This window comes from Oreochromis aureus, linkage group 2 (genome assembly GCF_013358895.1).
Source record: "Oreochromis aureus strain Israel breed Guangdong linkage group 2, ZZ_aureus, whole genome shotgun sequence".
In the NCBI taxonomy this organism is placed as follows: Eukaryota; Metazoa; Chordata; class Actinopteri; order Cichliformes; family Cichlidae; genus Oreochromis; species Oreochromis aureus.
Window position 1 is genome coordinate 7,386,482 of NC_052943.1, and position 72,089 is coordinate 7,458,570.

A 72,089-nucleotide genomic window follows, 5' to 3' on the forward strand; every position below is an offset into this window, starting at 1 on the left:
TGACAGAGGATGCAACCACGCTGTGCAAGGTGTTATCTGTCATATCTCAGTGCACACATACACACACACACAAGCATGCACGCGCAGGTTATGAAAGAGCGATCAGGTTACTTTCAAGTGCTGATCCAGATGCATCGTAACTTAATTGTTTTGATCATCTATATTAAAAAAGGTGTGGAATGGAGATTAAATAGCTGGGAAATGATTGAGTGTTCTGAAATTGAAATGAGTTAGACTCGGCTCCATCCACTGAATCGGGACTTTTTTTTATCTGCAGCACAAGTTTAATTGAACTGTGTCAGCAGTGTTAAAAAAAAGTGGTGCTTAGACTGGAAAAGAGAGTGTCTGAGAGGCATATTGATTAGCTCCTCCTGGAGGAAAGGATCCTCCTCATCGCACTTCCTGGCAACACCTCCCCACAGGGCATCCATCTTAATGTGATATGACAACCCTCAGCCATATCAAAACGAAATCTGGACATTGATTTTGACATTCAATTTAAACGCTGAAAAACACTTTTCCGCTTTCATACACGCAGGCAGACGTAAGGGTGTTTGTCTTGCTAAGAGGGACTCCTGCTGTGGGCCTTGCACAGAGCACGCCGGAAGCGGACGCCCACTGCCACTTTCACAAAGTTTCTTGCTGTTCCTTGTTCAGTGTTTTCTATTAAACCCTGCCCCACCTGGCCCCCACAGAAGGTCATAAATAGCTTTAAAGCGTGGCCTTTCTAGAGTGCGACAATAAAAAGGTCAGCTTTTTTTTGTTTGTCCTCAGTAGAAGCTGAGACTCTGGTGACTCGCATCTTTAATTTCGAACTGTAATAATGTGCAAATCCATCCACGCAGAGCTCACCCGTGCTGCGGTTTACTTGCCAGAGAACATACTGTTTGAGTCGGGATGCTTAAAGGAGGCAATATGGTTTCAGCAATTGGCTCAGACTAGAGGAGGCAATAAAAAAAGCCAGAAGACGAGAGGTTTGGCAGCAGAAACCAGCAGACCAGTTTAATAGGTGCAGACACTCTGTGCACAAATCTGCTACGAGGCTTAAAGAATAAATGCACCAGTGACACAACCAAGGCGGGGTGTGCTCATGCACAATATAATACGCACAATATAAAAAAGTAAGAACAGCCCAAGGAAATTGTGATGTTTATGTATAAATCTGGACAGTCCTTGCTGACTTCAACAATTACTGATTTATCAAAAACATCCAGAGAGTCTGAAGTAAATATAAAGCCTTGAAAGCCGGTATTGCGCTCTGTGGCAAACAAAAAAACCATTACTGTAGCTATTTTGTACAATTGTTACATTTTGACCCTTCTTTCGTGTCCTTCAAGAGTGTTTTTATGTACCGTGTGTTTTGAATCTCCCAACAGCATTTCAAAGGGATTCAAATCAGGGCTTTGGCTCCATCTTTTCCTTCCTGAGCCTTTTCTTGATATGTTTCTCTGTGTGCTTTAGAATAATTATTCTCCTGATAAACCCATTTACATTTTCACTGAAAATTTCAGACAGACAGATGCCTTCACATTATCATCAAGCACTCTTTGACGCGATGCAGGATTAATAATTGAATAACTGACTGTGAGCTGCCCAGTCCCTGAGGCGCCAAACAACCTCAACACTTAATATTCCCACCACCATTTCTCATAGTTTCTCCTGAAGTCTGCGGGTCAGGGCCTAATATTTCTGCTTTTCCCGTGGCCAGTCAACTCTGTCTTTCAGCACATTATTCCAAAAACACCTGCTCATCATCTTAATGTCCATTCTCTATGTTTTTGGACGGCAAAGCCTTTTTTTTATGCAGGTGAAATTTTTGTAATATTTTTCCGATTCTGCATCCATCACCAGTCTGCCCTTAGCCTGGAAAAACTGGCATTCATTTGAAATCTGAGCCATTACAGCAGAATAATTATTTCAAATAATTTGGAGATCTTTTTAAACCCACAGCCAGACTGATAGACACCCACTGATAGCCTTTTCTGAAGGCCGCAGAGAGCTCTATAGATCTTGGCAGGATGGCACCAGCCCCACTAGGAAGAAGCCAAATATTCTTAAGTATAATCCAATTGTCCCGTGTCAAACAAAATGAAAAAAGAAATCTGCCAATAGGGCATGCCAGTTTTAATGGACTATAATTCTCAAAACTAGCTTCAGAGTCTAGACATAGAGATCAAAATGGGCCCTAAAACTGGAAAAAGTTGCCAAATGTTAAGCAAGTTGTGCTTCTTACAAGCAGTTTAAGTCTTTAAGGGGTTGTTATTCACCTCTTCACCAGTATAGTGGAGGGTCCATGTGAAATGCAAAACCTGCTTTACCAATTGAATCACAGCCACCTGACTTTGATATGTTCATCAGATTTTAGTCTTAGGTCAAATAATTGAACTCTAAGTTAGTTTTATTATGCTTGAATAGTACTTGCACAGTATCATAATTTTCATTGGTAACACACAGACATCAGTGACAAGATTCTGATAATAATCAATGCAAATGAGACAGTACCTGTCTCTGGACCTATTCAAAAAACAGATATGTAGCAGACAGGCCATTGTACTGTTTTAAATAGTTTTGAATGACAGTTTAATGAGACTCTGGGTGAATAAAGATCTGGCAGCATATAGAGATGCTGTATTTAATCTCGCCCCGGCGCCTAGAGATGTTAGATGATGAAAAGATCTCATATCAGAAACATTATAAGAGAGAGACACAGCAATCCAAGAGCTCTGAATGTAAGTCTGCTAGTAAAAGCCTATGCAGTACCGTATTGTTTGGCCTGTGATTTTAGTCCGTTGTTAGGTGGTTGTTAGGCAAGGTGATGGCTTCATAATACATCATGTATTTTTCAAGGTTTGTGAACATCAGTAAGAAGTTACTGACACGACACAATGCTTTAAAAAAGTGTTGAATGTGCATAAATGCAACAAATGGGTCATTTCAGTCCATTGGTAGGCGGTTGCTAGGCAACGTGGTGACTTCATAGCATCTGACGAGAACCTTCGGGGGCCTAAGATGTACCAATGTGTCAAGTTGGGTTGCTCAAATGCTGATTGCGTAGGAGCAGTTGTTGGACTGATTTTGTGTATTATGGTAAGCAAGGGATTGTGAGGAAGTACAGCTCAGGGGTAAACAGTTTGTTTTAGAGGGAAAGTCGGCAAATTTTTAAGCATTTTCTTCATTTAATTTGTAAAATTATTAAAAACAACATCTTAAGTAAGTGTCCAGTGGCCTTTTAGGATGACTGTCAAGTTTGATCATACATTTTACTGTTCGATCAGCTTTAAAAAACGAAAAATTTTGTTTTGTTGAATTGGTATTGCCGATACTCGTGATTTTAAAATGAATGTTTTTTCATTGCCACAGTATTAATTGTTACTGCTGTCTCTCATTGCTTAAAAATGTCTAGGCAAATTAAACTGTTTATTTATTATTATAAGCTGCACACACAGCCTATGTGAAAAGACCCCACAAAAGCATGTAATTTGACTTTATAGCCTACATTCAAACAAGCAGTAATAATATTACAACTTTTTTTTTTTTTTTGACCTTGAGAAAAGCTCTTCAGAAAACCCTGCCCCGAGGTCCATTAAAAGTCATTCTGGAGCTTTGGATTGCATCACGTGATCTTTATCAGCAGACAGAGTTGGCCCTAATTGTCGTGGAAATGCAGCTTTCTTAACATCCATTTCTTCCTAAAGGAGCTCAGGGATTTCTGGTTCACATCTGGGCACGCTCAATCGGCAGCTGAAGATTACATGATGTCACTGAAAGCTGCAGAACAGCAAAATGATAAATAAGTTGTATCCTGACTTGTAAATGAAGCACATTGTCAGAGTGTCTGAACATGTTCATGTGAGTGTTTTCACAGCGCTGCATGTGCTTCTTCAGCCCCCTCCACCGCTCCTGACAGCTACAAAGGTCCCTTTCAACAAGGTTGCCACAGTGTTTGGGCATCTGTCCCACACAAGGAGGAGTGACTCGGTTCAATTCGCTCTGAGCTACAGCAGCCATCATACCATGACTTTGCTAAAAAACCAACACAAAAGGAGTGTGATTAAATTGCCTTGTAGTAACATATACTAAGGTGGGAGATAAACAAATCTGCAGAACTAAGGAATGCGAGGAAGAAGTCAGACATACACAACCCTCGCTTTCTCACTAATATGATTAAGTGGGACTTGTTGGCAGGTGTGTGCATTATATAAGCTAGCCTTGATGATATGTGGAGAAATGATGTGATTATGACTACACTGCTGCAAAGATGGGATTCTGTATTTCATGCCGAAAAAAGCTTAAACGTGAAGTGCATAAAGTGTGTAAGGAAGTCTTTTCGCTGTACTTTTAGCTGCATTGAAAGTGCCACTGGCTGATGTGTTCATGGTGGAGCTTAACGTGATTAATATCCTGGAAATTAAATTGTTAATTAACATCATTCAAAGCATTTAAAAAGCTTTATTTTTACAGTGCAAAAAATGGTAAATATGACTTTTGAACACTCGAGGGAAACATCTCAATTTGTATTTTGAGGAGAGTAATGGGCTTAGCATAGAAGAAAGCAGGAAAAAGACTGCAGATGTTCACCAGCATAGATTATGCTACTTGGGATACAGCGATTAAACCTTTTCTCTCATGATACTTGGATGGTTGTGATACTTGGCATAAAGTGATCAATGAGCCACTAACGCTGTGACATTAAAATTTAATCGGCACCAGAATGAAATGCAGAAACAGAATTGCATTTTAACACTGAATAAAGTGTAAAGTACTGAATGCCAGTTTGATACATCAGCCTCCTTGCTGAGGCTGGTTCCTTTAGTTATTTTGAAACCAACAGATAGACTTTTTGATGTGGTACTTCCTTGTTCTAAGTTAGATGAGATCACTGATGACATCAATGTGTTGTCCTAAAACAAAGTCTGAGAGCCTGCCAGCACAGAAGGCAGAGTTTGAACAAAATGCTAATATTAGCATGCTAAACAGTGCTAGCATGCTAATGTTTACTAGGTAAGCAGTACTGTGTGGCATATTCAAAATACAGAGGTATTTCATAAAGACACTTACCAGCCACTTTATTAGGTACACATGTTCAACTGTTTCACAATCACAAGACGCAACTAAGCATGTAGACATGGTCAAGAAGAGCTGCTGACGTTTGGACTTAGCATAGGGTGACCATATTTTGATTTCCAAAAAAGAGGACACTTGGCTCAGTCATTAAGAACTTGCTTAAAGAAACCTATTTAAACGATGCTTTCTGTGAATTGTGAATTGTAAACTATGTCATATAGGCTTTTACAAGTCAACAAGTGCAAAAAACAGCCGAAAAGCCCCTGAATTAAATAATGGTACAGAAATAATGCCTCATCTGCATAAGAAAAATTACCAGTACTGGGTTGGTACGAGGGAAACTTCTTTTGCAGTTCGTCTGAAAAGATGCACTTGTGCTTTGGGATCTTTTAAACATTATTACGCGCGTTGCTGTGCGCTGTCTGTCCCGTCTGTGAGCGCAGAACAACTCACAAAGCAGCAGTTCAAGGATGACGTCACTCACATGGGTCCTCTGTCGGAATATAGGAAAACCCGGACATTTTTTATCAAGCTCGAAAATCCCCCCGGACAGAACGTGAAAAGTGGACATGTCCGGGGAAAAGAGGACGGTTGGTCACCCTAACTTAGCATCAAAATGAGGAAGAAAGATGCTTTGAGGAACATGTGGCTGTTGGTGTCAGATGGGCTGGTCAGAGTATTTCGTAAGCTGCTGATCTGCTGCTGGGATTTTCCAAACAGCCATCTGTATGGTTTAAAGAGGATGCTATGAAATAGAGAAAATGTCCAGTAAATGGCAATTTTCTGGGCAAAAATGCCTTGGTGACATCGGGGATTCTTTGAGTTGATAGGCAGGCAACAGTAACTTAAATAACCACTCACTATAAGCAAGGTATGCAGAAGAGCATATCTGCATACACAACACATCGAATCTTCTATCAGATGGGCTGCAGCAGCAGAAGACCACACAGAGTGCCACTCCTCTCAGCTAAGAACAGGACATTGAGTCTCCAGTCCACACAGCCTCCCACAAATCGGACAACCTTTAGTTTGAAAAATGTTGCCTGGTCTGATGAGTCTCGATTTTTGCTGCAACATTCAGATGGTAGGTTCAGAATTTGGTGTAAACAACCTGAAAGCCTGGATCCACCCTGCCTTGTATCAATAGCTCAGGCTGCTGGTTGTTGTATAAATTTGTGGTGGGTATTTTATTAGCACACTTTGAGTCGCTTAGAATCAACTGAGCATGTTTACTCACAGCCTGCCTAAGTATCGTTGGTTACGATATCCATGCCTTTCAGACCGCAGTTTACCCATCTTCTGATGGCTGCTTCCAAGAGGTTAACACACTATGTCACAAATCTTAAATCATCTCAAACTGCTTTCATGGACATGACAGTGAGTCCACTGTACTCAAATGGCCTCTACAGTCACCAGATCCCAATCCAATAGACCATTTTGGGATACGGTTAGAATTGGAGATTTTAAAGGCTGACAATAACCATAATGCCATTTTCTTACTTTAATAAAAACAGAAACCAGTTTAACAGTAATAATGTTAGTAAGATAGAACTTCAGTTACTAATTTGTATATTTTTATACACAAAAGAAGATCTTAAAAAGACATGTTTTGTTTTTAACAAACCGTTTAAAAAGAATCAATTAAGCTGACTGGCAGCTGCCACACTATTTTGTTAATCAATTTAAGTCACTCTTTGTTTGAAAGTATTTCCTGGCTGCAGCTTCACAAAATGAGATTTCTCTTTTTCCTTTTATTTCTTTAATAACTTTAATATATATAATTTTGATAATGTTAACAATTAACAGCTGGTAACTGTATTGCTTTTTTCAACATACTGTACTCACTGATGCCAGTTTATGTATTTACTATTTTTAATTTTAGTATTTTGAGTTTATTTTTGTAGCTATAGCGACATATTTTTACTAAGTCAATGCAGAACATTTGCTTTTAACAGAGCATTTTTACAGCACAGTATTAATACTATTGCTTAATTAAAGGCGCTGAATGCTGGCAGTGGTAAAAATACATCGGCACAAGTGGCCTTTTTCATAGACACACACGCACATCCTGCTCTTCTTTTCGAGCACCTTGAAGCACTATCAATATATATAGCTCAGATAAATATTCTAGCTAAAAATGGGTGACATGCAATTAGCTCTTGTGGGATTCTGCCTTTAAAGTAGAGCCACTTGGGTGACTTATGGTTGGCCTGAGAAGCTCTCTCCTTCAACTTAACCCTACGGCACATTCCTCTGACTGAGGAGGCAGCAGCTAAAGAGCAATTCTGCGATTCTGCTGCTTGGGCCATCATAATCCCTCTTGCCGTTACTTCAACTGGCCCCTGCTTCAATCTCAGTTTGTGTGGTAATAAGAGAAACATACTCATTCAATTACAACCAATCAGATCTGTTAGATCACAACAAAGTGCAGACATCATGACATCATTTGATGTCTGTGTTTGTCTCGACTAAGTGGAGGCCATTGCTGTCTAATAATGCGGAGTTTCTGATTATAGGAAAAAAGATAAAATAATGATGTTCATTTTCCTCACACACACTAGATAAGAAAACAAATCAAAAGCAGCATGTTTCATTTAATCACAAAAGAAAAAAAAAAAAAAGCTTTTACTTGAGCACTTCAAAGATTTTTATTTAACTGCAGTATGTGTCAATGACTCCCTTGTCCCCCCTCCATGAAGATACCACATGAAAAAGCGAGAGTGCTGTCATGTGATGTCTGTTTCTCTAAGTTAGCTTACGCACATGTGACGTCACCGGCTATTTAATGGGCGCCTTTCACAGTTTGGTGGGGAAAGCTTTTTCTATAGAACACATCAATGAAATCAAGTTCTGTCCATGCCAGAGGCAATAGCATCTCTTTCTGCAGGCTGACATGATCCCTCCCCTTGTGGAGAACCGCAAGGAGGTTTCCCACTGCCTCGTAATGATATTATTGTTCCTCGATGCTTGTTCAGATCAATCAGAGTGGGTGCAGTGGGCTTAAAGTTTTACACCTTTCACTGGAAAGTTATGCCTTTCATTCCCGTGTGAACCATAGGAAGGAAATGCTGTGCTGGGCCTAGACTGTGCAACCTTTGTGTTTTTCATTCATCTGTGCTAGGAGCTTAGTTGCTGCTCATGAGTTCTTGACTCATCCAATTTCAGATAGAAGAAATCCAGGCTGGGCTATAGGGTGTCACGCCTTCAGGCACAAGATCCTCTTCTTCTTGAGTGTCACATCGGGGCCATTCGGCTTCTTTAAGATGGTAAACAGAGGCCCCACCGTGCCATTTAATTAGCTAATTACTAACTGTGTGCATCCAATTTAGCTGCTTAACTGCATATTTAGACAACCTGAACACAAATGTATGTTGTTGTTTATGTTTTTTAGGGGGGCTATGCTGTGAGTCAGGCTGCAAAGCTTTTATAGTGCAATGCAGTGAGGGAAATCTCACTGCACTGCACTTTATGAAATAACTAAGCACAACTGTTTGCAAGCCTAAACGCAAACATTAAGAGTATCTAGTCAGATTTAACTGCCCTGTAGTTTTATGTAAATAAGATCCAACTGCAGTATTCAGCAACAGGTTATCATTAGATATGTTTAATGAATTCAGACAAAAACGGTTTTTAGATTTCAAGCTTCTCATGGATCCGAGCAGTGACCAGCTACTAAAAGCTACATTGTGCCACACGTGAAGCTAATAGTTTTTAAAACTATTGTGTCACCTGAAGGCAATGAGTGGTACTGCTGCTAGTTTTAATAGCCACCGCTTTTTTTCTCCGACAGTTCTAAAACACGTCTAAAAAAGAAAGCAACAAAAAAAGTCAAACGTATACTTAGTAATACAAACAGTTTTTTTTTAACTCAATAATTTGTCTATGGATCAGGGTTAACAATTCTATTAATAAAAAGCTAGCAGATTTATAGAGAAGACAAAAAGAATCCAAAAACAGAATAAAGTTTCCATTTTTCCCAGTGTTCAGCAGAATAACTGTACCAGCTACTTAAAAGTTATTTTGATAGTTTAACCCCATAACTTCTGTGCTACCCTTTAACGTTCCCGGGCCCACCCGTGGGCTTTAATAGCTATAATGACTTTAATGACTAGACTTATTACCCTTTTAGATGCAACACTGGCTGTGTTGAACTGACAAATCTTATATACGACCAACAAGTGGGTAACAAGTAGTAATGAAAGAAGATTAAATTCCTTGCTAGCAGCAGGGGAAAAAAATGAAGCAAGAAGTAAAGTTATCTCTGCTGAGAATCTATATCTCCCACGGAGTGCCAGAGGGTTTAGAAAGTCTCAGAAACCTAGAGAACCACTTACTCGCCATGCTCAGTGCTGAGGTCTGCGGGATCTTCTACAAGTGGCGGTGCTCTTTTCCAAGAGAACTGAGGTGCTGTTAGACATGAACTGCTTCTGAGCATAAGTAAGAGCACTATTACCCATGCTGCAAACCCTAATGGGGATGCACCCCAGTAAAAAGTGAGCCACCTTTATAATACAGAAAAACCCCAAGGTAAAAGCTGCAGTTATCCCACTAACCCAAACCCTGCTTTGTTGTACAGGCTTCTGGAGAAGCTCTGTTCATTTTATGTGGATACAGAGATGCCCTCTCTCAGAAAGAGACCACATAGGTCTGTCAGGCTGTTATTAGTTTAATGTATGCGTCTGAAGAAGTGCATGTACGATGGGTATTGGTGCTGGCATCTTTAGATTTGGAATTGGCACTGTGGAAGAACATGAAATAGAGCTTGCTAAAACTTGCTAGACTGTAGCTGTACTGTAGCTAGATTTCTTGGGAGGTGCACGTCAGGTTAGGTAGGAGGTTGCGGTGCAGGGTTAAAATTGGATTACAGTTATGGCGTGAGTTACAACGTAGATCTGACTCAGCAGTATAATTCACATGTAGCATGAATCTCAGACCAGGATCTCTTCCACACTCTAAGCAGGCAGCTTTCAGTGAGTTGATATGAGACCAAAAAAAAGGGGTTCAGATCAATACTACTAGTATTACAAAGCTGGTAGTCCTGGTCACTTTTCCCACTGCATCTTTGCTTTATTTCTATTACTGAAAAATCTGATTGTCATTTATTGTTTAACCTTTATTGTTGAGTTATTCTGCCAGAGACTAAATGCCCAATATCTGTTCATTTTATCACTGGGAATTGAAGGAAAGGTTTGTTGTTGTGAGCGCTGTTATTGGACAAGGTGGATGAGGATATAAAAAGAGGCTTTACTTATGGAAGTTATTAAATCTATCCCTATTGTTCTGTTATCGTGCTCATCCCGTGCTTTTTCCACTGAACTTGGGGGAATAATATCAAAACAAATTTAAAAGATTACAAGCATAAAACTTGTGATGAATATTATTTAAGGTGAGAAGGTCAGGCGCACTGCGTGGTCTGCTTTCCTCTCAAAGATGAAAGGCAGTAACAATAGGGGCTGCAGAAGCAGCAGAGTCTGATGTAGCCTTCCAGATGTGAGATACAATCTGGAGATTAAATCTTTAAACGTCTCTCATAAAGGAAATGGAGCATGTATCGAGCAGTGATCTCTCTGAACTGTGTCTTTTAAATGATATCAATTGGTCTGGTTTTCAGTGATGAACTACTGTATGGTATGAAAGCGAATTGTTGGTGCCTAAGATGCTTCCTGCGCCTATAAAAACACAAGGTCAGTCAAATTTATTGGACAGATGATGGTAGCATGGTAGCAGCTGCTCTAAATCAAATCAGAAAAGGGGGAGCTGTACTGGCTGATCTTCTGTCCATGAAGCTGCATGCTTTATTTTTTTGGTAATAAGTTACGACTTTCGGCGTATTCGTTTCCTCCCCGCGGCCAGAAACTGTAACAAAGACCGAAAAGACCAGTGACATTTGTCTGTTAAGTCATTTGTTTACTGCTAGGGAAAGAACAGCAGTGCGTGCATAACCGTGAAGTGTTTCATCTCTGAGATGCGTAAGAAAATGTCTCTGAAGTTCACGGATTAAACTAGTTGATTAATTTTTCTCTTTGATCTCGATATCGTAAGGCAGAGCTGCAACAGCAGGTCGACGGGATGGGTTTGTATAGATCTGAGCTGTTCTACAAAAGCTAATAACATCAAGAATATAATACACACAAACGCACAGCTTTTTGCACGGCCTTTTCTCTGACTTTCAGGATTAGCAGAGGAGGTCACAGCAGCACTGTGTCACTCTGAGTCACTATTTGTCTCCCTCTATTGGCTAAATTTATCAAAATATGATGAATTAAAAGGACTTTGTAATCAAAAGAAACATTAACAACACCCCCAGAGTAAGTAAATGAGTAGGTTTAGCATTCATTTTTGCCCTTTAGAAATCTGCTTCCCCATATTCTGTAACATTAGACTTCATGTGCAAGTAGAAACTTAATAATTTAATCTCAAATACTGGTCAGGATTGCTGAAAGACCTATTACATAAAAAATGTTATTACTGCTACTTTGGTTTTATCATGAAGGCCACGTATTCATGCACTGGCCATTCATTCCTTTTTTGTGTGTCATTAATGATGAATAGGAAAAAAAGAGCACTTTTATCAATAATCCTTTAATATATGAAAGAGGCATGTATTAACAGAATATACAGTGTAACAGACCAAGTCCCACAGTTTTCATTTACAACACTTCTTCACGAGGCTACCCCTCGGAGTAGGCAGATTGGAAAAATACGGCTGATTGTTGTAATATTCTGCTGTAATCCACAAAACTTTAAACACAAAAAACAAAGAAAACAGAGGAACTTCAGAAATTTTTGTAGTGGTTTATATCCGACTGACAAACAAACAAGCGTCTTTGTAAATGTCATCTCTGTAAAACCCGCCAAATCGACACAAATGCGTTTTCATGCCAGTTCAAACCACACCGGCTGATCAAATGTGTTCGATTTGGGAACGTCGGTACTAACACGTGTGGTATTGCTGTTCATATGCTTGCAAACGAGCCAGTTAAGCTGCTTTCTCTGATGTGACATGAGCGCGCGCACACGATGAGGTAAGACGTACAAATGTCTGATGTGCTGCTCATTTCTGTTAAACAACATGCTCGCAGGACATTTCATCGGACGCACTTGCCAGCCACTCGGAATTATACATGTAAAGCAATTTTTAAAAGGCTCATTCAGATAATTCAGTTGTTACAAATGAATAATCAATAATGGTTTACTCCAACCTGAACAGACGAGTTTGTGTATTTAAAGAAAAAGATCCACATATTCAGCTACTGAACACAGAGTAACCAGGACGATGTTAACTGGTTGTATCTGCTAATTAAAAAGGTTTTGTGATTGCATATAAATGTAGGTCTGCACACACACACACATACACACATACACCTGGAGACTGAGGAAAAGGAATGCTCATTCGCTTTCATGCTCGCTACAACATATTTAAAAATGTAAAAATCTTCAGGAAAAGAACATTAAAACATCTCCACATACTCTCAATTCACATTCCTTATCTCGATTCATGTTATGCATTGCACTGGATCAGGATAAAGGGAAGTTCAAACTGAATGTGGAGCAGTAGGTCCATGCTGATAACAGACTTGTACATTCATGGTATGTATAAGGCTCCTCCTCGGGAATGATTTAAGCACCCACAGGGGGGAAGCAGAGAAAATTAAGAAGGTGTTTCTTGATGCAAGGCCATTATGATAAAGGACAAAGCGTAATTAGCATCGTTCTCTCCCTCCTGCTTTACCCTGCATTAAAGGAATACAAAAGCAGAATTAGCCAAAGCCGTTAAAAACAAACATACTCGAGCAAGTTCACCTCTGTGGAGTCTGCATATTTAAATCCTGCCAGGCGGCTACTGTGAATTATTATGGCATTATTATCCTTATTACCAAGGTGACTGTCTTGGCACATCCATTCAAGCACGATGTTGGCTGCAGAGCGGTTTTTATTTAAGAGCTGCAGCCCTGTAGTCCAGGAGAATTGACACTCACGGCCTCCGCCTGCGTTCAGCTAGATCCTCAGCATAACTCAAACGGCTGCAGCTCTCCACTTCATCAAACATAACACAGGATCTCATCCTATGCATATGCACTCTTCTGTTATTTCTCTTTGGTCTTTGGAGGGAACGGTGTGTTAAAGACCCTGAGCAAAGACTTTCCAATTAAGATTTTTAGAAGAGAGAGAGAAAAAAAAAAAAAACATGAAAATACTTCACAGATTTGTTAAACTTTCTCATTTGTTAATTAGTGACACACATTTGTTTCAACCCACAGATGGAGGGAAGAGAAAAAAGAAAAACACACACACACACACACACACACACACACACACACACACACACACACACACACACACACACACACACACACACACACACACACACACACACACACACACACACACACACACACACACACACACACACACACACACACACACACACACACACACACACACACACACACACACACACACACGTTTCATCCAGATTCATCTAACAAACTGAACAGTAAGTGAAATCAAAGAAGCCCACACACAAAGCATGACAAACAACTTTCGCGGCACGTCACAAAAATATAACTCCAGGTGAGAATTAACTGCAAGTTCATCCTGTAAAACGACTCCATATTTATTCTAAATGAAATCTGTTTTCGGAGATTACTGGAAGCTGTTACTCACTGATTACACCTAAAGTGCTGATATAAATGAGCTTCTCCTATACACACGCATCTATCTGAACCGGGGAGAAGTCATTAAGGCTCTGTCGCTCTTGTGCAGATGCATTGTTCTCCGCTGGCGATATTTCTACTTGTGCATTCACGGCGCCTAAACTCAAACGACTCCCGCTGTGTCGTGTGTTCCTCTTTCGTCAAAAGAGCCCGATGTTTAAAAATACATCAGAATGGTAGAGGCTCTGAAACAGGTGCACTATGATCAGGTAGATTTTTGATTTTTCTTTTTTTTTCTGAAGGGGGGGCGTGGGTGAAAAGCAACATGTGACATGTGCACACGACAGACGATCTTAAGGTGGCGTCGCTGAAAGAACTCCTCAGTATATGTATTCTGCAGACCGACTCTGAGAGAGAAGCAGGGAAAGTTTTCCTGCACTGTTCACAGAATATTAATGCTACTCATCTTTCAGCTAGTCTGCGTTGCAATTCCAAACATGTTTTCTCATTTTTCAGAGTGTGTGTGTGTGTCTATATCTAAAGTGTGCATATATGGACCTGTGTGTGTAGTCAAGTAAATCCGTTCCTAATCTAGCTTGTGCAATGTATCCGAATGACATTGTGACAGCCAGAAACAGCTGTTGTGGTTAAATGCTTTGAATAATATACAGAATTACTGAGTGAAGCCAGTTATAGCAGAACTGAACTCACTCCAAGAGAGTGTTTTCTGAATGAATGAATAAATGAATGAATGGGGAAAAAAAACCCATTATAATTAAAGAGGGGGTGACGTATAGTGTGTAAACTTTAACATGAAAAATAACGTGACTATTTCCTCAGATGGAAACCGTAGCGGCCAGACTGATTTCTACAAATGCCGCCACGTGAGATAGATTGTTAGCTCGACTATTGAACTACACCATCAATAATCTAGTCAAAGTTAAAAGCAGCATTCATGTTATATTGAGACTGTCGCTAATATTAAAAAGGTACGGCGTGTATTTGCTATTCTATTTCTTAAAAACAATCCAAAAGAAAAAAATTAAAAGGACAACACTGAATTAAAAGATAAAAGCGTTACTGTAACATTGTTTAATTGTCATTTGATTTCTAGGTTCAACTGGCACTTCCCACATGGAGGGACAATGAATTCACATTTTGGCCGTGGAAATGCCATTTGTTATCGTCTGGCATTCCTAATAACAACAGAATTGTGGCCAGACAAAACCTTGGCAGTTAGCTAATGATATTATTTGGTCTCCATTAGGACCGCTAACACTCACAATACGAAGCTAATTTGCAGCTGACTGATGAGCTGGAAGTAAAACAGGTGCCTGTAAAGCTAAACAATGAACCCGAGAACAGATTTATCTATAAATGACAGGAAATGAATGAAGAATTAAAAGAACATCTTTAACAACAGACGTATGTTCTTTTGCAAAGAGAAAAATATAAGACAAATATGGTATACAGAAGTCAAGTAAAAAGAAAAAAAGAAGATAAAAAAGGCCCCAAACTAGCAATCCCATGTGCCTGAGGGATGCTCAGAGATAAACAACAATCTCTATCATTAAACCCCCTTTCTCAGTCTAGCACACACTTACAATCCTTATTATTTCGTGTCATACAATACACTCAATCAACAGATGATGCAATCACCATAGGGCAAATGGGGTAACTTTTGGTGTTTATCTAAATTCAACAGACACGGATGGAAAAATAAGATATGCTTTTAACTGGCGGCAGGAAACACATATTTTTAGCCAGGCCCTGAGGTATAAGGGAAGGGGGCGGTCGAGGTGCACAAGTTCCATGTAAAGAACAGGAAGGACACAAAACTATTACTGGAAATTAATGGCACTTTTTACATTTGAAATTGAACAGAAAACTCTCAAAGTGACTTAAATTTGCAGATATGACTGACCAGTGTTCAGTTTTTTGTCTCTCTTTTGGTTTTTTTTAGTGGTCATAAAAACGGTCACAAAGGAGAAAAACGACACGCAGACGAATCCATGCGGCCAGCAAGTCATCGTCGTCTGGAGGAGAAGGAAGTGTGGAGGTGGGTGCGTGCTGACTTTAAGGGAAGGTCTTCAGCCCCCTTGCTGAGCAGGACAAAGGCTCTGTGACAACATGTTGCTTGAGGTTTTTTTGTTTTGTTTTTTTTAAAAAGGAGACATTTTTCCTTGTTTTGTTTTTTTTGTTGTTGTTGTTGTCCATGGCTTCTGATCTCCGAGTTTTCTGGAGTCCTTGTGCAACTGCGTGCCTTAAATAAATTTGTCGAAAGAAAAAAAATAATAGAGGAAAAAAAAAAGTAGGCAGGACTCTCTTCTGTATATTTGGGTTAAAATCCCAGCTGAGTGGTAAACAAAGTTCTGACTGTTTGGTTTGTGTGTGAAATATATTCTCTTTTTCAAGTTTCACTCACACACATATCGGTGTGTGAGAGCGTGTGTGTGTGTTGCTTAGCTCAGTGGCAAAAGTAGACCGATTTTGTCGGCTGTCCACCTCAGCCAGACGGTAGTGTGCTATGCGAGTTCAGGCTGGGGCCGCCCCACTTCAATTCTCCTGTCACCAGTTGGCTTTGACAGCTCTGATGTCACTCACGAGGTTTTGAGCAAGGCAGATACCAAAAATCTAGAAGAAAATAAAAACATTTTTTTTAAAGGCCACACAGGATTTTAAGTCACTGGATTAAGGCAAAAAAACCAAAAAAAAAACAAACTACAGTTACATGTTCTCAACACTAGATGGAAGCGAAGACATAAAATTAAAAAAAAAACTAGAACTATTCTTAGTTTTAATTAAAGGCCTCATTTGCGATACAGCAGGTTTCTTAGTGTGAGAAATCTCCAAACAACAGCTCATTACCTGTAAAAGTGCAATTCCAACAAAGACGCCGGCTACAATAATCAGGTTGTCTTGAAGCCACTTCTCAAACTGTCCCACGCAGCCCTTGGTATAGATAAACCTCTGCCGGTCCAACTCCTTTTTCACAAACATGAACATAATTCAAGTGCATTAAAGTTTCGAGGGAGGAAACACGTGTTTAATTTACGGCATACTGAATGATCTGCTCTCTGAGAGGATGCTGGCATTGCTCATTATTTAAACAAAAACTGCTACTCTGCCCTATGACTAATGCTGAGCACATACAAACACAAGATAGTGTTTTGCCCACTGACTCCATCACAGTTGATAAGGGCGTGAAGACCGCATGATAAGCTGAGTCACAGCCTAAGATTACAACATGTCAGTGTTCTCAATTACGCTGACTATCAATGCAGTGTATTCTTTTCCACCAAGGACACTGGTGGACTGAACAGACAGACAAAAGCTGTTTCCTGTTGCCTGACAGATGGCCGTTTCTGCTGTTGGATCCAGCTGATGATGTACGTGCTTTATTCAGACATGAAAATTTTACAAAAAACCCCCAAAACAAAACAAAAAAGGGTGTAATTAAAGCTGCAACAAAACTAAAAAGAGGCTAAGAATTGGTGCCACTGTACAATTCATTCTTTGTTATCCTTCAGACAAGTCAACCAGGAAAATCTTTTGTTCTCTTTCAGAACTTTAAATCTAGTTTTAGACCAATGAGGCAGAGAGAGCCACTTTGCAGCCAAAAAAATTAGCAGGAAACACAATGTTGTTATAGCTGTGGACTTCCTCTAAAACTATTTCAGCCCTTTGCCTTTGTTGTGCTCCTGTCCTTGCCATACTTCCTGCTCTTCCTCTTTCCCACCCTGCTCCCCGCTCAGGTGCTGCACAGGAACTCTCTGCACATCCCTGATAGTTTCAGCAAAATGTCAATGGCCGGGGTGTTAGCGCACAGAAAATGAATTCATAGCAACTCAATGGCAGGTGGTTCACTGTACTGCAGCTCGCCTAGCAACAGCAATCTTTCTGACTGCAGTGCAGTGAGTTGTAACCACCACACCCACACACACATAGAGGAAAAGGGAACGGACTGGCATAACCCACTGAGTCGCCAATTACAGAGTGTAGTAAGGCTGCTCTTGAGGCTATAACTGGATCCTAATTATCCCTGTTAGAAGAACAATCTGTTATTAAGGCAAGAAGCATACAGACTAGTCTGTGTGTGCTACTTAACCCACTATGTTCTCTATATCTAACACCAGCCATCTGTTTTTAGCTATAGTAGTTTTAAAGAGAGAAAATGCAGAGAATGCCATAAAATCTCACATTTAATTGGTTTTCCTTTGCATTTCAAACACAAATTCACTTTTTGATCAACTGACAATCAAGTCCAATACAAATGAACCCGACTGTCACTCTGCCTTCGACAACTTAGACCGTTTCAGTCAAACGGGTTTGCAGGCTGTCAGTCAATTTGCCCTCGGGAGTATCTCCAGCAGCATTGCATCATTTTAACCAAGATTTCTTTCTTCCTGCCAAGCTCCACATTTGCAACTGACTCTATCGTATGAGAACTGGTTAAGCGTTGCAATTTGTTGGGACTCTAAATTACAGATTTCCTTGATTTCCTTGTCTAAAGAGATCTACGGAAATAGAAGAGATACCAACCACGTGCTGCCGAACATCATAACCACACTGCGTGTTGATGACATCCTCCTGCAAAAAAAACAAACCAAATGGAGATTAAAACGGGATCCTCTACCACATTCATCCGTTACAATTTAACCTAAGGTCAGAAGGTTTGTAATAATGACTCTTTGCATGAGAGAAACTTCTTATGTTGACACACATGATGCATGGCTACAGATTATTACACGAAACAAAAAGCTGATTATGGACAGTTGTTTGTGCTGCTGAAACGCGACTCACTGCAGGGTCTTTGATGCAGCACGAAAAGGGAACGCCACAGCGCTCCCTACTGGGATTCCTGTCAGTGCAGTTGAAGTAGATGTTCAGGTTCCAGTCGTCAGGCCCGTGTGCTCCACAGCATGACCACTGGGACAACAACAACAAGAAGCAGAGATTAAACAGCTAACTCTAGTAAACACACAGATGTACTTTCTTTGATCTTGCCATCTGAGCCCTTAAGAGGCTGGCTCAGGTCAGCCTAGGTTGTTAGCTTACTATGGCCAGGTAATGACTACAAACAGTGAGATTCAAGTATGAACACAAAAGCCAATCTAATCGCCTTTAGGGTGCCTCATGACAGAACCTAGCGTTTACACACAGGAGCAAATTATCTCAACTGCTTCCTCCACATAATTGGATAGCCATTTGACCGAAATACAATCACATTAATCAGAAAAACCACTCCACATTTGCAGCAGCTGAGTCTCTTCATTCTTACCATAACAAGGCTGACTCTTCATTTTCTGAGCTCACATGTACAGCTGCATTTCTAAAGAAGGGAGTAACTTCTTCCAGCGAAGAGACATGAACGATTTTAAGATAACGAGATACCATCGGTGGGGGTGAACTCACATATTCCTGGGCAAAGTCGATGAGATTCTGCAAGTCGATGTCATCGCGGTATGCCTTGACATTATTGTTGATGAAAAAGTTAAGCTGGTCTTTGATCCAGTCCTTAAAGACGAAGGCAAGGATCCCTGCAGTCAGCTCCAGGAAGAAGATCAAACCCAGGAACACAGAAAACTGAAAAGTACAAGTAAACACATGCAAACAGAAAACAATACACCTGTCACTTCAAGGAAGGAACAAGGAGCACCAAAGAAAATCCTGTGCCTTTCCCCGCTTCTGCTTGAAAATGAGTGTAAGAACAACTTTAATGTAATGTTCCTGAGCAGGTCGGGTTCTAGGGCCTGTCCTGATTTGCTAAGTGAGAGTGTGGCCATAAAAACTGCACTCCCACAGGTCCTATTGAATAATCCCTTTACAGTAAATGTAGGAGAAGATGCTGATGATAAATGCACAAAAGCCACATTAGCTCCTCACGCTGATGCCTGATTTACTACTGCTAATGGACATCTGCTGGAGTTAATAGCTACTCAGAATCACAGGCAGCAACAAGGCGAGTTTGTCTCTGTCAGTCACAGGATTTTATCAATAAAGCTGAACCCAAATAAATCCTGGTGGTGTTGTGGCAGAAGAAAGAACTGCCTAATACGCATAAGAAAAAATAGGCTTTAGTGGAGCAGTATACCTTTCTGATCATTAAACAGGATTTGGTTTACTGATGAGCTATGATATGCCACACCGTCATTCATAGCATTTGGCTCAGGCGAGTCAAAGTGACACCTGCTACACAGATGCCTTTAGCCCTGGTGTGAAGTGCAGATCTAAGGGGTGTGAAATAGTTAAAACAGTGTCTGTGCATATAACGCCTAGAGGTGGCTTACAAATTTAAGCAGTAAGGTGTTCTCTCTGAGCGCTCCGATACATCCAGCAAAGCCCAGAATGAACATGACCCCTCCGACGACGATGAAGAGCCATACAGGGTCAAAGCCCCCTAAATCTGTGATGGATGACAGATTGGACAGTACGCCCTGAGGGGGAAGGAGGAAGACAAAAGAGTGGTTAAAATTCAGACCATAATACTTCCAAAATCAATCCTTACCATCCCCATGACAAGATCTCAGTAAAAATTCTCCTTTTACAAAAACACAGTTAACCTTGAGAAGAGCCTGTGATGTCTAAGAGAAAAAGTGAGATTTAACTAATGTCACAGCCTGCTGGGCCCTGTTCACAGATGCAGACTTGTAGCAGGGAAATTTAATAAACTGAAATACTCTTATTCCATTACATTCTTATATATCAATGTGATGTTTTCAAAATAAAATAAAGAACCTCGCTGAGGTTTTGTTATCAATTTAAATGTAACATACACTCACTCCATTGGCATTTTTGTGGCAAAATTATAAAACAAGTAACTTCTCACAAGAGGCACTTCAAAGCCTCCTGAAAACACAGAGACATTTGTCCTTCCACTCTCCTCTCTGAAAGCCACAGTGTGGCCACCATCTTGTCTTGTCAGCCTCTGCGTTTTTAGAATTATTTACAACAAGACAGACTTCAACTGTAATCATTCCCAATTCTTAACTATACTGTATATTGCAACTTTGGCGCAATATATTTGATTGCGCCAAATTGCTTCAAATAAATGATTAGTCTCCAATCTTTATGATAGTTTCATTTTAATGGAGGTAGACAGAATATTATCCAAAAATCGAGAAAAAACATATTACACAAAGTTTGCATTACATATGAAATTATTCACATGTCATTGAGCGAAACAAGTATTTCATCCTCTGCAAACCAGCCAGAATTCTGGCTCCCACGAGTGTGTGTGGGCACAGAGCCAATCAGTCAATCAAGGATAGTCCTGATCTCAGCCTGTTAAGCGTATAAAGCACACCTGTCCACAGAAGCCATTTCTTTCATTCCAGCCTCTCCACCACCAAGGGCGAGACCAAAGAGCTGTCAAAGTCTGTCAGGAACAAAGTGTAGACCTGCACAAGGCTGGAATGGGCTACAAGACCATCACCAAGAAACTTGGTGAGAATGTAACAACTGTTGGTGCGATTACTCCGAAATGAAAGAAATAGAAAATGAACATCAATCGCCCTCAGTCTGGGGCTCAGTGCAATGAGAAAAATCTTACCGCTGTGCTTGCCAACAGAGGTTTCTCCACCAAGTACTATGTCATGTTTTGCTTGGAGATCAAATACCTATTTCACTCAAAGCCTTGCAAATCAATTTATAACTGTAAATGTGGGTTTTCCCCTGCATTTTTGGTTTATATTCTGGCTGTCTTTATTAAAATGAAAATTAGAGACGGTTTATTTCTTCGGAAGTGAGCAAACTTCACACAAATCCAACAGGAAATAAAATTATTATTTCTTCCGCAGTAACTGTGGGCGTCGTTATTGTTTCTGGATAGCACATTAAAGAAGGTGCTTTGCAAAAGCCCCATAAAAGCGAGTTCAAGCTTGTTTTATTAACATGTTTTTGTACAACCCTGCTATATTTTTCAGTTATTTTGAAAAAGGAAACCACTATGTGTATCCACTCTCAGCCTGACATCCTGTTTGCTTGTCATATATTATAGTGAACATGCCCAACACTTGCAGCTAAAGCCAAGACAGCTCTCGTACTGAGTTAATCTCCCTCTGCATTGAGCAAGGGCAAAACTATAGGATGAAGGCAATGCTGGATGCTCATGTTTTTATGGCGCTGCTGCAGAATAAACTGCACGCATTTAAATTTTAGCAGGAGGCCCTGAAACAATAATGTAGTCTGGCTGTGCACAGCAGGCTTGAAACTAATCATCTTAGTCACTGAGACCCAAACTCACCATTACGTCTTTCCAGCAACCACTATTCATCATTCACCCTAATCCCTTTAAATTATTCACGCTGCTCCACAAAGGTACTCCAGCGCAGGCCGATTTGCACAGAGTTCATGACCAGACGTTACTAATCAGTACATGGTTCCACGCTTGTGCAGCGATTTCTTGCTAATTAATGAACAAATTGACTGGTAACTCCTCTGAAAGAAGTTTTGAACGTAGCCATGACTCACTTCACACGAGAGGTTAATGGCAACACCTGATCTTTGTAGCCTGTCCAGCGTGGACAATAAACAGCGAACCAGTTTCTGTGCAAAAATAAGATCCAATTTATCGTGCAACAGGCTTTCATACGAGACGAAGCACAAGGCATTCAAATCCTGGTAGCTGTAAGTCAAATGAGTGTGTCATTTGGACCCTATGGCTCCTTATTTGCAGGCACAGCCATTTCAAGCTCCAATCACCGGAAAAACAATTTAACCATTAGCTCGATATTGGCTCAACAAAACTTAGTTACACATCACACTGGAGCTGCAGCAGTGAGTATAATTCATATCCTGAGACGTGTTTACCAGGAACATTATGAGGTTATATGCCTTTAAGTGCTACAAAGTGTTACAGGAATGGAGCTTCTATTTTCCACACCACTCCTCTCAAAAGCTCTGTTTACATCCAAACTCCATCCGATGAATTATACTTCCAGCTTATTACAGCTAGGATATCTGGAAGAATTTTAGCTATGTGGTAACCCTTAGCCAGTGTGTTTGTGTGCATGTGTTTATACATACCTTCTCCGCCCATGCCCACAAGCCTATACCCAAGAATGCAGCTCCTAGTAACTGTAAAACAAAGCACAGAGAGGCGGCTGAGATGGGAGGCAACTGATACAAACTGAAACAGTTTATTGCAGATGATACAGTTGTTATTGTAGCAAGATCGGGAATGGTTTGGGAGTGGTGCGGATTACACTGGTTTCCCCCTGGCAACATATGTAAACAGCAGGACTGCTTTAGATTCAGAGTTTTACTGTGGTAAATAAAAATCTAATTCATCTTTTGTCATCCACTGCATCCTTTCTAACAATATTCACATAAGAACAAAGGGATCTCTCATTTTTAATTATCAGAAAAACTGACAGAGAATCACATAGGAAAGAAACCAATAAAAGAAAAACTTCTTTTAGGAGCTTTTAAATAAAGTGAATTCTTCAAAGATTAAATCGCAGAGATATTACACTGAGCTGCTGTAAGGGTTAAAGAAAATCCGTCCAATATTAGTCTTTCATCCCGGTGTAGGACGAGTTTAAGGCTCACTGCTTCAACTTGACTGAAAGCCAAGTGGCTGTGTTACTAGCCCACGGTGTCAAAAGATGTAAAAATGACACAAAAACAACTGAATAGCTACAGGATGTGAAAAATCACCGGTTTCTGGTGTTTACACGTAGAAATGTTACTGTCTAATCAGCTGCTTAGCTGCTACAAAATGGCATTCATAAGAGTTTTAGGATGGCGAGGGAGTGAGCTGGGGGCAAACTCTAATGGTAGTGCCTGAAATATAATAGCTCCATTGAAATTGTGTTAAATCATTTGTTGGGAAGCTGATTAAATCGCGAGAAGCAGGTAAACTAATGGCAGCCCATTAGCACACACCTAACAAGATCAACGTGACAGTCTTCCAAACAACAACAGCAGTCAGCAGTTGGGATGGGGGGGCTGGCTTGACCTGGTAGTTATATAAGCGTCTGTAGCGAAGGGTGTGGTAGATTCAACTGGAAGGTGACAAGCAGGAAGAGTCAGTGTAAGCAGGCAGACATCAGAAGAGATTAGACTGACAGAGTGGGAGTATTACAGCACTTAGCCTTTGACTTCAAGTTTTTCATGCAGATTAAAGAAGCTGAAAACCGTGACAAAGGAAACCACTTGCGTCTTGCGGCTTGAAAGGCACAGCAACACAATTGATCAGAGTCGCCAGACAACATGGATAACTACCAGTTTACTTATTCTAAATAAGGACATTTGTACAACGCTGCATTCATTTTTCTATATTTGAATGTTAATAACCAATTTGGGGCACTGAACTACTTAAGCAGCTTTGCCGAGCTTGGCTTCAACCCCAAAATGGAATCTATGGAAGCTTTCATTCATTTTGCTTCTCTACTCAATACTGATCAATATTTTTAGGCAAAAAAGAAGGCATTTTAGCATCAATACAACAGTTTTATTATCTGAGTCTGAACAGCATATAAAACCAGAGCAGAAAAAGGCAAGCATATGACTCAGGTGTGCAAAAATTCCAATCAGTTTCACATCATTGTTTTGCAAAGTGCAACCTTAGCATGCTTTGACGCACTGATGAAAGAAACTGAAAAGCTTGGAGGCAAAGCAATTCAATAGACTGGACATTTTGGAGCCTGCTCTCAGTTTCCACCTCTAGTGACTACACACAGAAGAAGCCTTTCTCATAAATGCTCAGTTTTCCAGTCCTTTTCCATGGTTCAGGAGTTTATTTAAAAAAAACAACAAAAAAAAAACATTATTTGTTGTTCCTGTGTTCATTTTTGGATATGATAATGGTTCCTGTAGGTCCCTGCACTATACCGCCTTACCACAGTTGTGCACCAACACAGAAAAAGAGCAGTACACAATGTATCCAAGAATCTCATCATTAGCAGCTTGTTTGCCACTCCTCCCAACAGAATAGTGAACTTGTAGTCAGCCTTAAAAGCCGGGGAATCTGTTTTGCCAATTTTCAATGAGCCCGTTGCCATGTTTTTAACTTTATTTAGATTTCTAAGAGTCAGAAAATTAACCTAATCTTTGACACGCAGCTGTAAACCACACCAAAATCACTGTAATTCAATTATGCAGTAAGAAACAAGCTTAAAGGTAAGCCGTGGCATTTTTCCAGTTCTGCGAATGGAAACATTTTTATCTGACAGGGTCAAGCGGGACATGCTCAGTCCAACTACTGCTTTCACAATATTCCGCTTAATCAGGAAGAGTTCATGCCAGTAAACATACAATAACAGATATTTTCACGGAAATACAGACCTTGGAAACCACAACGCATTATGAGTAACAGTGAAAAACATTACTTTGATTTGTTTACAAGAGAACTCCATCTCACTTTTAGGCTGCATTTGGTAACAGTACCAGTACCCAGAGTTACACACCACAAACATTTGTCTAAACAGAGAGAGGTACACCACACAGGCTTTTAAAATAACAGAATGTCCAAAACCCGATACAGACACCAATATTTTTCGCCCCTTTCATTCGAAGTGTTTGTTGTTGTTTCACTGGGGATGTCAATCTGCCTCCTCACCGAGTAATATCAAATAACTTGCCAAGCATCCTTGTATTATTTTGTATTAGCATAGTATTAAAATGTTCAATCTTGCATCTCTAAGCTCATCCAGTCTTATATTTCACCTAAGAAATCTAACAAACCAACCCCAGTCAATATATTGTCTTCAACTGGATTTTAAAATGCAGTTGAAGAGAATTTAAAGTGACATACAAAGCCTTGCTGAGACCTTATTCCATCAGACACTTTCTGACTAAATTTTGATTTATTTTACAAGTTTTTAATTCATTACATCACTGAAATGTGAAAGAAAAAAACTGATGTGGCAAAATGCAAGAAATTGGTGCAAAATCTGTGCCACCACCAAAACTTCTGGCTACGACTGTATATATAAATGAAGGTATGCCATGTGTCCTAGACAAACAGTGCAGAACAAAAGAAGTGGACACCTTAAAATCATCTATAACAGATGAACAGTATCTAAAAGTCATGTCCTTAAGAAATGGAAATTGTGTGGAATTACCAATGCAGATTTTCATCCATCTGGATAGCATCTGATTGGAAACCACTTTATTTTCAGCATGACAATCCAAACACAATGCCAATGCAGTAAAATTACCTGGATAGAAAAACCCAGAGTGGAACACTATCAGTCATGGATTGGCCTCCCCTCAACGTCATTGAAGCAGTGTGTTCTCATCTTGACAGAACAAAAGGAAAGGCAGCCAACATCCAAAGAGCTATGAATGTCCTTCAAGAAGCCTGGAGAACTATTCCTGAAACCTACTTAAAGAAAATACAAGAAAGCTGCCTAAGAGCTTAGGCTGTATTGAAGAATAAAGATGAGGAGTGGCTCAAGACTTTGGCAAACTAATGCCAAAATTATTGTCCCATTAAGAACATTGTACCAACCTTTCTGCAAGTGAAAATAAACTTTTCTGTATATGTACACTTTTATGTAATTCCTACAACCATTTCTACAGCCACTAGGCAAGCCATGCACCAACATTTTACTAATATGTACTGACTTTACTCATTTTTGCTAATCTTTTTCCTGTCATGCATTAAATCATTAAGAGTTCATTAACCTTTGAATAGCCATAAGGGGCATATATAATAACCATTATTTCCTATGCAATACTTGATGTCTACATCAGAAGTTCTCATATTGAGACAATGATTATTTCAAGAGGAACCTTAATGGAATTTATTACTGCAGCCTTCAGGTGCTTGAAAAGGTGTCAACAGTGTTGAGTTTCAAACTACAGAAACGTGACAGTTAGAGGATCAATACTGCAGAATTCCAATTAGCATCTCTTAGAATTTTATATAAAAATGTTAAATAGACACTTAAACAACTTCTTGCAGGTAAATTCTCAATTTATTAATAAAAAGGTTTCCTGGCAGGCGAGTATGAATGCACGCCCCTTTCTTTTCCCATTTCTACTCTACCATGAACAATCCAGTGAAGCAGAAAGAAACCTATTTAGTGTGGTGCTTCTGAAATGTAACACCATCCAGACACCACAAAAGTATTTCGTGGTGTCTGGCTGGTGTTTGGTTGTAGAACCAATTTTACTATTGTTTTTATTTCCGGTCAAGAGTACTTCAGAACACATCGGGTTGTATTTCCTCCTGCCACAGCTTGATGTGGCACTGAAGACAGCATTATAGAGACATCTATGCCTGGTACTAATTTATTCTGGGGTGGGGTTCTTCTGCTGTTCTCAGCTTCAATCTGTGATCAGTTATTTTATACTTTATAAAGTTAATGTAAGTTTCAGAAAGGACAGATTCCTGAAAAAGCCCCAAATCAATATTTTGTTTGAGTAAAAATTACATTTCTACTGAATGTGTTGTTTGTTTTTTAATCTATTGCAGAGATTTGACAGGACAGATCAACTAAGCAGCATTGTGAAATGCACCCTGATAACTGGCAGTCTGTGTTCGTGCTCTGTGCTTTTTGGAACCTTATCTGTAAATCAAACTTTCCTTTACGGACCAGTACGTTTTAGACTGAACATACTGAAAGAATACAAAACAGAAACAGAACTGAAACTGTCTTTGTATAGTGCTTGCATAACATCCTTATTTTGTCTAACTTTTCTCACAACCTGAATCAAATTCAGGTCAGCTTGCGGCAGTGGAATTAGCACCCTGAGCTAGACTCTCTAAATACCACTCTCTGTGGCAAAACGTCCTCCAGACAATCTTTTCACCTTATTAACAAACTCCTTAAGCAAGACAGCTGGCTTTGGGACTTTGTTGATCAGGTGCTTTGATGGAGGAAACCTGCTACCTTTTTCCCTGTAAAGGTTTTAACGGAGAGGACAGGAACAGCGCTGCAGTTCTGGACGCGAGAAACACTTTTTCCTTCACTCAACTTGAGCTCACCATCTGGGTAACGATTCTGACCCTTTGCTCTTGTGTGTGAACAGACTCCAGCTCCACGTTAAACTGTGCCAGCATCATCATGACTGCTGCTGTTGTGTCATCAGTGTTTTTGTTTAAAACTGTGGGCCCTGTGGGCTTAATGTTATCAAACTTTTTATTCACACGCTGCTCCCAAATACATTTCTATTGCAGGCCTGTTTTTAGTCGCAAATGTGAGTTAAACCCTTGCATTTCTGTGTCCATGGTGACAATAGTGCGCTACAGAGCCGTGTGTTAAATGAAACGTTGACGCAAAGAATTTCTGTCGAGAACTTTTTTTAAAATAATTGAATTATTTGAAATACTCAATAAATCTCTTTGTACAACAAAACAATGTACGAGTCACCAACTTTGGTTTTTTAACAATATGTTATTAAAATACTCAGGATCTGTTCATTTAAATCTCACCCGCACGAATAATGCATTTCTTTTGCTTTTGATTAATTTGATCATTCTGTCAAACCTATGTATTTTATCGGAAACTGATCAAATAAAGTATGAATCTAGGTGTCTCTTTATTTGCGTTATTATTCAAATCAAGTTTCCTTCGCTGTCAAGTGCTGCTTGTAAAATATGTCCATCCCAGAGCGAGGGTTTTCTCTCCATGTGGACTAAGAGATTATCAACACTTGAAAAGATGCCTCCCTAAGCCAGCTGATCCCATTAACCTCTACTAACTGGCAGACAAATCAAGCTCCCCACTCCTGCACATGCATGCACACATAGACACACAGGATAGAGTGTCAATCCCCTTTCCATGACTCCCTAAAAAAAAATGAGTATTTAATGAGGGGGATTGTGTGACACCGTGATTCTCAATCTCAGCAGCAATGTCAACAGGGTGAGCAAATTGTTAAGCTCATCACATTCCACAACATGTATCTTTATTACTAATACTAATACTTTCATTTTTGCATCACATGGCTACAAAATATATATACTGATTTTGCAGATTAATTCTTTACATGAAAGCTTAATTCAAACGTCCAAAGAAAATAAACTTTACAAGATTCAACACCAGATTCTGAGACCGTATAAATGAATAGAAAAAAGGAAGAAATATCACTAAGTGCACTCTGACACCATGTGTTGGTCTTAGATGTAAAAAGAAGCAGAATACAAGTAGAAAATAGGAAATGTAGCCCAAACGGCAAAACAGGAGGACAGCAGAAAATGGAAACAGACATTTAAAAAAAATACACAGAAAACAAAGTTAAATGCAGACTGTGCAAAGCGGGGCTTTCCTTTCACGAACGTACCCGAGCTGTGACGTCAACTCCGAATGGGTCAATTGTAAAGAGTTAAGTTTATGTTAATAATGTTTATGTTAGATTACCTCTCAGAAACTTCTCAGGATGATGCTTGCTAAAGAAACACCATTTCAATTTTGTTAGCTAATGAGTGAAATGTGACAGTAAACCATTAAATAGGAGTAGCTACAGTGTCTCCTAGTCTTTTATTTTTTCCTCAATTTAATATTAGCATTTATTCTATTAAACCTCTTCCACCTTACATTAGGTAGTTATTCTTTGGGTTATATAGTTTAATTTGCATTGAACACTACACTTTTTGAGAAACTCTGATATACAACCACAGTGATTAGTAACTGTATTTTCTAATTGTGTTTTGTTCTGTTTTACTAGTATTAAGCACAGGCGTATAGATGAGTTGGTTTTAAAAAGGGGCACATGTACCTCTCATGACAGAGAGTATCTTTAGTTATCAGCAGCTGGGAACATCATCTCAAAGACAAGAGCAAGCCTCACTCCAGAGCACGTCCAATGCAATCGTGAAGTCATGAACTGAATCATCTGTACACTTTGCAAACTTGTTATTTTGGACTGGAAAAGAAAATCTTTTTGATTTCATTTAAATCTTTATTTGAGCTTGTGGATAGAAGCCATTTTTAGTTTTCTATTAGCACATCTTTTGTTTAAATACTACTGGCACTTTTATTTTGTATTACCTAATATTTGTATTTATTTCATTTTTATTCTGAAGGTCCTGCTGAGTAGTGTTAAGAATACATTGGATTATTTTCAAATACAATTTTCTTCGGTTATTTTATAAACCAGCGCTTTTGAAAATTCATGGACAACAACAATATTATATATATTATATAATTATATTTTAGCATTAAAAATATTTTTGCATTTACACATACTGCTGAATGAACTATTACAGAAACATAAACAATTTTGGTAATTACTAAAAACATCAATTTAGCACATTTAGCTGTGGTATAAACCTTACATTGAATGATGGTCTAATAAATTTGCTGAGCACTCATTTCTGATGACAACGTCCCCACATCAGTGTGGTATTCCTCAGTGTTATGGCTAATATAAATAACATTATCAATAGCTTTCATCATTGGCGCAGTGGAAAAACTTTTGAGACTGATCTAAAACCACTAACCAAAGACTGGTCCTGGGTTCTGTTAAATGAGACAACAGAACAAGAAATGAAATATTGACTCTAACACAGCCCATTAACTACATTATAACCTTTCTCAGGCTTTATAATTGCAAAGCTGTCTGACAAATTTACTTACATATTGTGTTCAGTGATTAAGGCTATATTTCAATTCAAAATGATCAATAAGAGATAAAGGCAGAAGTGGCATAATATATCATATAGCTGATCAGCTGCCATGTCTCCATTTTAAGGTAGAGTCACTGAGATGGCCTGATATGAGAAATGCTGAAAACCAAAGAAAGGAAGATACGTTCTAGGAACACACACACAATGGGATCTTTAAAATATTCTGGTTTCCCACAGCTTAAGGTGGCTTATTAACATTTATTCCTTCATTTTGTCAATACTGAGAAAATCTAACTGTCCTCTGTGCCAAAGGTACGGCAAAAAAAGTCTTGCTCTCCTTAAATGCTATCAGTAATGCAATCAACATTGCAATAACTAGACAAGTGAAACCATGACTAAGTCACAGAGCATGTCTCTGAATAACGTCACACCTGGTTGTTTACAGGTGTGCTCCAGAGCTGTAATCATGCAACTTGCCTTTTGGTGCCAAATGTGAAAAGACAGAGCTGTAGCTGGCTAATAACACTCTCGCTTGCATTCAACCAACTCAGCAACTTGGTTACAGCTTAACAAGCTCTTAATTACAGCGTGCAGAGCTCCCAAACATTTCAGCAGCTCAGGCAGAAAATGTGATTAATTAATTGGATGTGGGGAATGTGTCTATTCTAAGGATGAGAGAAGGTGTGTTGTTCGTGGGTGAGAATGCCTGGCTGTCAACAGCAAGCCTGGGTACTGCGAAACCTCACACTAAAAGCAAGTATTGCTCCATTTTGTTCACAATATTTATGGCCTTACAAGCATTTTGTCTCAATTTAGGCAGCCTTTTCAAGCCTGACAAGATCACTACAGGAAAGACAAATGGGTTGATTTGTGGAGTATAAACCCCATCTCTCTCTATTTCAGCAATGCACTGGCTTGTCTGTCAAATCCAGTTCTGCAGCACTCAGACAAGAGTAGAACATCTTCTAGTGATTATTAACGGAAACAGCCAGCGAGCTGGAACTTGTTCCACTGTTTTACAGAGAGTTCAGACACATGACTGTTAGCTTGGCCTAAGTGTGAAACACTGTAAAAGAACACAATGTGTCAGATACAATGCTGACAAAGCCCATGACTCAATATTTCCTTGTTGATTGCTTATTCAGATGAAATTACAATAAACTCTTTATTTCTGCCGATAACATTAGCCTCTGTAGCTACAAAAATCATGTTCATGGCACAGAAATATGTGGCAGGTATGATGTACTCATATTTGTTTTGAAGGAAAAGTGTTGCGGAATGAGGAAGCGATAAGGAAAGTTTGAGCAATGCCAGAAAAGGCAGATACACGTGAAGTCCGTGTTCCTTGTGAGTCTGATAGAGCAAGCATATGACAGTAGAAAACACAGACTTACAAGCCCCCCCCTCAATCTTTGTTCTCACCATTACTCTTTGTGCATTTGTGGGTGTGAGCGAAGACAAACAATGCTGTCCCGCACAGTCTGGGCACTATAGTATAGGGAGTGAAAGAAAGCATGGAAAGGGGAGGGTTGGGTGGTATTCAGACCGTATGGCCTTTTCCTTTAAACTGTGTGTGGGAAGACCTCCTGGGGCAGACAGACACGCCATTCCTTCACCCACAGACATTATATTATACCAGCCCACAGAGGCGATGCAGATGAGTGAGGAGGGAGGTGTGGGCAAGACTGAACAGAGAAACTTTTCAGAGAGGGGATAAAGATGGAGGGAGGGGTATTGTAAAGGAGACGTGCAACCACTTGCCACTGCCCCATCAATGCAGATGAGATTCATGCTATTAGTCAGCTCAACTAGGAGCAGAAACCATTATAAAAGAAAATGACTCCTTTATTTTTCTTTACTAAACTTTACATTGAAATTGAGAAGTTACATTTGTAAGTAATCTGTCTCTGATGGCCAAAAGTTTCTAAATGGAAAACTGTCAACTTTACAAGTAATAAGTAGAGGTACGCAAAAAAAAGGAAAGAAAAAATTTAAATCCTAAATAAATAGAGTGTGTAGCCGACATTTTAGGGCATGAACACTGTCCTACATTAAACAAATAATTTCCTCCTCATTTACAACAATTTACTTCTGTTAGAACAAGCTAATCTGCTGTGCATGACAACACACAAACATCAACAACACCGCATAGCTGGATGGAAAAAACGTGACTTTCATTAAAATCAAGTGACTCAGGACAAAAACAAACAAACAAACAAAAATATACTAGATAGAGCTCAGCGATCAACTTCCATTGGCCAACAGCACTGGTGCTAACGTTCCCGACGTTTACACGAATGTATACTTCAAGTTATCACTGTTTACCTGAAATTTCTAATAAAACCAAAAGGAATGAGTAACAACACTGTGTTTACTTACCCAGAATACAATGTTGAATCCAAATAAAAAGTATTTCACACAGCAGCTGACTTCGGCTCCTTTAAATTGACGGTGTTTTCTACTCATTCTTCCAAAGAAAGTGGTGGCTAACTGACGAGCTAGGCAACTACTATGACTGATACTCAACCAAAGCTACAGTTCTTAAACAACTGCATACAAGGTTAGCTGGCTCCATCAGCTAATCAAACCCCGCGTTAAGTCTTCCGGGTAGGTTAAAACTCAGACATATGTGGCTAAATTGTCTTTAACTCGCTTTGACTATTAGCTTGCTAGGCCAGCTAGCTCGTAACTTCTATAGTTAGCATTAGCTGCTAACAACAACAAATCCAGGAGCACTTCAACTAAGGCACACAGATGCGGCTCTGCAGCTCCGTCGACATTCAAGTTGCCTGGTGTTTACGTCGCTTCACTTGCCGGACGATCGAGATAAAGCTGGCGGTACTTCAGCTACACCTCCCTAATATTATCTGTGTTGCTGCATCGCCGCTTGTGAGTCTTCATCCTTGTTGTTTTGTGCTGTAAAACAAGCCCCTGCTGTCAAACGGGAAAACCACTGCGCTGGCTTTCGCCCTTTTCACCTCAAGAGCGGCCTCTTGTGTCTCAGCCTAGCTTGACCACACAGAGAATAAGCACTGTATGTACGAGGTTGCTTCATTAAAAGCTGCAGTAGGAAGTGGCCGGGTTTATAATGTGAGTTCAAATTGAAGAAGGAGTGCACAGTAATAAAAAACAAACAAACAAACAAAAACGGGACAGGACAGTATGAGTAATGATATTAACAATTATCTATAATGATTAATAATTAGCGAGATTCTAGGAAAGTATCATTCATTAATTGTCATTATTTACACATTTGCCTACACCTGCCACGACGCATTAAAATGTCTGCAGTGAGAAAGGTCGATTAGGAATGACACTCTAATAAACGGGGGTACTCAACCGCAATTATATATTCATAATTTCAGCCATAATGTTCTGGCATGACAGGCTGAGTAATTTCACTCCTTTAAGTAAGTCAGCGAAGGAGAAATATAGATAACTGCAGAATGTGTGAAATGTTGTGAAACGTGATCAAATGAAAAAGGAAGTGAACAATCTGTTCTGAACAACTTTGGCTCATTTGAACTTCTGTCTGGAGTCCTACAGATGGCAGTCTATGATCCTGCGATAAATGCATTTCCTTTTCACCTCTGGGTGCTCCAGTCTGGGGCATGCCAGCCTTCTATCGCCAGAAATGTGTATTATGTTGTGCTGACAGTAAACACAGCACAAGACTGTAAAACCAAACAGTATCAGCCTGCATTAGCTATTAGCTACATGTAATATTTTCATCCGTTACTCTACGTTGTCTCAATATGGCTTAAACCCGCACCTAGTAACAAGACAAAGACATATTATGAAATTAGAAATGCACTGTCCACGTTGCCATATAAGTTTAAAGGAGCAACTGTTTAAGGGCCTTAATGTTGCAGTGATACATTTAATAGTATATTTAGAGGCCGATAAAGTTTTATTGATTATAGATTAAAAACACTAATTTAACATTGTAAATGTGGATGTGTTACTACTTATCTTCCGTGACCAGCTTCACATTTTATTTAGATACGGCATAGCTAGGGAAATGTTACTCCAGCCTAAATTATTTTCAGTTCCCAAAAAGTTGATTCAGTTCATGAGGATGCAGTGTTTTCAGTGGGAGAAACGTTTCGCCACTAATCCAAGAGACTTCTTCAGTCTCAGCTGACTGCAGGTTTCCACCAGCTTATAAACACTACAGTTACATAATGACTGAAACTAGCACCACTGATGAACAATGGCTGTAAGGTCAGTTTCTTGATCATTAATATGTAAATTGTCATGACCATTGATCAGTGACCATTGATCAATTGCCGTGAGCAGAGATGGGCAGTAACGCGTTACTTGTAACGCGTTACTGTAATCCGATTACTTTTTTCAAGTAACGAGTAATGTAAGGGATTACCATTGCAAAAACGGTAATTAGATTACAGTTACTTTCCCGTAGGAACGCTGCGTTACTGCGTTACTAAAACCGTGAGTTTTTAAGAGAATGTCTCATGATAGTGACGTAAGCGAGTGCGACGTTCGTGACAACAGCTGTCTGCAGATCAACAATGGATAATATATCAAGTACGGGAGAGAGTATGAGCGTGCAGCGTTTAAAGCGTGGAAGTACTGACCTTATTTTGAGTTTGATTCCATAAAAAGTGACAAAAACATTAGCGTCCGTTGTGCGTGGGAAGAAAACTTCTTTTTACAGCGAAAAAAAAACCCTTAACTTCCAAGCAAGCGCCGAGTGCGCTACGACTGTAATGGGAAATTCACAGAGAAACTCGCGGATTCTTCCACTGACCGCTGCGGCACACCTGCACCAGGCTAAACCTCCACCTACTCCCGTCCTACTTTACAGGTGAAAATAGAGCAACTAGCCTTTGACTTTATTTATTTTCTGCTGTGTTTTACTTGCATCTATTTGAAAGAGTGAGTGTAAACACAAAAAAATATTTTATTTTATGTGCTGGAATGTGCAGAAAATAGGTTTAAATGTTAAACAAATTTCTTCCAGTCAGAGAATGTTGCATATAATTTAATTTTTGCTTGATGCATAAAGTTAAAAGATTAAAACTAATAAAACAAGTTTTAAAAAGAGACATTTCCATTTGATTACATTTTGTATGATGGATTATGCAGAAAAAGTAGAATTGGGCTGAAAGATCTATCGCTTTATCACCTATTCAGGTTGTAAATTGTGTTTTTAAAAAGTAACTAAGTAATTAATTACTTTTGAAAATAAGTAATCAGTAAAGTAACGGGATTACTTTTTTGGGGAAGTAATCAGTAATTAGTTACTGATTACTTTTTTCAAGTAACTTGCCCAACACTGGCCGTGAGTACCATTCACAGAGAGTTGGGAAATGGCTGCAATCATAGCATTGAAAGATGTACCCTTAGGCCCCCTTCTTGATCTTGGTCGTTCCCTTTTCACATAAATAGCCTCCGTGACTACCCGTTCAAACCAGCGTTCCTCCCTGTCCAGGATGTGAACATTCTCTTCATTGAAAAAGTTGGCACTGGCCTGTAGGTGTGAATAGACTGCAGAGTCCTGGTCTGACGAGGTAGCTCTTCTGTGTTGTGCCATCCGCTTAGCCAGAGGTTTTTTGATTTCCCCGATGTAAAAATCATGGCAATCCTCCTGGATCTTAACAGCATACACTATATTACTCTGTGCCGGGGGACCGGATTCTTGGGGTGGACCAATTTTGGGGGCAGTTTGTTTCGGGATTTAAAAGCCACAGAGGGGCGGTGTTGAGAAAAAATGTGTCTCAACTGTTCTGACACATAAGGGATCACTAAGGGTTTTGGCTTGGGCAGCAGTTATCCTTCTTTTCTCCTGGATTGCCGAGAGCATCCTTTAAATTTACTCAAGGCCTTCTTGATATGATGTTCTTCTGCTACCCCGGCTGCTGTATCTGAGGGGGTGGTGTTCGCTCTGTGTTGTAGCGTCCTGATAACACCCAGTTTGTGTTCTAGTGATTGATGAGAGTCAAACCTTAAATACCGATCCGTATGTGTAGGTTTACGGTACATATCAACTTTTAAATATCCCCATTACTCAGTAAAATCTCACAGTCTAAGAAGGCCAGCCTGCCTTCTTTAGACTCAAGTTCACAACAAGTTCACCAATTCTGTAAACTTGATGTGTTGGTCCACCGAGTTAATGTGATCAGTGAATTGTGTTATGTACTGCGATTTGATTTTCACCCAGGTGTCATCCACATACCTGAACCAATGACTTGCTGGTGTTCCAGGGTAGAATAACGGGCCCTCTTTTCCACTTCTTTCATGTACAAGTTGGCCACAGTGGGTTATTTTCCATTATATTCCTCATTAGGGTGATGGTTTTATAAAATACAATAGCAAAGACAAACTGAAAATATTTAATCTAGTGTGGCATTTTTTTATTCTGCATAAAATCATTCAAAGATCATACAGTTATGCAACATGGGTTATAAAATGCAGGCATGCAATCAACCACCCCCCCTCCACCCCCCTCCCAAAGCACTCCCAAAAAACCCTGCTTTCAAATTCAAAACTATAACAATTCTTGTTAAAGTCTGAGAACTTCTGCAGTCCACCTAGTGGTTACCCAGGTTGAACTCAAGCTGTGACAGTGATAGGCCTAATCCTGCTTAAGGAGCCGGGTCACTGTGCAGCAGGAGTCCCCGTCACTCAAAAGACACACAGGGTAAATATTTAGAAATGTGCTGATGCTTTTGGCCTGCGTGTCAGGGAATGAAGGAATGATCTGTTGTGCTAGCGAACGACTTGAGAAGGTGGTGTAATATGCCTCCACGCTTGAAACATAAAGCTCGTTCTGGCAGCAGGTATGTTTGCGGCTAAGTGCCACCATCATCATGTCAGCATTATGCATTCTCCAGCTGTGGGCTATTTTATTTTTTTACAGTATACAAGTGTTTGCAAGGTTTGAGTGACACTTCTCAGAGCAATCAAGTTTTTGAACAACCCCTTCTTAGCCCCTGAAATGGAATGAAAAGAAGTGCAAATCAAGTACAAAGAGAAACAATAAAAGTGAACGAGAACATACATTTGATTTTTTATATGCATTTCAAATACATACTGGTCCTCCAATCATCTTCTGACAGTCACTTTACAACGTACAACATTCTTCAAAATCTTTTTTCCCTCCTCTCCAAAAAAGCTTAAAGCACACACTTCTGTGACATCCACTTTTACTTCTGAACTTCTCTCTAACAGGCTCTCAGTGAAATATATAAATTTTAATCCATTCCTTGTCTCAATCCTTAATCAACCGTTTTTCTGTCGACAACAGCAAAAGAAACAAAAAATACAACAATTTTGACATCTTTCTTGGAACTCGGAAACAGTGTTTGATTGAACAGTTGTATCAATGCCCTGTCTTACCTCCACATAAGTCTCTGTATTTAACGATCCCTTTTTTTCTGTCATTCTTCGTCAGTCTGTCTATAAATCTTACATTCATTTCAGCAAATCAGAGCAACGTCTATACGCTTTGCTAAACTCATTATTGCACTGTGATATTTATGCATTTTACTTACTTTGCAGTGGTTACAGCTGGTAATAAATGCGTGTGTGCTACCTATCTACTGCTGTGTTTTTGTTGTGGAAAAGGGAAGGAAACCCATCATAATCGGTACTGCCTAAATCAGTTGTCATTTTATCAATTCACTGCTTGGTCATATCCTAAAGCAGTACAATGAGAATGGCTCAACCAAAGCAGTATAAACTCACTTGAGGGGTATATTTACATGTTACTCATTTCCTTACACTTCAACATTTTTAAGTCTCAACCCCAATTTTCTACTTGCGTCATCAAACTAGTTCATTAATGAAGTTTAAAATGGATACTTTTCTTCAAACACTTTTCAAACACAGTATCGACGGTGAAGATTCTGTATGTTTGTTGTGAAAGTATAATATGTATTGAAATATCTTTGGTTATTTTGAGTCTTTTGCACTTTTTTGGCGCGTAAGAAGCATACAAGCCACAGCAACTGTGTTGTGTAAAAAGCTTGTTCTTGTCAGGCCATACTATGAATGTGAGCCATATGAAATACTATAAACTACCTCGATACAACATATACCATTATAGGATCTGCAATCAAAGTTACTTATGTAGTACTTATCTAACATTAGTCTGATGAAATGTCTCTAGAAACTCGGTTACTTGGTGATCTACTTCCACAAAACTCTATGAAATCTGAAATTGTGCTTTTGTCGACACTCAATAACGCCCTCACAGGTCAGTGGAGATGGTGCTTCGTTTCACCCTCAGGCTGCCGCCCCAGCCGCGGGGACAAGTGTTGTAGGAGTGGAGGCCGGGCGAGCGGAGGCCTGAGTCTTCGGATTCAACAGAGGCGTCGGAGTCGGTCAGGGAGCGAGTGTTGTAGAGACGCACAGGAGAACAGATTCTCTGAGTTGGAGTTGGGGGAGGGCTGGTGAAAGTAGGGGACTGTGCCCCCAGTGACCGTGACTGGAAGAGGTTGACGGGTGGTTTTTGACCATCGTAGCCCAGAGATGAGATGGGAAGACTGTGACCGCTTAGTGCACCAGGAGAAGGGCTGTTTTTACGTTTGGCTGCGTTGATGATATTTTTGGCCAGCAGACGATGGTTGGCTTTAGAGTCCAAGTTGTTAACTGTGGGAGACATGCAGCGACTGTCTTTGGGCAAGGAAACAGGAGAGGTGACGGAGGATGTGTACAGAGGTTTAGTGGTAGAGAGAGAAAAACTGGTTTGAAAGTGTGAAGGAGACTGAGAACGTGAGCCCCATGGAGGAGAGACAGGAGATGTGACTGTGGATGACTGGGATGGTCTGGATGTGGAAACTAAGACGCTAGAGGACTGGACCTTCTGGCTTACTAATGGTGATTGGCATCTTGATCCCCAAGGAGGAGGTGTGGATACATTTGTTTTGGAAGGTCTGGATGTAGGAACTGAGGAGCTAGTGGAAGGCTGGGTATTCACCACTGGGGATTGGCATCTAGATGCCCAGGGAGGTGTGTGTGGTGAAGTCGCTGTAGATGATTGGGGAGGTTTAGATGCAGAAAATGAGGAACCAGTGGAGGGCTTGTTGTTCTGGGTCCCCATTGGGGATTGGCACCTTACACCCCAAGGAGGAGAAAGGGGAGAAGGAGATGTAGAAGTTTGGGAAGCAGGAATCGGGGAAATGATAGCGGACTGGCTGACCACTGGGGACTGACACCTTGAACCCCAAGGAGGAGAGCGTGGAAAGGTGGCTGTGGATGTTTGTGAGGGTCTGGATGTGGAAGTGGAGGTAACTGTAGAAAACAGGATATTCTGAGTGCTCATAGGCGATTGGCATCTTGAATTATTACGAAACGATACAGGGGACGTGACTGAACGGATGGAGCTAGTGAGGGGCGGTGGGCTTGTTTGGAGGCTAGAAGTCCAGCTTCCAGCAGCTGGGCCGCCCGGGCTGCCTGTGAGGTTAAGTGTCCTGGTTGGTGTAGGTGTCTCACTGGGAACTTCAGCAGGACTGGACTCCTTTGGTGTCTGTTGGATCAGGACAAGTGTTTCTTTAATCTCTTAGAAAACATATATTCAAAAACACAGCATATTAATACACAAAAAGTTAGACTATAGTATTGTTAAGCATGGGGATAAGTAAATTAATCTAAAAGGTTTTTAGTTAAACTGTGTCAGGATGTGTTGTTCGGAGAGTCTGTTCAGGTGAAACTTTACACAATACACCCAGAAGATCAACCAAATAATCTTAATAATTGAATCTGTGATGATAAAACTGTGCCGAGCCTGTGCCTCAGCAGCATTCAGGTTATGTTTGTGCACTCCCTCCTTCTGTATGTGTTTATCCAGCCTCCCCTGGCTACCAGCACACACAGGCCCTGTCTTAAGTGTCTCTCTCAGGTTACTGTCATCTGGCTTTCCCGTAGAGGATAACCTTTGCAGAGATATGAAGTTACCTGACAGAAGCAAGGCTCGCATCCATCTTATGTCTATTCTAATTAGGGAATACTCCCACTCAGTATGATATTATGATGAAACTGACCTGCTAGGATCACCTTCCCAAGAAGTTATGGTCTAGTAAGACGAATGTTAATGGTCTTATTTCAAATGTTCAAGGCTACTTTGAAAGAAAATAAGGCCCAGGTCAGGAGTCATAGCATTTGTCTAAATCTGACCCCCTCAAGGCCAGCCAGCGCAGAGTTCAGGCCTTAACATGAACACGCATAACTCAAATTGTTATGGAGGGAAAAAAACATCTTGTAATGGAAAGCTTCGTTTTTTCCCCCCAGAACTTTAAATGTCACACGCTGTGTAACAAAATAGATCTGCCCCCCCTGCCGCAAGCTATCTGTGTACTTCAAGGAGGTATACATTTTATTACTGTGTTTCCAGTGATTGCTTAAAAGGCAAATAAGTGAAAGTGACAAACAATTAACATTGGAAAAAGCCAGTGAAGTCAGGAAATGAGGAAAAAAAAGTCAGAAAGGAATCCGTGTAGAGTGTTAGCATAAAGCTTTAATCAGAGGAAGAAAAGGTTCAGTCGTACATAAAACAATCGGATAGAACAGACGGAAAAGAGCAGCGAATCAAGGTTTGTGAAATGAAACAGACACAGTCCCTGTGCTCTGAAACAACAGCGTTTGATGACGGAATTACTGCTTCAAGTCATGAAAAACAAAAATATATATATAGCAGGCAGATTTGAAACACCAAAGAATTCAGGCACACACCATATAGTTAAGTAGAGCATGCTGAAAAGCAGAGTAAATTAAAATGAAGGCATAAAGACATAAAAGGAGTTCTCTTGCTGCAACTTTCATGTCAGTGAACAGCATTAAATTGCAAATCGTAGATCATAAAGCAGATGCTAGACCATCTGTTAAAGTGCTTTGTGAACAGCATCACCCGGGTGCCCAGTGGAAAAAGTGTGAGGCTGTTTCTCATCATATTTTAAAATGTGCTGAAAATGGACGTTCTTGAGTGCTGATGTGCTTCGCGGCTTTGGGAATGGCAGTCGATTTTCATTACGCTGAGGCACATTTTACATTTTCGGAGGATAATTACCAGTCTTTGGGTTTTTTTACTGACAAAAAAGACAAATAATATGCACTGAACAGAAGATAAGATACAGATAGCCATGGCTAAAACTGTTAATCTGTCAGTAGTTTGATGAAGATGTTACATAATGTCTAAGAGACACATAAATTCTCTATAATGTGTGGGATGATAGTAATAAGAGGCACAAGAAAAAGAAGAAGGCACACGTTAAACAGGCAGCGTAATGAATCGTAAGTTTTAGCCCTATTAAAATCACTTCTGCAATCATGTGTTTAGTATCTAAAGAAAACATTTTCTTTCAACACATTTTCTAAAAACGGTACAAAGAGGGTCTCCACACCTGCGGTGCAATCCCTGCCTTTTTGGCAGAAAATGTGGGCCTTGGTGCCTGTACTGATGACCGGGGAGAGGACACCCTGTCTGGAGAAAAAGCAGGCATCGGAGAGCTGATCCTCGGCTGACCAGATGTCGGATTTGAAGGATAAACTGGTCCTCCTGGAGGGCTGAGAGGTATTTGAGGAGACATGCACTGGGCACTAAAGTTAAAGGGAGGATTGTTAGGGAGGGAAGTCTGTCTGGAGAAAGTTGGAGTGGAGAGCTGGTTCCTGGCCTGTGGTGCTCCTTTGGGTAGGGTACTGATGGGGTCCTTGACTGGGTTAATGATGAAGAGAGAAGAGTTAAGCTGGTATGGCTGGTGTCTCGACAGATCCATCTCTATCTTGGAGCAACCATTTTCCAAAGGTAGCGGCTCTGGAACTGGCTCTGGTGGTGGAGGTTTTTTCATTGGTTTCTGCTTGACTGCTTGTTGCGCCTTGAGATTTTGTGAAAGTTGAGTGCACATGTCAGAGTTTTTAGCGATAGCTTTGACCCTACCAGGCATGTTTGATGGGTAAACCCAAGATGGTGGCAGAGACATTGTGGGAGAAGGAGCTCTAATTTGGCCTGCGTTCTGATTCTCAACCACATATTTTTCCATCCTGGACTGACGCTTAGCAAACAGTTCAGCACCTTTTCCGGACACATTTGTAAGCGACTGCTCCGGTTGGTGCTCTGCCCTCGGTCGGGTCCTTGAGCTCTTGAGACAGGAGGCCCATTCTGGAGCTCTTGCTCCCTCTGTCCTGTCCTCTTCCTTGGCGAGGAAGTTGGAGGCTTCTGCACCCAGAGCCAGTAACTCTTCTTCAGATCCTGGCTCAGGGACAGATTTGTGTCCATGCTTCTTTCTTTCATCCGCCCCTTGCACTAGAGAAAGTAGCTCGGGGTTTGGAGCAACCACCGGTTTCTCTTTGAATGTGAACATTGACTTTTTATTTGCCCTCCTGGCAGCACCCTCCTCAAGTATTCCTGTTTTGATTGGTGTTGTCATCTTCGTCTCCCCAGATGGCTTAGGAACAAAAGTGGAGGGTTTTGGGGCTGTGGGAGGGCCATAATGGGGCATTTGTGAATACTGGGAAGCAGAGAAATGGGATGGCGGAGGAGAAGAAGGAGACATGACAGGAGACAGTGGAGGTGGACTGGAGTAGTAAGTCTGTGGGGGCTGGTTTGTAAAAGCTGGTAGAGGTGGTGTGGGATATGACGGAGGCGGAGGAGCAGGTGAGGCCACCACAGGCTGGGGGACAGTAAAAGCAGGGAGAGGAGGTGTGGAGTAGGAAGGAGGAGGGGGGATGTCCATGACAGGCCTGACGATCTCCGGAGACTGCACTGTGGGCGGAGAGAAGAAAGGTCTGGCAGTTCTATTGATGAAGGAGCTTGCCTGCTTAGATGTGGGCACAGACACCTTCTCAGGACCAGAGACACCATGACAGCCATTAGGAAGCTTTCCAGCAGGATCTGGCCCTGTTTGCCTCCCATTTATCTCTGCTTCTCCTTCAGCATGTACTGACACTATCACATCAGTGGTTTTACTCCCTGGCGGAGTCTCGCGCTCGGCCTCATCCTCTAGATCCTCATGAAATTGATGTCGTGCCTCTTCCTCTTGCTCCTCCTTGACAGGGAGGAAGTGTCTCTCTTGTACAACACTGTCATCAGTGTCTTCTTCTTTGTGGAAATCCTTAGCCGGCTCATCCATGATATCTCCCACTGAGTGTACTCTTGCAGGTGTCGAGAAGACCGACTTGTCAGCGGTCGTGTTCTTTAAGTTTAGATCTCTGTCCTTTTCTTCACTGCTCCTCTCTGCCCATGTCAGTTTGTTGGATGGGGGGTTTGTTTTCACATTCTCAGCTCTGTCCTCGTCTGACCTTTCTCCACAGCTCTCAAGTGTGAAGGCGTTGACTCTCTGCTTACGCCGATTAAAGAGCTGCACACCCCTGGACTTGGAGTTGGAAGGGACGGTGAGCTGAGCAGCAATGATCTGACTCTTGACGCGAGCCTCCTTTAGCTCCTTCTCTGACAAACTGGCACTCCTGGTCAGATCTAAAGCGAAACACACAGGAGAAAACACAAGGGAAGTTCAACTAAAAGAAAAAGACAAAGGAGTTTTGCCTTCTTGTCTATATTAAATAATAAAGGGAGTAAGACCTCTGTAGACTTGGCAACGTGCTGCTATGCAGAGACAACTCCCTGGCATGTAATTAAAGTTTACCAAACTGTTTTCATGTACAAATAGACAGAACCAGAAAGGGCGATTTTTAACAAGTGTGGGATAGAAATATTCTCTTTAAAACCCACATAACTGTTTTGGCACCATGTGGTTTTGATTGCTTTTTTTTCCTTTTTTTATTTCAGAGTACTTTTGATTTCAACCAATCTAGCAAGGGAAAAAAAGACCTTGTGGACATTTGACTCAGCAGACCAGAGCTGTAGGCAATGAGCCAGGGGACGTAGGTGGAGAAGCATTTGAAATAAACATGTCAACAGCTGCTTTACTAAAGTTAATGAAAATTAAAACAAACAACACCAAAAACAGATCAAGGTCAATGCCGAAAGCTGCAAAATAGGGAAATTACAGCGAGTCGGTGTCTTACCTTGATTTCGTAGGTTTGCTGATTACTGGAATTATAAAATAAATGATAGTTTGTTTTCTGAGCTTGAGAGCTCCCTTTTAGGCAGCAGAGCTATTTCCTCTGCCTTCTGCAGCAGTCCCTCCCTGAGCATTCCTCCACCACTGAGAAAACTCCCTGCCTGTGCTTCCAGCATGCCTTTGGTTTCTCTCTGTACTTAATTTGTGCAGAACTGCAGCACAAACCCTTAATAGACCATTTTTACAATCTAAAACTAACCCCAGAAAAATCACATTTTTTCACTGCCCTCTATAAACATACTATACAATTAAATGTTCCCATTTAAAGTATAGTGAACACATCACTCTTCAAAGTCCACGAGAGGAAAATCAAAGCTGCATCTTTTGCCTTTTTTTTAGCTCTATAAAACCTGTAGTCAGAGTCTCTTTGTTGTTATGGTGACACATCTGGTAGATTATTCACCGAACGCATGTTACTCTGATGGAAGATATTTAAAATCCCTGCAGGACGTTTCTCAGACAGCTAGCTCAGCCATGACTGTTTTTTCATTTATTAAGGTGATGAATCCAGACAGCTACATTATTTGATGTAATCATGTGCCAATCATAATAATTATGCATAAATCAGTCACTTGTAAAGCTGTCCTATAGAACTGAGTCGGCATGCAGTTTTTCCTGGCACAGAGTGTAAAGCCAACACGATCATTCCCCCCAGTAAAAAGGAATAATATGCATCTGTCACTGATTTGACAGACTAAATCTGGCCCTCAGTAATTGAATCAGCTCCTTGTGAGGTATCCTTGAGCTTCTTTTACATAAACTTAGCTAAAGTTCAAGAGCATACGTGTGCCATCCACTCTTTTTTTTTCATTAACCACGCACCCAGGACCTGCTCTAATAAGAAGCAGCGTGTTAACAAAGTTATCCTCTGTGATAATAACGATGATGACGGCAGTTATGTCTGCAAAAAAATGGATAAGTATAGACCATGTTAAATCACGCACCTGACACCAACATGATCTATCCCCCGTATTAGATATTTGTTCCAGTATAACAAGGATAAACACATTACCACACCTTAGACAAGCAGTCCTCTCATAACTACTGGCATGAGCATAAATCACCTTCTTTTATAGACTGCTACACAGAAATGAGCCCACCTATCTCACAGGTACTTTATGTATACTCGCTGCCTTTTATCATTGTCGTCACTGTAAGCAGTAGCACCACCAGGGGTCCCAATGACCATTTTTATGAGCTATTTGCTGTTTATAATTCACGCTACCTGAATATACCAGAGCAGAGAGGCTTGAAATGAAGTGTCCTCGCTATAAACATCTACCTCGAGTGGGAGCCAGCTCTGTTATCAAGTAGCATTTCAGGAGCAAATCCCATCAGTGACCAAAATACAAGAGGTACCTTTTATTTAATTTGAATTTTGATTTTAATTAGCGTTAAATTCTCAAGTTTTAAAGGTAATTTTATAGAAAATTCCAACAACAAAAAAGCTGCAGTTATTTTGCATAAAAGTTATATTTTAATCAACAACAAATACATAAAAAAATGCTCAGGTTAGGCTTAAAAGTACAGATCGCATGATTACACACAAATCCCAGTGAGCTTTACCTTTTTAGTTATGAGGAGAAATAACTTTAAGCTTATGAGCCAGCGTCTTCTACAAAAACACTGCCAGTAGTAAGTCATATTTCTTCATAAAACAGACAAGCACAAGCTGCTTCAACATGTTAACATATTCTCACATTTCTTGAGTTTTCTGAAAGCCTGCTTCTCTTGCTGGATCCACTCTAGTGTCTAATCCCTTACCTTTTTCAAGTGAAAACTCAGGGCTCCGCTGTTTTGTAGTACTTCCACAAGAGTTTTCAATTTAACTGCGCCTGATAGCTTCACACCCCCTTTCTGGAGCGAGGTGGGATCGGATTTCTTTTTCCCTGCAGTCCAACACACAGACAGACAGGCAGGCAGGCAGGGAAAGGAAAGGAAAGGAAGGGAAGGAGGGGGGAAAGGCAGGGAGGGCGTGTAGCTGGAGGCTGTGCTGTCTGTCACTCAGCCTCCAGCGTTGTTTTACTTTTTCAGATCTGTGCCATCGCACTTCCACATCCACTTCCCTAATTATATATATATGTATAAAAAAAACTGGGACGTGACTGCTTGACAAATCTGAGTCTTTCATTTTAGGAAGCTTTACAGAGGCTGCACTTTATTTTGAAAGTTCAGGAGATGGGTGCAATCAGCGGTAAGTAGTCAGCAGCTTATCTCTGTCTGATGTCCTCTGCCCTTGCTGCCCTGAGTGCACGTCTCACACTCGCTCCAACTAAGTGTCTGCCCTCTTTGAACCCTAAGGCCTCCAACCTGCAGGAGTGGGATAGGAATTTCCTGTCCAACATTAGAGTCAAAACTCAGCGCTCAGCAGCGATGAAAGAGCCCCTACATCATATTGCCTACCCCTCCTTACTTCTCCACCTCCAACTTTCTCTACCTCTGCCCTCTGCCCCATCACCTCATCCCAGCACGGGTGAGATCAGACAGGAAAGCTCCCCCCGCCCTCACGGCAGCGGGATTTAAGTCAGGGAGGCCAACCCTGCTTTTGTGTATCAAAGGTCAGATTACCCCGTCGGATGTTATCTTTCTCCGGGTGATGGCTGTGGGGTGAGCATGGATGACAGCACCGGCCCCTGCGGGTGATGCGTGAAGCGGTATGGAAAGACGAGGATTAACAGAGGTCCTGAGATCCTACCAGACTGAATGTGACCTAAACTCTCAGCAGATCCCCCTGGGAGGAATAAAGAAATCCAGTTCAGAGGTGGAAACCAAGCTCTGCTCATAGCGTTACTGTTTCACGTGTTAGGAAAGATCCCACCGGAGCAGTTGTCCACTTTCTTCGCCGCCTTTTTGTTGTTCTAGTGATCTCTGTTTCATTTGAGGAAACTAATTAGTGAGTAATGAGTGATGGGAAGGGTATTGGAAGCCCAGAGGCTATAGATCCATATCAGGAACAATTATTCGAGGGCTGTGAACCTTTTTAATGCACAATGCCTTTTTACTCACTTTGAATAGTGCATCTGAAAAACTTGTCACCACCCAGCAGTAGTCATGTTTTCTGTGTCTTTTCATGGATTCAACATTACTATTTTAAAACAGGTTTTTTGAAGTTAAGTTGGCAGCTGTAGAGGTAAAAAGAAAAGGGGCATTTCCAAACAACGTTTCCCACAGCCTGTTATTGCCTGTGGCCGGGTTGTGTATTAAGACAGCCCTTTAGCAGTGAGGCATGATTGCATTGGCACAGCTGCTACAAGAACCTGTATTTTTATGACACGGAAACAGATGTTTCAGAGACCAGTTCATTGTGTCAAGTTGCTCTGATGAGTCTGGACTCCTTGTAGCCACACTGCACCTTAAAGGCAGCACCACAAACAAACTACTGAACACATTTAGAGTTACACTTTCTTGTAAGAAGTCCAAATAAGGAGAGAAAATAGAAAATAAACAAGCACTTACTTGTTTTCCGGCTCATGTGTTCTTTGTTGAATCCTGTCTTCTCCCATGATGCATTGTAGTCTGTCCCACGGGTCTGCATGTCTTGAGTTAACTGGAAAGGTTTTCTCAAGCCCCCTGGGCTCCAGCTCACCCCTCTCCTGATGGACGTATGTCCCTTCTCCATCTCCATCGCCGTCTGTCGCAGCAGGAACAAGCCCTCAACACGGGAGGGAGAAATGCTAGTGCTTCGTCCCACTCGGCTCAGTCTCCTCTCCCGATAGGATGAAGCAACTGGTGAAAGATGGAAGTTTTACTCCTTACTGGCAAACAGTGAATTAGCTGAAAGAAAACACCCACGCAGAAGATGAGGGAAAGGTAGTAGCTCAGTTTTCCCAGTTTCTGTTTCCGGTCACGGCTCCCCTTTCAGCAATAATTCTTCCAAATGTTGTCCTGCAGACAGCCGAAATTTGACGGAAGAAGCGTGTTCTTGCTTTGGTCTTCATGAAGTATTATCCTGCATCTAATGGGACCTCCCAGGAGGGTCAGCTTCGATGAGCATTGGATGAGCTCCCATGGACAAATGCCACGAAAATTGCACAAGATTGTTGAGCTCTGTTAAAAATCTGGCACGAAGGGCTGAGAAAGAGTCCAAGCTTCTCTGCTCGCATCTCTTTAATACTCCTTTTTTTTCTTTCCCAGATGTTGCTCTTCCTTTTCTTCTATTTTAGTCACATAAACAAGTTTTTCGCCTGCACCCCAATCTTCAACTCGCAGATGACTTTTCTTTTGGAGAAAAGGGATCTGCCCTTTATCTCACAGATCATAACTCTTGAATGGCTCGCAGGGAAGCTGTGCATATGAGGGGCTTCCTGCTTTTGGGTGCGTGTGAGGAATAGCATTTCATACTGGAAAGGTCACTGCAGAGGCTGGTTTGTATTCAGTGTTCAAAAGCATTCAATTAGGGCTGCTTTCGTCTGGTGTCCCGTGTTATTTCTCAGGCATTAAAGCCAGACACGGTCTCTGAAAGTAAAATGATCGATTTCATTCTTCTGCTTTTGAGGAAAGCCATATGTGAGAATGAAGGTTCCTATTTCATGCGGCGGATGTTCTGACTTCCACTGAAACACATCAGTGGGCTGCAGCTAAGACTTCAACAGTTCCACCAGTTTGGCTGTTTGTTGGATTACAGATCGCTGTGTTTTTTATCAAATCATCCTCTGTGTTCACTGTATGCCCAGAAGCGCCTGCAAGAAAAAGGAGAATATGCAGTTATGTCAAATAAAATAAAAACAAAAACTGGATGATACATCTAACCAATGTTGTCTATTTTAAAAAATTCCACTGCTTCGTACACGATTTGAATTAATCTCGTTGGGTTCAGGAAGGCCATCTGATATTTAAAGACTTTTTAATGACGTGGTCTGAAGAACATCATTTACCTAACTCTTCTGATGAAAGTTTAGTTAGTTTACTTCCAAAAATAAAAGCATCAAACTCAACTTATCTCAGTTTTTGAAACGGCAGGAGTCTGACTCTCTGTCTTCAGAGATAAAGATCAGGCTTCTCACTTTGAAGTGCAGCCACACTAATGGTGCAAAGTCGGAAACGAGAGGCGCCTTTTAGAAAAAAAGAGTCTGATAAACTCTGTTGTCTCCCATGAAGGGAGGAAGGCTGCAGTCCATTCAGGTTTGAGTGTTGGGGATCTACTGTGTATTAAACCTGTCAGACACAACTTTATCCCTGCCTCAGGGTCTGCGATGCGATAGAGCACACTGAGAAAGTGAATGTGGACTTAAGCTTTCCATTCAGCGTGAAGTAAAGAGAGAAACAAAGACGTGAATATCTTGCAGTGACATCAAGTGGGCACACATCCTCCTTCACTCTTACCCTGTAGAGTATTTCTTTAGATCAGCAGTGTCATGTTCCTCCTTCAAAGCCAATAGGAGCCACTGGCAACATTTGTAATGGTAAACCACTGTTTGCACATCTCCTTGTCCTTGATCGGACTTGCCTCACCTCGAAGCTGATTGGGGTTTCATTTTTGCTTGTGAGTCACTGCTCATGAGTGGGAGGCTTGTTCAAAAACTACACACACACACATTTCACACTTGTTATTTTTAAATGCCTTTTCTGAGATTCCTGAGAAGTAAAGCAATGCTGTTTTCTCGAGGTGTCTAAGCACCGTAAACTTGTTTGGATCATTTGAAGGCTGTGTTTTTGTTTCGTAAAATAACAACTGAGTCATGAAAATTCATAGCAGGGCTGCACATTAGTCCCTGGACACAATCAGGCCAAACAAAACCCTGCTCCACCTCCCTGCTGTAAAAAAAACAACAAAAATCCTAGCTTACTGGCGTGATCGTGTCAAGTGACATGAAGGCTGGTATTGTTTAGACACTCTGACAATCGCTCTTTGATTCCTCCAGATGTGCGATCTGTGCTTGGATCACTCAGAAAGCGACACTGTCTCTTCAGATTAGCTTTCACCGTGTCACTTTCCTGCAGTGGTTTTATGATATTTTTCTTCACTCGCAGTTGTCTTTGTTTCCTGTCTCCACAGAGAACATAGGTGAACACATGTTGAGGACATGTCCCAACACCCCTGGTTTAAACATGGGTTGATTGCCAACTTTGATCCAGTCTGCAAATATTTATTAAGTGACAGACAAGGAACAGATGTAAGAACTCTACATGAGCAGAGGCTCTGGCTCAGGAAACAAAACACCAGCATATGGACTTTTGAAATCTGCATCTGTCCCAATCCTTTCTTTATGTCTTTTTCTTTCTCCTTTTTATTCATCCGGGCTTGTTAATACACAGCTTGACGTTGTACTTCTTCCAAACAAACCTGTGATATCTATCCCACTCTGGCGATTATGTGCTTGCCATACCTAATAGTCTGATATCTCTTCCACCACCACCACCACCTGGTCTCCAATTACTTTAAAGTTCAAAAAGTATTTCGCAGTGCCCACCTGTCCCGTTTGGCTTCCACCCCTGCACAATATTCCTATGCCTCCCATCTGCCTCCGTGATCAGGAATCAAGGATCTAATTTACAGTTTGGCCCCGCAGGCTGCTTTAATGTGTAATCACAGAGTTCCTGTCCATCGTCAGCTCATGATGGATTCATACCAGACAGCATATCTATCCCTCTGCCCTCTGCGGCGTGTCTCACATAGTGACGGCGCACAAAAGAAATTGCTTTTGGCACCCTTACAAAACCTTAATCACTCATTTGTCCCTCATGGCTGTTGTCTTGTGTGTTTATTACACATCTGCATCAGTAGTAGAACGCGTGTCATCCACCTAATAGCTCACAAAGCGCATGCAGTTTCACCCCAGCAACGGCATCTGTACATCATCAGTTGCTCGGGGCGCACATGAGCGGATGTCAGGTGAGCGCGCATTCCACCTACTCTGTGACTTGAAGAGTATCATTTACCAAGCTTATAATGAGGCATCGGGTCAGAGCATTGACTTGAACTGCAAGCCTTTATGACTGAATCCCTGAGGGGAAGATCTGCTGCGTGTCTGCTATCGCCTGTCTTTTGCTGGGATGTTTTACAGTTAGCAAAAAAAAAATACAAAAAAAAAAATCATTTAGCGGTAAAGGCTAAAGGTTTTAGCGGGGCCTCTCTCTCTCTCGCTCTCTCTTGCTTAAACAAAGAGCTATTCAAGGGCCCTCGCAGCACTACAAAATAATTTGGGCTAGTGCTCCAAAATGGGCATTCCTGCTTCATAATTCCTCAAGAGGCTGTGATAGTTAACATGCCGCAGCTTGTGCAAGCTGATGACAGACATCTAAAACATTGCAAAGAGTCGTCCCCAATGAAACGAACAAATGTCTCTCTCTGTTTGCCTTTGCCTTTTTTTTAAAGGACCCCCGAGAGTGCGATCATAAATCATGCAGTGGGAAGACCTTGTAATAAAGCGTCTGCTTCGTGCGCAGCTCATCCTGCTCTCGTTGTCACAGGTGGAGAACTTCAAGAGGTGAAAATAAATACTTGAAGTAGGTGTGTGTCATCCAGTGCCAAGAGGGAGGCACCTCCTTGAAACAATCAGTCATAATCTGAAAAACTGTTAGACATCAAAGGCAGCGGGCACAAACACTTTTTAAAAATGTAAAGTTGCAAGCAGGAAACTACTGGCTTTCTCTTCGCACTGAGACGTTTAACAAAGCAGGTTTCTGCTGTTTCAAAGCATCTCCCGTTACAGCAAAAATAAAGGAGGTGTAGTTTGCTAATCTGTGTAACACACTGTAACATATAGCAGAACAAAACCTCCTGTTGCTCCCCCGTAAAGCAGTTAATGGGGCTCACCTGTTGTGTTAACAGGAAGCAATTACTTATATATGCGTAAGTCAATACAGTCTCCAGTCAGGACTTTAATTGGATACACCCTCTAATGTTACACAGTGAAGTTCAAGTCTATAACATGGCCACAGAGCGGGCTCCACACAGTCAGGACAATAGGCTTGGATATCAGTGACCACAGTGCTAATGTAGCCAGCCAACACCCCCACCCCAACGACCCCTGCAAGCCTACAGCCTTCGCCAAGGGAAAAAACAGCAGCCACAGATGTTTGTCATCTACTCAAACAAAGACTTTCAGAGTTTCCCTCCTCTTCTGCCCCAGTTCGTCGCATTCCCCGGACTCTCTCTCCTCTTTCTCCAAGCAAAGATAGTGTCTTTTTACCCCATAAAGATAAACTTAATAGGCTGCAAGTGACAAAGTCTGGTGCAAGCAAAGATAAAATCCATGATTCAGTAAAGCAACCCCCCACACCCCCTCCCTTTTCTTTTCTTTTCTTCTTTTTTTTGTTGGTTGGGTTTGCTGCTCACCTGTACTCCGGTGCGTCTGGCTGTGTGAGGCGGCGAGGGTGTGTACTGCCCCTTTTCAGTTCCTACGAGTGTGCGAGCACACCTCCCCTTTTTACCTCTTCTCTCCCTCTCCCTCTCTCTCTCTCGCTCAGTCGAGGCAGACGAAGGATGGGGGTGGGGGGGTCAGTTGGAACACAGAAGGCTCTTTGTCTGGGATTTTTTCATATGGTTTCCTTCAAGCTTGCATACTGAACACATTATGCCATAATATATTTTCATATTCAACGCAGGGATGTTGAGGGACCAGTAGGCCCCCGCTCTGTTCTCTCCCCACTTCTTTGTTTCATTCTTGACCCATTTCCCCACCATGCACACCCGGGCAGAAAAAAAAAAATCCAAAGAAAGAGTGAAAAGTATGCAGGAAAAATGCCAGGCTGGGTTTTCCGCTAAACTCCAAGAATTTGTCGATGCACTTCTTACATGTCTCCAAATATTAAAAGTCAAGGAAACAGATTTCTGTTTGAGATATGCAAACATAAAGACTCCACAGAGCTTCTTACCTCAGACGTCCAGATTCCTCACGATAGTAACTTTACATTCATATTTGATGTACAGTACACAACATTTGGCCTTTTCCTCTGGGATGTTAATCTTAAGATTATGGACGTGCACTCCATATTGCCAAAGATTTACATACTCGAAGGATCCCTCAAGTACCATAAAATGTCAGTAACATCTGGTAAGTGTCTGAGCCTTAAAATGATTAGATCTGTAGATTTATAGAGGAATGCTATAAAGCCGCGTGAACGCGTTTCACCTTCTTCTTCAAAATCCTTTGTGCAGAGACCTGAAAGCCTTCAGCGAGATGAGGACTGACTGCGGGCACTGGATTGTTGGATACACAGTGGAGACTGCCTGGCTAGGTCATATGCTTGAAAAATGTATCTTGAACAGCTGCCAGGCTTTAGGAATAACATCTTAATCACCCTTCAGCCACAGGACAAGCTAACTTTATTTAATGGTGCACTTATTCTGATTGTGGTTCACCACTCTTTCAAAGAGCAGGTCACCCAAAGTTTACCAAAAGGCACGTCTCTACATCTCAAATCGGGCCTGTGATCATGGGCGTGTTTTTCAAATGCACAGATTCAGCATCTTTTGTAATCCCGAAGGTGTGGTTTGCTGGTGATTTTGGTGCAACATGTCTGGACTTTCACCACCTCTCGTCACCTGCTGGATTGTCCTGTCAGTCCATCTCCTCGAGGCTGGGAAACGCCTTTCCTTCTGCTCCCAACCTCTATTCTTTTATATCTTTTTCCTCTCTTTCCCTCACATATCTATCAGCCCTGGATTTTCCAACTTCATGCAACTTATTCCTAGTTTTGCCCTTCAGTCTCCCTTTCTGCATCGCCATGCCCTCTCCCTTTTGACCCTCTCCTGACATGTTTATATGTCTCAGACCCCATACAGCTGGGAGAGGAGCCATTAGCCGTCGTGTCTATCTGTCTTTCCTCTCCCTTTCTGCCTCTCCAGCGGCCTGCTCGGCTCTGCTCTTGTGGCACGACTCTCTGAAGGGCAGCTGTCTATGTGGGAGACCAGGGAGCTGAGGGGGAAATCTTAGCTCGCATTCCTTCAGAAGAGGGGCACTTGCTGCAAACGGACCGTTGTGGAATTTCCAAAGTGATCTGGTTTATATTCCCTCTCAAGCTGGATTCATCTCCAGAAGTTATTAGAGAGGGGCTCGCTCTGGCCTTAACTGATTAAAATCATACATGCGTTCCCCTCTTTGCTTTCTTCCCCACCGTACCGGCTCTCAGTACATGTAATGAGATACAGCTATGAGGCCGTGCACAGACATGGCTTTACTATAAACACAGGCAAAAACACCGGGATAATTCGCCGTGCTTTTGAATATTTTGAAGTGCATGCTCCTAACATCTCATTCGAGACGCCATTTCCGGATTTAAAACGGGTTGATTGCTGCTCTTAAAGGATACGGTATGTATGTAGCACTAACTCGGTTGAGGCTCACGCATGTTTCAGCTCTGCCTCTGTTTATTTTCAGTGAATGGGACATCTGTATTTCTCATTAACTACCTCAGAGGGTAGTTGCGGTCTGAAGCAGAGATGAGTAAGCCCTGGTAGAATCAGGGTGTGTCCGCTTGTGGTCTGATGATGTTTATATGTCTGAGGCGTATAAACAAGACAGTCCAAATCCTAATTACTCCACACTGTCAGTACATAGTAGTGCCTAATAGGCTACACTCATTTCGCATTTGAAGTGCAAGCAGGTTTTGGATGCCAGCCTGGCGCCTTGTAACACATTTAAACACACACAGGGTTTCCAAATCCAATATATACACTAAATATACTACATGGCACAAGTCCCACTACAGCAGTTAGTAGCCTAAATTGCTTCCACAGACTGGCCAGGGAATCTAAGTTGCCAGTGGACCCCAGAGTACTATTTTGTTGTTGTTGCTTTGTTGCTGTGTATGAGTGCATGCTCATTTATAAACTGTATGTGTGAGCAGACTTGGGCCCAGAGCACCATAAGCATATGGTGGGAGACCCAGTGTACCAATGCACAGACTGAACCCAAACCACAATCAGCTGGCTCAGTCTGTCTGTCTGTCTGGGCAAAGTTGAAATCACAAAGAACCAAGAGCCAAGATTCACACATAACAAAAAGTAAATCAGCTATATGCCCACGCTGTTACCTTCTTTAATAAGCTCTTGGGGGGGAAAGAAATGCAGCTCAGGAATGTGGGAATCAGAAATAATAACTGCAGATGAATCTGCGATGCCTTGCCCTGGAAACAGAGGTTTCTTCACTGCCAGCACTCATGCTTTTGATTTGTGATGTTTTAATGCAGTAAGTTTCTGGTGTTAAACAGTTTTGAAATTGCACTCATCAGTGTTCACATGGCTGCAGCAGCCAAAGCAAACAAACAGCGGATGTTGCAAAAAAGAAAAGGAGTTTGGTGGGTTTGATTTAGTCTGAGTTTATTAGTGGAAGAACATACAGACCTTCTGATTCCCTCTCTCCATTTATGGACAATACACCACCGAGCAAGCCATGCACATCGCATTTTATAAGCTAAATGATTATCATGCTGAGTGAGGTGAGTCTGTATCACAGGTCAGTGACTGAGTAGCTCTGTGCAGTTAGAAAGCTACAGGATATTTCTTAATTCACAGGAATGTCATGCAGCGCTGTTAATCTTAATTCACTATATCAGGATGTCAAAGGTTAAAGAATGAGAGGAAATGTGTGGGATCTCAAGAGGTTCACACCCCTCATAAGCACGCTGTAACCCGTCGCTCGGCTGCGGTCGCACTTTCTTTCTTTCACACGCTGCATCTTGCAATCAATCAGGGTTTAAACACACTAAATAAACATGCATCAACATTGTGCAGCGCTTCAACCATTAAACAAGCATACACGAAAGCTTACAGATCGATTGATGTGACATCCTGTCGTGTCTGATTTTGTTTGGTTCAGCCTGTTTCCATCTAAATGCCTTTCTGCTTAGTTGCCGGGCCTCTCTGCAGATAGGGTAGGAACAAGGCAGGAATTATTCTCCCAACAGAGAGGCTCGCTCTTTGTTTGGATCAACGCTCCAGAGAACGTAATCAAAATTTACGAGAGGACAAAAACAAAATGCCCAATGCTGATCTGCTTCACTGCCGTGCAACTTAAGGGCTTAATCTGTGTCACACAGTGCAAGGTCCTAATAAAATATTTATTCGTCCTCCCCAGTGCAAATGATATTAGCGCGTAAGCCCAAAATATGAGCCAAGGTTGTTGTGAAAGAATAAAGTAGTAAAAAAAAAGTAGGATGTGTTTGTGTGTGTGTGTGTCCAACAGCTGTGCAATGGCTTGTGAAATATTTAAGCAGCCAATCACATGGAAGCATCTCAGTGGATTTATGCATGTATCATGGTCAAGACGGGCGGCTAAAGTTCAAAACTGAGCAACACAGCAAGGGAAAGAAAGGTGATTTAAGTGACTTTGCTTGTTGGTGCTAGACAGGTCAGACACATACTTCACAAACTGCAGATCTACTGGGATTTTCCCACACGACCATTTTTAGGATTTACAGAGAATCGTCTGAAAAAAGAGAAACTATTCAGTGAGCAGCAGTTAAGTGCTTTGTTGATGCTAGAGGTCAGAGTGGGGTGGTCAGACTGCTTCGAATTGATAGAAAGCCAAAAGTAACTCAAATAGCCACTCATTACAACCAAAGTATGCAGAAGAGCACACAACACATTGAACCTTGCAGCAGATGGACCACAGCAGCAGAAGACAGGAAACTGAGGAACACCATTGGCTGATCTGATGAGTCTCAATTTCTGTTGCTGCATTTGGATTTGGACCATCTTACGTTGTAGCAACAGTTCAATCTGAGGGGGTCCACCCCAGTAGTAGTGAGGTGTAACTAATGAAGTGGCCAGTTACCATGTGGCTAATAACTGTTATAGGGTGTACTTAGCAACAGGATAAAAAAAAACAGAGACTCCTGGAAAGATGAATTTAGTTCACCCAGCAGTATTTCCTTTACTGAGCAGTAACAGCAAAGGACATGCTCTGACTAAAGCGCACATCTTCCTGTAGTGAAAGAAAAGCTCTTTAATTCAGGGTACATGGATAAATACATGCAGGTTGGCTTCAAATTCATTTAGTTATAATTACGCTGTTTACTAAATTATGATTCACTCATCTTTAAATGAAAGCAGCTCAGACCACGCAGGCTGTATACATTTACAGTATAAATATATAGTTTGTGATGCTACAGAGGCTTCCTCCGTTCATTACTGATTGCTTCTGACTGAACAGCATTTCAGATGTTTCCTAGCTGCTGCTTTGCACATTACGGCAGCGTGAGCAAACTAAAACAGTTCTTTAGCTTAAACGGTGCACGTCAGACCAGTAAATCACAAGATGGAACTACTTACTGCAAACTTGGGAAGGACTTTTCATATAAACGTAGTGATGGATTTATGAAGAGTAGAAGAGAGCCATTCCTGGATTTGTCATTCATGGTGACACCAGCAGCAAGCTGTCATCGCACTGCCTCAGTCTTTCGCACTGATGTCGATTTAAACTAAGAAAAACATCACAGAGCAACTTCCAGCCTTCTTTTCTGCCTCGATTTGACCTCATTTTGAACAATTAACACTTTGAGATTATGAGTAAGTGCTCAGATCGGTGGCACTGCTCATGCCTTTGCCACATTTCATTTCAGACCAAACATACTGAGGTGACTTGTAATAATATTCATCCCCATCAGACGTCTCTCCCGGGGTGTTTTGCGCAGCTTCAGCACCTTGTACCTCCCTCTGCTTGCATCGTGTCTGGAAGTAATTAAACTCATACCTTCATTCCTCCTGCCATCTGTGCTCTACATGTCTTTCTCACTTTTTTTACTCTGTGAATTGAGAGACTATGTCGAATCGTTTTCCATTCTATGGGTTCATATTTATTCCCAGCACACTATAGGCTTTGTTGGTTCAGACTTTTCTTTGCCCCTTTTTTACCTTTCTCAGTGGAAAATAACCCACTAGAGAAGGTTCAGTTCTGTCACCTGGGAATAGCTTACTGTTACAAGATTTTCAGAGCTAACATACAAGTATAGGCAGCTGCAAAAACACTCATGTGAAATGGCTGTAATAATATGATCCAAATGAGAGGCATAACCTAGAATGACTTCATTCATAATGCAAAATCAGTTTACAGGACTCATTCACGGAGAAGTGTGATTAAAGGGCAAAAGCTGAAGCTCTGTGTCATTTAAGCTGCCAGGCTTTGCCTGAAGGTTTGCCAGACCGGTAAGTCAGGCTGTAATAGGTGTTCCTGCTGTTCACATTTATGCAGAGTCTCCACAGTGTGCTTTCTTCATCACTGTCACTCCGCAGGTTTAATGGTCTCTCACCGGCCTGTGGTAGATCCCATTTCTCTGAATCGAGCGAAGACACTGGCAAGGACATTTTTTTTTCCATTAAAGAGAAAGTGCTAAAAGGGTCCGAGGAGGCGGCTGATAGACGGGTCATGGTGAAACTGCTTCACAGGAGGGTGGAGGTGGTTATTTATCTTCTTCAGCCAGGCTCGGGTGACCACAGGAGATAGCCATGGCTGACAAGAACCCCTCGGAGCTCTGACAGTCGGGACAAACAGAAGCACCGACAGCTGCCCCAACAGCCTGAAAAAATAACCCAGGGACTGATAATGGGCAGCATTTCCCATTTCGCCAGCTTCTCCCTTCCTTTCTGAACAATGATGAATAAAAGTTTTCTTCTTACTCAAGTATTAACAAGAGAAGGGAAGGTGCAGGGCTCTAGTATGTGATAGCCAGCATAATTAAACATGCTGCACGTCATCCATGAAAAGTGGGGCATTTTGACAGGTATTTACGATGAAGACTCTTGTGTCATGGAACTTACCCACAAGCTGTGGGAACCCCCTCAGTGACTGGTCCATTTCACCACAATGACTTATTCAATCATGGTTTGCACCAGTAAAAGAGATTCTGAAAAATCCCCCAGGTCAAAATCCAGAAAGTCTTAGGAAAGAATTTCCTCTGTAAAAGCTGCAGGCAACTTGATCGCACTTGTATGTAAGGGAAAGCTCTGACACACTCACCAGAGTTCACACACAAAGTAAAGCAGGGTGAACATCAATCTGAAACCAGGGATGAGATTCCCAGTTTTTATGGGACTGCTAGAAACTTACTGAATCCTCGAGGCGCTGCTGAAGCCAGATGACAGACCAAAGCATTGGCTGTCACTTTTAGGGTTTGGATTGTGCGTGTGCGTGGATGGACTCCTTTATAATGTTGATTTTTATGGGTCAGCATGAGGCTAATGTTTCTCACGGTGCTTTCCACAGAAACATGGAACAGGTCTAATTGTACAGACTGTAGCAATCACTAAGCAAGTGGGAGCCAGTTATAACAAAGTGATTTATTAATTATGTATCAAGAGAAAATTTGTATGGATTTGCATCATGAATGAAAGTAAACTGGTTCCACTGAGCTTGGTTTAACCTAAAAGCAGACTTTCCTGTCTGTGGGGCAGGGGCATGTATTGCAATTACAGTGATTATAGCTGTTTGTAACTGTTGGCTCATGGTCTATTATTTCATTTTAGATCATCTGTTTGGTAAATCTGATTTATTAGATGGCTAATCAGCTTTATGTGCCTTAGTATTTTGGGAGGGGATATTACTGTCGAGGGGGATCAGCTTCTGTGGTGCTCAGTATCCTCTGGACTTCTGTCAATGCCAGTCACAGCTCACTGGTTGTGTAAGCATTGCAAAGTATCATTGGCTCTTAAAGATACAGTTCTTTTATTAGACTGAGCTTTTTTAGAGATAATAAGTTGTATATATTAGCAGACTGACGTTACATAAGCATCTATACACAGGGAGATTATAGCACAGAAAGAGAGTAAGCTAGAGTTGGTATTTCAGTGCTAACTCTATAAATTAATAGAGACAACATTGCTGTGTTTGCTCTTCCTTTAAAAGGGAAGCATAAATATCACTTAGAAAAGCTTACAGGAAAATTTAGACTGAAAAGAGCAAACGTATTGTCGATCATTTATTTCCTTCGCACATATACCCACGACATTTTGTTTCACATGTGTCTATTTTACTGTTGGACACAAATTTAATTTTGATGTATCCACAGTTTCATTGATTTGATAAACCCAGCCGTTTATCAGATTACCTGACAATGACATCGTGGTGCCTCGTACAGGTCTTAGAAGAAAAGAGTATCCAGCTGAATGGCACGTCTTTTTTTTCACCTGATATTTGTTATATAGTGGGTAATCTTTCACAAGCATTCGGGTTAAGGACTCAAAGGCAGATGTAACAACAACAACAAAAGACAAAAACCTAAACTTTATTAGGTCAGTTGCTTAAGCCCCATAATACAAAAACCCACTCAGAGAAAACAAACCAAAAATCCCACGGATTAACACAGAGCTCACAGGGGAGAAGCACAGAGAGGAATAACGAAGACATTTTAACAAAGAACAAGGGGGAGAGAGGACTATATATACTCTAAGGGTAATTAGAGGAAATGGCAAGGGAACAAGACGGAGGTGAACAGAATTAGGCACAGACATGATGTCGGATAAAACTCACACTAAGGCACAAGAGACAGAAGTTAACAAAGTAAAAGAGGAAACAAGAAATTTTATGAAAACACGGGAGAAATGCAGGGACATGAATCATTTGACAGAGGGGAAGACAGAAGGAATAAATAAACTCAGAAAGTCAGAAGGTATTATCATAAACTTAATAAAAACAGGAACAGGAACTAAGAGCTAATAGCTCGAGGTAATAAAGAAAAGCATGAAAATCCACATGTAAACGTAAACAAACTAACCACTAAATAGAGCACGCTAAAGCAGAATCTAAAAAGTCCAAAAAACCCTGGGGCCACGGCATAAACACCGCTGATGACAACAGCGAAGCTTCTCTTCTATTTAGGAGCGAGCCTTAATTAATATAATTACTGACACCTGTGTTTACCTGTTGTTTCATAGCTAAACTAAAGGTGTGTTAAAAAGCCGTCCATCCATCCATCTTCAGCTTATTCAACTGACGGTCACGAGGGGCTGGAACCTATCATTTGTTTTTCCATCTAGTCTCTCAGCATCCCGGATGGTAAGTGTTGTGGTCCCATTCACCCAGACTGTAATCAAGTGTATAATGCAACTTCTAATGGTATGGCAATGGGATTAGAAGTGTGGCCCCACATCAGCACCTTGACAAATTAATATTTTTTTATGTGCCACTGGTGGAAACAGTGTAAGCACAGCATCTTTCAAACTGTTCTGGTTTGTAATGAGAATCCCATCCTCACAGGGCCTCGTTCATAATGACAGATTTTTAGTCTTGTTTGTTTTTCTTCTTCTTCTTCTCAAAGGCCACTTCTTTCTTCTTTTTTTCGGTTCTTCACCATCGACTGTGACCCCGTTAATGATGCATAGCTCTTAAAATCGCTTTCGTGGGAAACTAAATACCAGACAGGACCAAATAACATTCTTTAATACCACAGGTGGGTGATTCAGTCTGAGAAAGCATGATGTAGACGAACATTACCACTTTGTGAGCTGTCTGTGATGCTGGCCGCTGTGATTTAGATGACTGGCGCTTCACTCTACGCCCTGTAGCTGTGTGCGAACATATGAACTTGCTAGCACACGCACGGCATTGCCAAAGCTGTTAAATGATTCTCAGGTGTATGGGTGCTGCCCCGTGCTGAAAGCAGCCGTGGCCCTAAATGTCTGCAGAGGACCCTGGAGCTCTGACATCATCCTCACTTCCCATAAATACCAGATCCTCCACTACGCACGCCTTTCCCCTCGACCCCACGACGGGCACTTAGCGAGGCAGGGCAATGTGGAATCAATACCCAAATTATTCACACAGCGTGCAGAGGAAGTGTTCTTTCCTATTTTTAAGTAAACTCGTTTGTTATTGCTAATAAGAGGTTGCACCTTAAGACATTCAAGTTGTTTAGAACTGCTTGTGGACACCAGTTAGTGAGTTTTATCCCATCTGTGCAGCACATGGCTTTGAGAACAAAAAAAAGACCAATTTACAAAACGTGTTTTTCCACCTGATACTGTTTGTAATGGAAAACACATCTATGCCTCGAGTAAACCTCTCATCCACTGCTGTTAGCAGCCACCCACCTGGATGATACCACCGTGGCCCTTCCGTGCTTAGACATGCAGCGTGGGCTAAATAAAAACAGACTCCAGAGGCTCTTTTTTTTATTTTTTTGAACCATCCTGCACAACATTGGTTTAAGCTTTTGCCCCATTCACAAGGAGAAATACAGTTTATGCATGCTCTTGTGTGAAACCCACAGCCTGCAGCCTTCTTGATTATTACTCTAGTCACAACCAGGCATTCCAGACGGCAGCAATGACTGTGTTGTAAATAGACAAAACAAGCTTTGACAGGCTTCCTACATCGTCTCCATTTTTGTAATGGTTTCTTTCACTTTTTGTCTTTATTTTGACTTCTTTCTTGTGTTTTTTTCTCGATTCCTGCTGTACGTGTAATCACAAACCCACAGATATTCTCTGTGGGCTGAGCCAGCTTGGTTAGGAAAACGGAGTGCAGTGGAAATGTCCGTTTATAATGGAGGCTCGAGCGGTTGGAGGGACCCAAGAACTTAGCGCTACTTTCCCATGAGCTGTTTGCGCATGACCTAGGGTTATTTTATGCTAATGTAAGTTTAAGTCACAGCTGCCAGAACTCTGCGGTTTGTCTGCCTGTGAGAGTTATCTGTGAGAGTTCGAGCTGCAGAAACAGTAAAAGTCGCCACAGAAGAGAGGGACCCCACATACTGGCAAATGAATGACAAAGTAGATATACTTTATGGTCGAGAGGATGTTTCACATGCCGCATAGTTTGTGTGTTTCTGTCACTCTGCCTGCCTGATTTACATATGCGTTAGTCTCAAAAGGGGCTTGTTTTTTTATGTCTCTGTGTGTGGCTGACTTTGATTGTGCACACTCACAAGTGTGCATGAATGCTGCACAATGCGTGCCTCTCTATGAGTGAGCATGTTTAGTCTACAGGCAGAGGAAAAGGGGCTCGTGGTTTGACAAAGACGAATAGCTGGGTTTGTTCCTCCGCTGTGAACTGAACCTGTATCAGCACATGACATCACCTCTTCGGTTTTCACTGGCTGGCGGTCAGCGTGCTCCGTGCATGCTCGTGCACTCGCACAGCCCTCGTATACCGCCCGCGACGAGCAGGATGCACAACTAAAAAAGGAGAGAGGAGAGGACAGAGCGAGGCCCGGCGCAGTGGCCGATTAGATAGACGGTATGCCATTGTCACAGCATACAGCGAGCTACTCTGGGGTATTACCAGAGTGTCAGCGACATGTGCAACATCAGCGCGAAAATTATGCTGAGCAGCAGTGACGGTTTCTTTTGTGGAGAGAAAATCATTACATTGAAAATACACACAAGTTAATGACAAACACATGCTATGAATGTAAAATGCAGTCCGTGCCAATACTAGTTCTTACTCCCGCTTTATTGCTTCTTAGATGCAGCGACTCAATTTGAAAGTTCAAAATCTGCAGTGGCTGAAAACAACGTCACAGAGAGCCAAAGCAATAAAGTTGTGGGTATTTCTGGCCAAAAATGAACCTCCTAATCATTATTGCTGGTTTTTTTGAAAGTTCAATAAATATAATAGAGTTTGCACCGGTATGTGCTGTGCAGAAAATAGCCATATGTGCACAGTCACAAAAAAGCTGCCTCTTCAGTTATTATTATATTTCCAAACTAACTTTATGTACCCTAAATAGCATTACAAAGTAATTTTATTCAGAAACATGGAAACAACTAAATGGACTGGTTCTTGTGCTTTTCTAGTCCACTTTCTAGTGCTTTCTATCAAAAATACATACAGTGAATGCACTGGGAGCAACTCAGGGATCAGTGTCTTGACCTGTGCCACAGTCACCCTCCGCTTAAACTAAAGTTCCTCAAAAGGCTTCAAAAGTGAGATGATCCAATGTTAAAATCTCCCATTTTAGAGTTGGTGGCAGGTGAGTACCGATGATGATGATGGTTGTACCATCCCGCTGTCGCACAGGCTTTACCTCAGTTAGCCGGAGTCACTAAAGTTGACCTCTCAACCATGATTTCTCTGTTGGAGCCTTTTTGAGAACTTTCAAAAGAAGAAGAAGAAGTCTGTGCTAACGCTTTTTGGGGGGTAACTAAATTCAAGCATATTACTTTAACAGTACGTAACACTGATTAGTTGGTATCTGTGTTGGCATAATCCAACCATACAGTCTGGATGTAGCTTGCTATCCAAGCTTTCTAAAAGGTTACCTGAGAACTTAGTACTCCATCCTCTCATCCAAATATGAAAACTTCTGGTCTGAAAATTTCAAAGAGACAAAATGCCGATGGCCAAAATGCTCATTTGGAGATTAAGTATTGGAATTTCAGGAGCGAGACCATGCCTCCAAACACGCTCCTTCCGGTTCTCATCTATATAGATTCTACAGGTTCCCTAAGTTCTGCAAGCTGTTCATTCTCGTTTACGTGCCCCACCCTCCCTCTCCTTTTCAATTCTTTAACTTCTTCACTTCTGTGTAGTGCATGGGGATCTGCCAGGCCCGGGAGCTGCCGCCTGTCCCCTTTGAGACCTTCCCCAAATCACAGCTCAATTCATGTCCAAGTCTTTCATCTTTACCACTAAAACGCTGTCAAACCTAAAATGACGACGTGGGCCAAGCTAGTGAATTAAGATTATGAACACAAACTGGTGTATAACACCACAGGAGCTTCATCTGTGTTACTGACACAATGCGCTGGCATAAATTGGATCCTGGCCTAACAAAAGTACCGTTGATATTTACCGAGAGCACATTGATAAGTTTGGTGTGAACGCAGACACTTTTGACCTGGTTGTGTTTATGAAAATTCCTTTCTCAAAGTGAGAGAATATTAAAATCAAGCACCACATCTGTGAGTGCTATTTGGGGATTACGCTTACACGTTGCTTTGCCCTGTTTAGTTAATCTGGCCCTTTGTGTCTTATTAGTGAAGAATCACTGATATCCTGTATCCTGTTTTTGTTTTTCTTAGCTTAGTTTGAGCTTGTCCTATCTCAACAGGATCCAGGTCCTTATGCATGGAGCCATGCTGGGTAATAATCTTATTACACTAGGCCAAGAAAAGAGTCTGAGTTTTTCTAATTAACAACTGTACTGTTACCAGAGACTGTATATAATAAATGGGTGTAGCACCATCACCCATTGGTTAGTGAAGTCCTATGATGAAGCCTCGCACTAAGCATTTTGGATCTCGTCATGTTGTTGTTTTGAAAGCAGGCATGAGAGGCGAGTGCTGTGAAACTGAGCAATGCTGCATGATGATTTGTCAGCCACAAAGTTGGTCTGCCTTTAAAGAACGATTACAGAAATCTGCCATAAAATCTATTTTTTTAACTCTAACGGGGATCATATTTAAAAATAAATAAACATTAAGTCATATTCAGTAAGCTGTGAAACAATCAACTGGGACCATAAACTCACCAGCTGTTTATTTTCAGTCATAGATCAAGTGAGCTATGTTGTTTGGCAACTAAAGGGACCGCCCTCTGGCCGCTGGCCATTAGAAAGAATTCAGTTTTAGGCTTCACTTTTCAGACCCAAAAGTTGCCTCCATCTTTTAAATACAGTCCATGTAAAAAAAGTCACTCAGTCCTCTTAGTGCGAAGATCGTGCATTTAAGACAGTGCGGTTGACTATGTGTCTGTATGCTGGAATATGTATATTCATCTTTAATGTGTGGCTTTTATTCAACCCATGATGCGCTTTTTTAATTTAAAAAAATTACGTTTTTTTTTTTCAAACTCAATGACCGATGACAGCATTGCATTTTACATACATTTTATATATAACATAGCAATTTAGCCTATTTTTATTTGAAAACTATTCATAAAAGCTGCTTTAAACACTTAAGTGCATGAAAACAAAATAATGTGCAATGCTAATATGCGTGACCACAAACACTGCAACCACTACAAAAAGATCCCCAGTCTGTCCCTGCTTTATGAGCGGTTTTGTCTTTACATGTACAATACCTCATAAATGGTTCCTAACACCACCCTACGACCATGATCACAGCAGAGGTAAAATCAGCTTTAACACTGCAGCGGATTTGTTAGCTGGCTCTTACATCAAGAAAGCGGTGTATGTTATTGTCATATGAGCCTTATCACAGTTCCTGTAGTCGCATTTCTTCTTGCTTGAGCTCAGTAACATTTCCCGCCATGTTCCTTTGATTAAAAGCACATCTGACTCCCATTAAAACTTCCACATTCAGATCCAGGGACTGCCTTTGGAGCTGGATGGAAAACTGTTTTTTTTTTTTTTTCTTCTTCCCCCTTTTTTTTTTTTTTTCTTATTTTCATTAAACCAGAGGCCAACTTGAGCCTGAGGTAGAGAAACTCCCTTGCAGAAAAGGTTCAGTGGGCTATAAGAAAGTGTCGAGGAAACTGTTTTCTCATTAACACATTCCGGTTTTAGCTACACACGCCAGTGAGCTGAAAATGCTTTAATGACTTGGCCATACAGGGGTTTGAAAGATTGCTGGATAAGAAAAGTCGGCCTTTGGCCACACAACAAAGCCTTCAGCCAAATGCCATTCAGAGCCTGGGAATTTTGAAATGAATGACAGTTCCAGTACGCTCACATTTCACAATTTAATTTTCCAACAGTTAAATGGGAAAAGAAACAGAAAAGCAAAAAGTGTCCCTGACAGTTGTGGGCATGTTTGGACTGTGGCAACGCTGGCCATAAAAAGCAGGACAAAGATGAGCTGCTGCCAAGTGGTTCACTGCCTGGCAAGGACAATAGGATGTGATATGACTAATCCACGGATTCCAGGGAGGAAACGACGCCGTGGAAAGCCTCTGAGGCCGTGAATCCCACAGAAGATCAGCGATGTGGAGTCCACCCCTGAAGGAGAGACAGTCGTTTTACAAGCTGGGCACATATTCTAATGCCTGTGTGACTGTCCCTTGGGACAGATTGTCACTCTGACGGGAGTTCATTGCGCATCTGAGACGAGATGAATGCTGACGGACTGGAAGAGATGAGGACAACGCATCATGTTCACTCAGTTGACACAGCTCCTTAAGCTGCTACAGCACAAATATGTGTGTAAGTCTGTTTGTGTCTCTTACTCTGAGGGATGACTATCAGTCAGTCCACCACTCGGATTTTTTTTCCTCCTGGTACAGAATAGCTTTTGAAGTCTTTCAGAAAAGCAGTTTCAAATTTTAAAACTGTTGGATAATAACTCTGCTGCGGCCTGAGCTGGCAAGACCAGCTAGGATTGCGGTTCGGTATCTGTGCAGGAATTCATCCTCAGTCGCAGAGCATAATAGTAAACAACTCCGCGCTCCATTTGGCTTTCACCTGGTTGCTGCTTACTTTGCAGAGGACAGTGGAACTTTTCTCAATTTTCTCCTGGAATATCACTGCGTGCCCTTTTGACTCTTTATCTCAGAAAGCACTGCTAAGCTGCGTTGCCAGCTCCCGTTCACGGTTAATTACAGGAGATCCCTCTGCCTCGCTTGAAGCCCGTATTTGTGAACCAACAGTTGTTAGGCTCAAAAGAGGTAAACATGAGAGCAACAAAAAGGAAAGGATTCAGTATTTCCACCACATAAACTTGATTTATACAAGGTTTTGAAACCCAGTGTAAAAAATGTAATTAAAAACCCAGTGGCACCCTGTATGGTCTTCTGCTGCTGCAGTCCATCTGCTTCAAGGTTCAAGGTTGTGTGTTCAGAAATGCTCTTCTGCAAACCAGACCTGCTAGACTTTTTACTTTAATATCATCTAGATGAAATGATGTGCAGAGGACCCAGACAACTTTATTTCGGTGAAGCACAAAATCCAAAGCAAATAAAAAGCCACAAACCAGGAGTCCCAGAGTCCACACGAACAGGGAAATTACCAGTAGGATCTGACAAAGAAAAAGGGCGAGACATAGCTGTGGTCTCTCCACTCTTACAAGGATATTTTTTGGGGGGATAAAAGCTTTTCCTGGGTATTTGATTGGCCCACCTTTCTATATGGTCAGGGCTATATTGCCACCTGTTGCTTTTGCATGTTTTTAATAGCTCTTGATATAGGTTTTTTTTTTGTTGTTTGTTTTTTTTTTTTTTAGGTAGATGAACAGTATTTTTCAAACAGTGGTTGTGTGGTCAGAAAATGCCAGGTCTACTAAATATCCTTGTATACATATCATGTATATTCTCTGGGCAGGAATTGGGGATTAGCAACATATAGACATGTGTGCATGTAGACACAGGTGAAGCTAATTAGATAAACAGGAAGTAAAAACTGAAGCAAGGCACGCAAGAAAATCAGCTATTGTAGTGAAGCAGGAAATAACCAAAAGACAAAAAAAAACAGATATAGCCTCACAGTAAACATGATAATGGGAACAGCAAACAGACAAAACAGAGGGAGGAGCATACAGAGAAGCTCTAGGGGACTCAACATTTCAGTTCAGTTTCATTTATATAGCACAACAACCTCAAAGAACATTAAATGTAAGGTACAGTAATCAAGAGCAAGCACTTGGCAACAGTGGGAAGGAAAAACTCCCTTTTAACAGGAAGAAACCTCCTGCAGAACCAGGCCCAGGGAGGGACTGTCATCTACTACGACCAGTACGGGAGTAAGGGAGACAGACGGGACAAAAGACACACTGTGGAAGACAGTCAGAGATTAATAATAACTAATGATTAAATGCAGATTGGTGTCTAAGTACACTGAGAGTGAAGATGGGAAGCTCCTAGCAGCCTAGGCCTTTTGAAAATATATGCTTTATCAATCTTAAAAGTAGAGAGAGTATCTGTCTCTCAAATCTAAACTGGGAGCTGGTCCCACAGAAGGCTTCGCCTCCCATTCTCCTTTTAGAAACTCTAGGAACCACAAGTAAGCCTGCAGTCCAAAAGCAAAGTGCTGTAATTGGTTTGATGTGGTACTACGAGATCTTTAAGATGAGATGGGGCCTGATTACTCAAGACCTTATATGTGAGGAGAAGGAGTTTAAATTTGATTGTGAACCCAGAACTTGGTAGAAAGACAATCAAATCAAATCAAGAACCAGAATTCACAAGTAGTATAATACTAGAGCTTAATATTGCTCAAATAATGATGAAAAGAAAACGTTAAAATCCTGAGAGCATGACACTAAACTTATTTATTTATTAAGCATGCATCACAGATTCCTGAGATGCTCTTGAAGTGTCAGACTTCTCTCCAGACAGTATGGGAGGTATTACCATTCATGTTCTGCATTATACTGGCTTCCGGCCTCTCTTATATTATAGCAGATTCATGGCACTGACAGAGCAGCTATTTCAGGTTGTGCACCCTGCCACAGCAACCCAAGCATGTTGTAATTTGTGCTTGTCGCCAGGAATTAATTGTCTGTGGGGTTTTTTGCCAGAAAACATAAATCAGTTGTCCACATCCTTTCAGTGTCAGCCGCCTTTAGCACAACGAGAGGCGGCCGGCCTTGTGAATTCCTGACAATTATAGCACCGGGGTGGGCCGCAACCCACCATGAAATCAGCCGTTCAGGATACCCGGACAAAAGATGCCGGGGAGGTAAAGGTGAAGTTCAAAACCTCCAAACATCTGATGTCATTTCTTCCACCAACATTTGATTTAATTTCTTAACAAAGAAAAGTTCCACTGAACACAAGATGTCTGATAATATCTCTGCCAATAATCAGTAGTATTTGTAATGAACGAACAAGTTCGGCATGATAATACCGCTGAACTTGTTTTCATAAGTTCCTATTTCCTGCAAGTCTGGCTATTTTCTAGGATTAGCTAAGTGTTTGCAAGGTCCAACTAAAACAAAGATGACGGTAGTTTGAGCACTGCCCTAAACCACCAGTCGATCTATCTACTGATCTCAGCCTAGATCCTGTCCAGACAATGCCCCGCTTCCCCCTGCTGTACCAATCAAAACACATGCCATTATAAGGCAGCCGGGCGAGAGGCCTGCAGGCAAAGACGAGGAGAAAGGAGAGGTGACAAAAACAAGAGAGAAAAGGAGGAGGAGGAAGAGGAGGAGGCATGAAGACAACATGGCATCTAATAAAGAGATGTCTGTTTTCACCGCCTTCGCCACCTTTGTTTGGTCTTTTGTCCTGTTCTCGTACCCGTGGCTCTGCTGACTGCATTGACTCTACTCTCCACTGCTCTTAATAAAAGCCTTTAAGCGGAATGGAGAGCTGTCCTGAGTGGCTGATACTGCGCTCTGATGAACTAAAGGGACTGGAGCTTGCTGGTTGGGAGCAGTGAACTCGGTCTTCCACTGGTGCTCTCTAACAGTGTCTCTAATCCATTTAGGTTGAGGGCTGGCAGAGGCTGAGGTCTGACAAAGCACAGCTCTGTCTCTGTGATCCGGCCCACTGAGTTCTAAGTTTTTACAGATGTGTAGAGAAAATGGGCATGCAGTTAGCCCAGACTGGGAAGGCTGACTAACTGGACACAGGGTGCTAAATCTGCTTCTCAACAACTTCCTGATTAATCTTTCACGTCTGCTTTCCGAACTGACCTACCCAAAGCACGGTGAACTCAGACAGCCTCGGCCTGGTGGTTATTTCCAAAACTGATATATCAAAATTTGCATGTGAGCATTTCGATTTCTGAAACCTTACGTTTTGTGTGTGTGTGTGTGTGTGTGTGTGTATAAGGGCAGGCAGCCAAGCATCTTATCAGCCCCAATGTTGTCTTTCTTGGTTTCACTCCCAGCGCTTTCCAGAAGAAGAGGAGGGCCCGATGAAGAATGTAATTTCTTTTGACTCGCATTTCCACTCGAGCAGTTGTCATGCTTGTGCCTTCAAACAAACCACTGCAAAATGTGGAAAAATGTCTCCCATCAGACGAGTCGCAGCAGCAGCGGCGGCTACGGCAGAAATCATGCGAGATACATCAAAGCAGACGGGCTGAAGTTGTCTTTGATGATAGGCGGTTTATCTAGATTATGTTATGGCAGACGAATACAAAAAAGATTTACACAACATTACGCTGAAACAGATGTTAGCAGTATGAGTTGCCATGGGAGTGCCCCTTTCTTTCCTTTTCCAGTCAAGAAAATAAGTTACAGGGCCGTCATGGTGAATGACCCCACCCCCGCCGTTTAGGGCTCGACTGAGCTCGATTTTGCTCGATCGAGGCCAAATTCAAACTTGGAATGAGAACAGCATCCTCTACTGTACTCCTGGTAAATCGCACAGACACCGAGCTGCTGCAGCATTTTTCTTTTTTTTCACTTTAAGCTGTACCCATGAACTAAGAAACACACCCACTACAGTTGGGTGTAGGTCAAAACCAGGATGACAGACTGTGAGTGTGTTGGTGAGAAACACACACAAACACACAAAGTGGACAAGGACGTGCTAACTAGCTGAATAAAATGGGTGTATGTTCGGCAGCACTTTCCCTGTGCTATTTCCTGGCCACCTGTGTGCCAGCTAGCATGAATAGGAAAGTATTGTGCTTCTCTATTTTTTACCATCTCCCACAGCACTCTTTCCTCCCACTCCTCCTCCTCCTCCTCTCCGCTCAGAGCACTCCAGCACAGACTAGGTCAGACTCCATTTGAGAAAAACTGTGACCCACGCTAGTCATTTGGCCAAACATTTCCAATAAAATGGTTGAATCATGTGTGGGCTGTCTTTTTTTAAACTTTCAGTTCAGTCCAGTGTGCCTCATAGCCCCAATATTTCATGTGAACCATAAATAGTTGAAATGTTAAGGAAGTCATTTAAAGGGGATGAAAGTTTATCACAAGATCAGGAGATAGGACAAAACTAAAGAAAGATAGAGAAGAGAAAAGAAAATTCAACTTTACTTGCTGCTTCTCAGAAGTGCTTGGACATTTTAGAGTTATGCTAATTCATTTCTTGCTACGAGTCACATGAGACGGGCAATAGTGCTGTCTTATCT

The 72,089-nt window shown here is 41.4% G+C and overlaps 2 protein-coding genes across 2 annotated transcripts; both read right to left on the reverse strand.

The window, feature by feature from the left end:
• Positions 1-11,627: 11,627 nt before the first annotated feature.
• tspan17 (tetraspanin 17) lies at positions 11,628-33,268 on the reverse strand. Its single transcript, XM_031745164.2, has 8 exons — positions 32,623-33,268; positions 22,749-22,799; positions 20,012-20,158; positions 19,137-19,307; positions 18,525-18,650; positions 18,264-18,311; positions 16,590-16,706; positions 11,628-16,355 (listed from the first exon to the last, which is right to left on the reverse strand). Exons 1-8 carry the CDS (start codon positions 32,707-32,709, stop codon positions 16,290-16,292), a joined length of 813 nt encoding a protein of 270 aa, XP_031601024.1. The 5' UTR covers positions 32,710-33,268; the 3' UTR covers positions 11,628-16,289.
• Positions 33,269-36,605: 3,337 nt separating this feature from the next.
• Positions 36,606-52,697, reverse strand: LOC116324530 (synaptopodin). Its single transcript, XM_031745145.2, has 4 exons — positions 52,561-52,697; positions 47,739-48,961; positions 41,607-43,675; positions 36,606-39,736 (listed from the first exon to the last, which is right to left on the reverse strand). The coding sequence occupies exons 2-4, from the start codon at positions 47,905-47,907 to the stop codon at positions 38,459-38,461; spliced, it is 3,516 nt and encodes a 1,171-aa protein (XP_031601005.1). The 5' UTR covers positions 47,908-48,961; positions 52,561-52,697; the 3' UTR covers positions 36,606-38,458.
• Positions 52,698-72,089: the final 19,392 nt, after the last annotated feature.

Coding starts and splice junctions, on each gene's coding strand:
- tspan17 (XM_031745164.2), bottom strand. CDS start 32,709: ATGAGTAGAAAACACCGTCAATTTAAAGGAGCCGAAGTCAGCTGCTGT. Junction 22,800..32,622: donor GATTCAACATTGTATTCTGG/GTAAGTAAACAC, acceptor TTTGTTTTACAG/TTACTAGGAGCTGCATTCTT. Junction 19,308..20,011: donor ACACCTTACTGCTTAAATTT/GTAAGCCACCTC, acceptor TGTACTTTTCAG/TTTTCTGTGTTCCTGGGTTT.
- LOC116324530 (XM_031745145.2), bottom strand. CDS start 47,907: ATGGAGATGGAGAAGGGACATACGTCCATCAGGAGAGGGGTGAGCTGG. Junction 43,676..47,738: donor ACACATGAGCCGGAAAACAA/GTAAGTGCTTGT, acceptor GTTTCGCTTTAG/ATCTGACCAGGAGTGCCAGT. Junction 39,737..41,606: donor AGGCAGGGATTGCACCGCAG/GTGTGGAGACCC, acceptor CTGATCCAACAG/ACACCAAAGGAGTCCAGTCC.